The 60,948-nt window shown below is 36.8% G+C and overlaps 1 protein-coding gene across 1 annotated transcript; it reads left to right on the forward strand.

Moving 5' to 3' along the window:
- The first annotated feature begins 28,156 nt into the window (after positions 1-28,156).
- On the forward strand, positions 28,157-57,851 carry roh (reduction of Rh1). The gene is made up of 3 exons (XM_090375645.1): positions 28,157-28,335; positions 48,343-48,399; positions 57,632-57,851. Exons 1-3 carry the CDS (start codon positions 28,170-28,172, stop codon positions 57,643-57,645), a joined length of 237 nt encoding a protein of 78 aa, XP_090231771.1. The 5' UTR covers positions 28,157-28,169; the 3' UTR covers positions 57,646-57,851.
- The last annotated feature ends 3,097 nt before the right edge of the window (positions 57,852-60,948 follow it).

Genomic DNA, 60,948 nt, shown 5'->3' on the forward strand with positions numbered 1-60,948 from the left:
CCGGAGCTTTTATTATACGTTTCGTCCCCTATATGACCTAATTTATGGCATGATGCAATGTACAATATATATGTATATTGCGTAGTATAATAGCGTTTCTGCCCTTCAGGTGACAGTGACTGTGCATATAATAATGCAGAGTAATATAGTAATAATATTCTCCATTTTCTGACGAGGATGATCACTGTAGTCTGACTTAATAGTCAGTCATGTTCTGGCGTAAGAGAAAAATATACGTCAGCCATTTTTCTCTTTTACATCACACCGAACTACTACTGCGCGATGCAAATTCAAATTATATAGAATTACACTGAAAAAAATCTTAAACCTTCCTGGTTTTACTTAAACCCGCCTGACTCTAATCCATTTCTTTTCAAACGAATGTCAACTATTAAGCTACCAAAAATAAGTATTTTTACTACTGCTGCAGCAGCTGAGAGACTATTTTTGGTGATTACACAATTAGGGAAAAGAATGAAAAATATTCTGACTGAGGAAGGTGAAGCAGAGGGCCCGCGCAGCTGCGTAAACATTCCTACTTCAGTAAATACGCTTAGTGCAGTATACGCGTTTCATGAACTGAATAGCGAATACATGCGTTGGCAGAAAGGGACAGTTTGGTAGCCTTGAAACTGTAAAAGATGATAGTTTAAATATCTCATCTTTATAAGTGGTCAAGTTTTCGCTGTAGCCCAGTGGTTATAATCGCCGTTCTCTTCACACTGGTGGAAAAGGCGCGTGTTCGAATCCCGTTACTGACGCGAGGAACTTTTATGGTCTCTTTTCACTGCTTAGCTGTTAATCGGTCTCAGACGAGAATAGCCTGGTTACCCCCCCTCCGAAAACTCAGGTTTTTCAGAAAACACGCGCAATTTACGGATAGATGAGGTAATTCTCGGGTGGCTCTAATATTACAGTTTTTATTTATAAGTAAATTTAGATCACTTATACTGAGGTTGGGCAGCCTAACTATTGTTAAAACGGTTAGGCTGCTCTGTGTTTTTTGAGTTGACTCCATGAGGTGCCCATGCTGTTGGATTAAAAAAAAAAAGTTTCCGATTAAAAACAAAATTCAAACATTGTTCGAGTGTAGATCAAACAACAACACGAAATAGGTCAGATATTCAATTTGTTCAGATAATTGTAATTTTTTTTTGGAAAATTTTAATTATTTAATATTAATCTCTCCTTTTTTATATCCGAAGTTGATTTTCCTACACCACACTTGGCCTCCAAACTGAGATATTGATAAATTTTTTTTTAATTATACCATTTTTCAATTATATTACATTGAGGAATAAAGCACTACAAGTATTTATGTTTCGTTGAATTTTTTGCATCACAACAGCGGCTTGACCTAATACTGTTCACCCAACAGCAGGTACTGTAGAAGCAGTGCAGTACAGGAAGGCATAACGTTATCCCCCTTAACCCTTAAAAACATTTTTAAGGGAATATAAGTATAGCTGTTCTTGTTTAGAAAACATTCTACATTATTGAAAGACAAGTTCCCACAAGCGGGAACTTGTCTTTATATTGGATTGGATTGGAATTTTCGGTTTCATGCAAACAGAATTCTGAACATTAAAGAACACTTCCCCAGATTGTAAACAAATCATAGTATTCAGCAGATAGATAGTGCACTTTACTTCTTCAGCCAAGGTATCATTTAAGATTAGTCATCGAAGAAATTGATGAAGACGTTATGTCGTGTCTGGAGAACTTCTGAATGATTTAAAATTCTTCACAATATGAATATCTTCTTGTTATGCAACACATATCTTCTCTACAATATGATTTTACAAAAAACGTAATAATAAAGTGAAAACTAATGAAAGGTATATTGGTAAATGGTAATACTCTTGTTAATGGGTAAGAAATTAAAAGCTTGAAAGAGGCGCATATTTTTCCCTCACTCCTAACATTAGATTATTTGAATTCTAGGTACTACATTTATATTAAATCATTTAGTAGGTTTCAGTATTAAATGATCAAAATCACATTCTATCAAGCACATTATACACATGGATAAATTCTAATAGGATAAGTAAGTCTACAAGGGTATATTTGGGATTGAGTTGAACTCCCGTGACAGAGGGCAAGTATAACACCTAGTAAATTAAGAAATGTAAATGTGGCTTATTTGAAAATTCCAAAGGAGGAAGTAGTGGCGGAGACAACAGTGGGGGAAGGGGTAATCCCCTCAAGACTCTGAGTAAATGCTGTGTGTGTTTTGTAACTATTCGTATATTATATTATATTGGATTGGAATCAGTTTTCCTCCCTCTAATCACGTATGCTGCCGGTGCATGGTTTCACAGGGCACGGCTCAAACACTTCAAAGCAAAACTCGCCTCATTGCAGAGAACCATCTTGCGATGTTTAGTTAAGGCATGCAGGACAGTCTTGACGCAAGCTCTGCAAGTACTAGCCGGAACATTACCTTGAGACTTACAAATTACTTATAGAGGATTTTTATACAAACTGAAAAACCAGATTGAGACTGAATTTCTTGGAATAACCATCAACCTTCAAGGTGATGCTAAAAGAGAAAGAAGGAGGCTGTGGAACGAGTTAGTTAACATCTGGCAGTCTCGATGGAATACAGCTCCCGTTGGTGCAACAACGAGAAAATTTATACCACAAGTTTCATTTCTCCTTGATAAGCGTGTTCGATTGTGGTTCTTCATGGACATATTCACGTCCTACCTGTTGACAGGACATGGATCGATGAACCAGAGTCTTTTTAGGTTCAATTTATCACAAACAGACCTCTGTTCGTGTGGATCACCAGAGAGTTGGGATCACATCTTGTTTCATTGCTCCCTGTATGACGATCTCAGACTTCCTCTTCAAGCACTTACTAATTTTCAACCAGGACAGGAGTCGTCTCTGCTTCAAAGCTCGGAGCCATATCAGATTCTTCAGGCTTTCACTCAAGGCGTATTTCTTCGAAGGCGTTCAGTGTCGACAGATCTCAACAGAATGCAGCACAATGGTCCAGCTGATGCATAGCTGGTTAGCTCTCCTTTAATAATATATAAACTCAAATCCTCAAGAAGTGAAATTTTTCCTCGGCCTGCCGACAAAATAAGTGCTATCTTTCTCGGTTTTTTTTTTTTTTTTTTTTTAGTAGCATCACTTTCTTTCTTTATGTATTTATTTATTATTATTATTTCTTTTTTTTTTTTTTTTTTAATTTTTAGGAGCACCACTAATTTCTTTTATTTGTTTATTTATTAAATTTATTTTTATTTATTTTTTTTTTATTTATTTAATATATTAAAAAAGCACCACTTTTTTTTTTTTGTTTACTAATTTATTTGGCTTTTTTTTTTTTCAGCAGCACCACTACCTTCTTCCATTTTACTTATTTTATTTATTTTTTATTTTATTTCTTTTTTTTTATTTATTGATTTATTTTATTTTATTTATTTATTTATTTTATATTTTGTTTATAAATGTTTTATTTTATTTTCTTCTGCTTCATTTTTATTAATTTCGGTTCCATATCCAGCACCATGGGTGATCGTTTATTTTTATTTTTATTTTTTTCTCCATCTGGAATGGTCCCCCCCAGAGGATCCTGGCCTACCTTCTGACAACATCAGGTGGGTCAGAGTCTCTCTTGAGACAGTACGTGCTTTACATGGACTGGTCCACCTTCCCGTGGTGTGGACGAGTAGCCGGAATAATCTGTCCAGGTGACTGATGGTGACTTCTGGGTAGCCAAGCGGCTAGAACAGAACAACAGAACACACACATATCTGGCCCATTTGTAGTAATACTGTTCTTCACAGAGATACGAGGCGGAGTTGAACAAACGTTCTAGGAGCCGCCCTTTACATATACACATGTCCACACATATTGGATTGGATTATTGTGCCAAGTAAAATCTGTAATTTAATTTAATAAATTACATCTTAATTTTTTAAAAATGGTTGAATTTAAGTAGTCCCGACATACTGCTAATGTTGGGGACTACTTTGAAGGGAATGTAAAATTCCTTAGTGTATACCAATAAAGTTATGTTCATTGTAAAATTAGTCTCGTTATTTCATGTACAAGTATACACGGAATGCATGGTAAAAGTACATTAATGAAACATTCTCCATGGTCTTTTCTTTCCATCGGGGTTGTAATTAGAGATAAAGCAAACAACAGTAGCAATAAATATAGCTCTGAAATGAGTGGTACAGAACATAAAATGTGTATTGCCAAAACTCTTCCCAAAATGACACGAAAAGAGAAGACCAAACATGAGTACGATGGAAACAATGTTTCGAAAGAACAGGTCCCTGCTGATGATGAAATTTAATATTAGGGGAGGGATCGGGAAGTACAGCAAACCTTTTTCAAGATGATCGAAACATAATCATTAAACGCAATGACTACTGGATGTCTGATAACTTCAAACTTTGATAGGTAATCAAAATTTGTATCATCCAGCTTCGTAACTCCAATAAGTTTTGTGGAATTATGCCGAATCTTTTCAGGTCTAGGCACTGCCATCCCAAGATTTGTTGGTAGCTGCACACTACATCTCCACGTGCTGTTTCCAACTACATACTTGTGAAATCTTCTATTGCAACAATTATGACAACCCGGATGACAGATCTCATATTCCATCACCTGCAACTTTTACATTTCCTTTTCATGGAAATTTCGCTTCAGATGGCACAATGTTTTATCTGTCATATACCGTTCTGGTTCACCGCCAGTATTTGTGATTAAAATGAGGTTTTAATGCTATTTCCCTAAAACGATCGGGGGATTTTTCTTGTTGCAACGTTAGCGCAATATTTGTGATTTACACCTGCTTTGTTAATTAAATGTGTTCAGCATTGGAAAGAGTATTTCATCATTAACAGAAAAACTGAGTTCCACCAACTTCTGCACAATTCAGCGAGTTTTTAAAACAACTATTTAAGTAACAATACTCTTGTTTTTATTTTGCACGTGACAAAGTAAACTATAGAAATTTTTGTGGATCCAGAGACTTTTGAAGATAACCTTTGCTTCACTACGATCACTTTCTCAAATAATAATCAACAGGCGACGCTGTAGCACTTTGAATACCAAACTTAAGATAATTCCCTTATTCTTCGTTCACAACAAATGGTCCAACGAACTACTCATTGAACCTTACAACCAGAAATAGCGCAATTATGGCATTGCAATCTTTACTTATTGTAACGAGAAGTCCCATGAGCCAAACAATTTTTTTAAATTATTTTCTTCTTTGTTATTAAAGTTTATGATTTTCAAATTGCAGTTCACCCTTTCTGTGACATATAGTTCATATTTTGATGAAAAGCTGTACAAGTAAAAGAAACGTTTCGTAAATAAAAGAGAGAGAGAGGGGGGAAAAATACACTGCTTATTTTAAAAATTTTCCACGACAACATTTTTATTTATTATGTTTTTATTACCTTTCCGTTTGTTGGTCTTTTTATCCATAGGTCCTAGCCCATCCGCTTTTCTATTCGTTGTTCTAGTGACCTAAACGTAGCTATTTTAAACATGCATTTTTGATAAAAATGAACTCTTGAAAGTTATCTCTGGCCTAGAACTCATTTTATTGATAGGATATGAAAAAAGGAAGGAGTCCAGGCCAGATTGCGGCAATGTTTTGTACTAGGTATTTGTTGTTTACGATAACAAAAATTTTATTATCATAAAAATGTTGTTTATGATGATAACGACAGGAAATGGTGATATTTTAAAATTGTATTGATTTCCCGACTAGGTTATATAGAGACGAGACTATACATATAGGGTATTTATAAAGCCTGCAACTCAAAACTATAAATGTATGGCAGTAGAACAATGCTTTATGCATCAAGGTTTTTTTTTTTTTTTTGTTTATTTATGAGAACCCCAAACACGAGAGGTATTAGAACCTATAGTACTTAGTACCGTGCTTAGGTTGGAGGTTGAGAAGATATTTGTTGACATTAAGCTTGAATTTCTGTAGACTAATTTTCAGGAAATACGTATGAAGAAAGATTGTTCCAGAAAACGGCAGTTGAATGAATAAACGAGGAAGATGAAAAGTTGGTTCTGTGAGTTTGAAGTTGGACAGTAAATGGATGTTGGCGGCACGTGTTCGGACTGTTTGAGATAGCGAGTGGAGAGTCTCTGTTAGAGAGGAAACTGCCCTCTTCTGAATGGAATCTAGAAGCCTGACAGAGGTTTTTGGGGCACCGCCCCAGATATGGCAACAATATTCCATAACTGGGGCTGATTTGCGATTTGTACAGAGTGAACAGCTGTTTGGAGAAAAGTAATGTCAAGAGCGAAAGAGAAAACCAAGTTTTTTAGATGCAGAGGAAGCAATATTTGTAATGTGCATGAGCCAAGAGAGATTAGAAGTCAGGGTAATCCCCAAAAGAGATATATCATTTTGCCTAGAAATCGGAGTGTCACTAAAGATAAGCATAGAAGCAGAAGAATCCTTTTTGCGAGATATAAGACAAGAATTTTAGAAGGATTGAAATCAGGATAAAACGTACAGGATATATCTAAAAAAAATCTTAGTGATGATTTTTAAAAACAGAAAAAAAAAAAAATTTGATATTCAAAACCTGAAAGATCAACTTCCCTTTTTCGACTTTTGTTATCATGAGAAAACTAAATGTAAATTATATTAGAATTTCTTAAATGTACTTGTACTACTACTAATTTTCCCATTGTTCATACACTTCATTAATGTGATAAAACTTATGATACAACTATAATATTACACTTTGTGAGGTTACAGGTGTATCATAGCATACCATAGCATATTGGTTGCAGAACATTTGTCCAGTTCTTCCTTGAATTCATTTAAGCTATCAACTTCCACAATGACAGATGGAAGTTTGCTCCAGCAATGAACTAGCCGCTGGCTAAAGACAAATTTCCACACATCAGTTCTACAACTGTCTTTCCTCAATTTGAATTTATGCCCTCTCAAGTTCGTAATCTGAGCAAGAGGAAAAATCTCATCAACATTGAGTCTGCTCAACCCATTCAAGACCTTATAGACCTCAATCAGATCATCTCGCAGGTGCCTAGTCTCCAGACGCTGCAATTTGCAGTACATAAGCCTTTCTTGGTAAGAGAAACCCCTTCGTTTTCCTCACCAATCCTATTGCCCTTCTCTGTACTCGTTCTAACAACTCTACATGCTTCGTAAAATGAGACCTTCAGACCTGTACGCAATGGTCCTACCAATCAAGGTGTGGTCTGATACAAAGGGATAATCACCTCCTTATCCGTGCTAGCAAAATTCCTGTATATCATTGACAAGACCCCATGACCTGCCAGAGCAGGTTATGGGGTATTTTCAAATTTGGTTTGTTTAATTCTGATAAAATTTACCATTAAAAATATTTGAATAAGAAGTCATGTACAACCTCGTAGGATGAAAAATACTCGGTTTCCGGGAGGGGGATGAGGGGGAACCACAAATCTCTAACGCTTCTAAGATCCTTGCTAATGTGCACTCAACGCAAACCAATATGGCATTATTAATGTGCAAGTATACACAATCTTACCTCTCAGAATTTAAGGAGGTTCAATAAATAGGATGTTTTATTGAGCATTTTATTTTACTGATTACTGTATCTTCTTTAAGTATCACCATGTACCGCTATTTTATTATGCGTATAGCTAGTGGCTACCATTGTGTGGTGCAGAATGGTAATCACTGGCTATACCCATAATAAAAAGTTGCATAAAAAAATAACTTATATTGCACGACACAATGATATTACATTGTGTATACACAATAAATATTAAGCCATCACAGGTGATTTCTTTAAAATCTTGATTTTTAATCACACCTTTCTATTCAAATGATTATTCAAGGAATAATTCTGCCTTCAAACAAGTAATGTTAACGAATAGAAAATGTCTAAATCTCTGGAAAATTAAGAATTAAGGACGTTTATATTTTTATATATTTATTTTTCCCCTCTTTCTGTAACTGTGAGACATTATTCTCAGATGGCGCAATTTGCTAACATCCGGGAATCGAGTAAATCGACAAGATTCATTTAGCATTAATCACCGTCATCGAACTCAATTTACAACAGTCACCACGGTGAATTTATTATTATTATTATTATTATTATTATTATTAGCGATATGGTGCACGGAAGCCTGAGGCTTAAGCTGCACCAGCCAAAAAAAAAAAAAAAAAAAAAAAAAAACATTTTTGAATTACCTGAATAACACAGGATATTATTTATTGATCTGTAAAACTTATTATTGCAGATTAAATAAAAATATTGCAGATTAATAAAGCTTATAACAAACATGATTAGTAATGATTAACCCATATTAGTCTGTTAACACAGTGTAAGCTTTAAAAAAAGGGGGGAAAAAAAACCTTATTCATTTTGTTTAACACGATATTCACTTGGCGATTTGCCACTGCGAAACAAGAATTTCTACATATTTTCTTGAGAATGACGAGTAAAATGACGCCAGATGGCATTACATAAAAAAGATAATAACACCTTAGCGCATTTTTAAGATTCCGATATCACAAAAGATGAATTCAACAGGCTGATTTTGTTTTATTAGCCATTTTTGAGACTTATGTAAATAATATAAAACATGTACCCTAGAAGAACTGTCTGACAGTAAATACGTCACGTTAAGCACCTGCTGGCAGGTGGGTGATGAGGTAAAATATATAAAGAAAATTGATCATGATATCACTATTTTAATTTTCCAGTGACATCAACTAACCTGTTCGATTCCTCTCTCCGGGTTAGCATTCCATGACTGATATAGCCTAACTGAGGGCAGTGCAAAGGTTGAAACTTTGATGGTTCCCTCGATTGGACCACGCCCCATCCTCCCGAAATCGGAATCCCTGGTGCGAAGCATCCAATCATCCTCCATTTGCACGGCCCTGGACTAACTTACCAAACGTATTTAGACACCCTGTGATTGCTGTGCAAATGAGTAAGTGGTGTGTTAAGCGCCAAAGCAACTGTGGCTATGAGGCGACAGAATATTGTGTGTGTAAATTGCTTGTCTTGAAGTTTAAGAACCATGGAGTGAGGGGTTGTTATCAGCTTTTGGTTGTCTTTCAATGTCACCCTTGAATTAAATTTAAGATAGTTATGTCATAAGTATTTAATAAACTAATTTTAAAATTATTCACGTATTGTAAGTGTTTTATTCCATAATTAATTCATGAAGAAACAATGGTGGCAGGATCCTGCTGCCATTGAAAATGCACTATATGGGATCCACATATGAGCTTCAAGTTAATAGTGAAATAGTTAAAGAAGGGTTGGAAGACAACATTTTTTTTCAATAAGTTTACCATCTAATGATGATCACTGTAGTTCCGTATACTTACTGTGGTTGTCTCTGACTGATAACCATTAAACTGACCTTGTTATGGATCAAAAACATTTTTAATATGAAATCGAACTTTTAACTTCATAAAATTTCCTACATTTGCATTTATGATACTTTTATAACTGACTGAAGATAGTCTTTCTACATATTTTGCATGTTTGATATAAAATTGCACTATTTTATTCAATAAAAATGAGTTATTATACTGTTTACCTCCAAATTTATTCTGAAAGTGGCTGGTATCCCTAAAGAAACAGCAATAAACTTAATTGACTACAATTATAGACAATAGATGGCAGCACAATTTTAACTGAAAATTAGTATTATTAGTATCAGCAGTAGCAATTCAGTGATGAAAGAAAGCAAGCTTATATAGCATCAGAAAAAAGAGCGACTTTCCGCAATGCTTGTACACACACACACCCTCTACTAATTTGGCTAATTTTTAATTAAATTTATTCAGCCTACCCCATTCCACAACACCAAATGGTAACTGCTTCTAGTAATCAGCTATCCTCTGGTTAAACACAAACTTCTGAACCCTTGGCACTTTTCTAATCTCGTTGTTTTTCTCTGCTCCCGGTCCAAAGATTTCCAAGTCCTGAAAATGAGGCTTCCAGACCTGTGTCCAGTATTCAAGTTGTGGCCTCACCATTTCCTTATACACGGGAATATGCTTTCTTATCTCTACTGGAAAAATTCTTGTACATCACTGACAAATCCCTTTTGAACACTCCCTTTGAATGTGGTACCACACAGTTGGTATGCAATTCTGAGATTACTGCTATTACCCATATGCAATACATTGCATTGTCAATCATTAATAAAATATCAATAATTAATAAAATCAATAATAAATTAATAAACGTCAGTTTTCTGCTGATGAAGGACTTGACGTTTTTCGGGAGCTAATAAATGTAACTTTATTTATTAATTTGAAATTATTGTTATTCTCTCTAACTTTTGATTTAAAATTAATAGTGCAGTATTTGTTTGTGATTTTCTGATTAATTTGGTGTATTTGTTCTTTACTTGGCCCTTGTAATTGCTTAAAAACCCACAGTCGACTTTCCAGCGTTCCTAGGGTCTGTGCTTGTTAAAGAGCAGGGGGATATTCAGGCGTGGACAGAGGGATCATATGTCCCCTTAACCTTTGAAATTAAATTAAAGGAACGCAGGAGGCGTTCTAAAAAAAAAATCAAAAGCCTGGTTGCCATGCCCCCTTACCATGATACCTGGATACGTCACTGAAAAATAGAGACTGCTTCCTACAGGGATGGGATCACTCCGTGGCTGAGTTAGTTGGTCTCTGGCGTATATAGCAAGGTTTTTCCTCCAGCAAAACAGACAAACCGACCATAGAACACACGCAATTTACAGACACACAGCACGGCAGATGAATTTAATTATTCTGGTGGCCTAAAAATAATAGGTTTTTTTTTTTTTTTTTTTACAGGGATGGGATACACTTAAATAGAAAGGGTGTAAGAATATTTACTGATGCTATCGAGGCAGTGTTGGTGGGTCGGAAAACTTAGGGAATACGCGGAAGGAGTTGAATCATATTGATCGACTTGATATCAATGGTTTAACTGTTGATGACTTTGCTCAGATTGCTGACAAACTGAATAGGTATTTCGCGTCTACATTCTCACATTTTAAAGTGGAATCTATGTAATTATATTTATTATAAAGTATTTATTATAAGAGGCTAATTATAAGGTGTTGGCATTCGTGACGAGTAGACGTGCCTATTACAGCTCTTCATAGCGTCATTGGGAAATCAAAATTGAGAGTAGGAGTGTGTTATAGGCCTAATGACTCTGATGAGTATAATAAGAAACTGTACAGGGAAATAGAGTGGGCCAGTATATCAGAGAGTCTTATAATGGGGGATTTTAGTTTCCCAGATATTGACTGGAATTTGGGGGCTGGTTACTCACACACTGTCAAGGCTTTTGTGGATTTATTGGATGATTGTTTTCGACATCAGCATGTTCGGGAGGCAACTAGAGGGAGTAATACTCTTGATTTGATTATCAGCAGTGATTCTTCATGCATTAAGAATCTGCAGATAAAGGAACCACTAGGTGGCAGTGATCACAGCGTGCTGAAGTGGGATTTACTCAAAGAGGTAACTAGGTAACTACCATTAGGGTAAAGGGAAGGGTTATTGCTTCCATAAAGGCGACTACGATGGACTGAGACAGTATTTAAATTCTATACAGTGGGACCAACTGATTATGTTATCAACAGCAAATTCAAAATGGGAAGCATTCAAAGAATGAATCTTAGAATCTACTAAGCTTTACATACCAACTAAGAAATATTGTTCAAGATTTCGGCCTAAATGGATGTCAGATGAACTAATTAGATATGTGGCAGAGAAGAAAAATGCATGGGATACATACAAATTAACACGTGACACAGACGCCTATGATAGATACAAGTTGATCTGTAACCAAGTTACAAAGGACGTTAGGCAGGTGAAAGGAGATTACGAGAAATCTTTGGCAAGGAATGCAAAGAAAAACAGCAAAGAGTTCTTTACCTAAGTAAACTCTAAAAGGAAAGGGATGAATCAGATTGGTACACTGGATATCGATGATTCAACAGTTGAGGATCACAACTGAGTCAGGTGGCTAACAAACTAAATGAATATTTTGCATCGACATTCACACATGAGTTATTCAGGAAGGGGGATGCCAGAGGTGAAGTAAACTCTGAACTCTGGCAGTGAGCTAGATGATTTTGTAATAACAGAGACGAAAGTGGAGGAGGAATTGTTGAAGATAAACATAACAAAGGCACCTGGGGTGGATGGGATCTATCCAGTTATATTAAAAGAGGCAGCAAAGCAAGTAAGCAAACCCTTAGCCATAATTATGAGAGCTTCCTTGGACTCAGGGGAGGTACCCACAGATTGGAGATGTGCAAGTGTGACCCCAATTCACAAAGGAGGATCAAAGGCTGACACAAGTAATTATAGACCTGTGAATTTAACTTCTGTTCCAGGAAAATTAATGGAGGCACTGGTTAAAGAAGCACTGCAGGACCATCTAGACAAGACTTCAGTTTTAGCTTGGACACAGCATGGTTTTGTTGAAGGAAAGTCTTGCCTGACCAATTTGATTGGATACTATGATGCAGTCACAAAATAACTGGATGCAGGGAATAACTTTGATATTATATATTTGGATCTTAGAAAGGCTTTTGATACTGTTGCACATGAAAGACTGCTGCAGAAATTGAAGCAGTGTGGCATTGGAGGCAAATTGCTGCTATGGATAAAGGGTGGAGAAGACAGAGAGTGGTAATCAATGGACACTGCTCATCATGGACTAATGTTATTAGTGGAGTCCCTCAGGATTCAGGGACTAAGTGTTGGGTCCATTATTGTTTTCTGTATTTATAAATGATATTGATGATGGTATCTCAAGCTTAATGTCCAAGTTTGCAGACGATACAAAGGTTGGCAGGGTTGTTAAGGACACTACTGATACTATGCTGCTGCAACAGGATCTGGAAAGGTTGAGCAGATGGGCTGAGAGGTGGCAAATGAAGTTTAACATTGATAAATGTAAAGTACTACGTATGGGAAGCAGCAACCCCAGAGCAATGTATCAACTCTATGGTACTACACTGACAGTGGTAGAGAATGAAAATGACCTGGGGGTAATTGTGCAGGCAGATATGACATCTCGATATGGCAGCTCATAACATCAGTTGGCATTTATAAATTGTCTACAAATATTATAGTCGTCTTTATGCAAGCAAAATCTCTTCCCATTACTCATGACAGTAGTTATATCTTTATGTAAATATATCGCGATCGCTGTCGCATAGGGGTTCCTCCATTTGCATATTCTTAATGCATGAGGATCACTGCTAGCAATCAGGTAAAGATATTGGTTTCTTTCGTTGGCTCTTAGACAGACAACGAAAATTTTTCATGTGTAATTTGCGTTGTACTTGTACTTCAAGATACTATGCTTACTTCCGCGAACGACCTCGAGTAATGGAATACACAAAAAACAAAGACTTTGATGGTCGCCATATAGCATCGGTTAGTGTTACTGCAATTCAGTGGTCGGAAATAAGCTGAGTGCCGCTACGAGAGCAAATCAAACTGATTGGAGGGCACCTGCTACACTTCCTCAGCGGACTGTGCTGCATTAAACGTTTTTTTTTTTTTTTTTTTTCGTTGAAAATATTCAACACTCTGCCTGAGACAGAGAAATATTCTCCTGGATCGCCACCAAGATAAGCAACGTGTCTGAGGATAGGAACAAATTGTGCAACCCCGTAGTCATGTTATTGAAGGCCGCCGAACGGGAACTTTCGGACGAGGAACTTAAAAAAGGGAATCACTGCTTTCTCTCTCTCTCTCTCTCTCTCTCTCTCTCTCTCTCTCTCTCTCTCTCTCTCTCTCTCTCTCTCCGAAAACACACACTACGAAGTCTATGGCAAAGAAAAAAAACAAAAAAAATTCCTGTTTTTCAAATATCTCCTTCCAAGGAAGAAGTATTGGAACAACACGAGAATGACTCTATCCAAGAGGTAGAAGAGACTGACCAGCTTAATATCAATCATGGTGGAAGTCCCTCTGGCCTTCACCCTCTTATCAACTTCTGTACTAAAGAAAACCCCAAGCCTTGACTTAATACCTATTCTTCGCCGTCGAGTTGAATGGCGTTTGTCCAGCAAACCTACCCTTCCAGCAGGCACTGATATAGATGCTACATATCCCATGGGCTGCAGAAGCAACTAGGAACCCTGACATAACTGTCACCAAAATCCCTCATTTAGGCACAGCCTGGGCGGCGTGTGCTCACACCATCAGCTCCCTGGGAAGGTTTTATATAGTCTCATTATACTGTAGGTCGGGGGTGGATATACTTCCATACACGAGGTATCTGGAGATCGTCCTCACAACTCTCCAAAATGAGAAGATCATCATCGGTGCGGACGTCAATTGCAGGTCGCCTGCCTGGTTCAGCACTACACTGACAGGCATGGCTGTAGGAACGGCCAAAAACTTGAAGATCTCCTCGCAAATTCCCAGCTTACCGTCCTAAACAGGCCTAACAACCTTTCCACCTTTTGTAATACCCTATGGGAATCCACAATCGGAGTCACGTTTGCTAAGAGAAATATACGAAACTTCATCGTGGGCTGGGTGGTCAAGGATTCCTGGACCACAGGGCCATAAATACCAGATGGCAAGATCTTTGAATAGAATCCCAATCCCAAAATTCACCCCTCAAATGTACGCCAACTCCAGAGCAAAATGGGCCCTTTTCGCGGAGAAGCTGCGCTCCTTAGCCCAGCAAACCAAACTATTATATTTAGGCCACACGAATAATTAATTTAATCTGCCGTGTTGTGTCTTATGTCTTTGATTGCGTGTGTTCTATGGTCGATTTGTCAGTTTGCTTGACGAAAAACCCCAGTTTCTGGGTGAAACCTTGCTATCTACGCCTGAGAACGACTAACTCAGCCACGGAGTGAAAAAGCCCATTAAAGTTCCTCGCGTCATCGACGGTTCGAACCCGGGCCTTTTCCACCCGGTGTGGGGAGGACGGTGACAACACCACTGTGCTAAACGTGCAGACTCCCTTAGCCCAGCAGCTGTAAGTTAATAATTACCATCCCACTGATCCTGATGCCTATCAGAGAAAAGTCACAAATATAATTATAGAAGCTAGCAACTGCGCCATTCTTGGTGCTGTTCTGTGGTGGTGGTGCCCAAACTGTTATATTTAAGCCACCCGAATAATTAAATTCATCTGCCGTGGTGGTGCCCAGAACTCCGGCGGGAGGTCAACTCCCGAAGAAGAGCCTTCCAAAGAGCGCGACGGGCCTGGACAGCCGCGGAGGTGGAGTCCCTCCTCCTCCAGCAATACAGAGAGACCAGTCTCAGGCGTAGATAGCAAGGTTTTTCACCCCAGTAACTGGGGTTTTTTTCGTCCAGCAAGACAGGCAAATCGACCATAGAACATACGCAATTTACAGACACAAATACGGGTTAATGTATTTAATTGCGGGCAACCCTAAAATAATAATAATAATAATAATAATAATAATAATACAGAGAGAGACCAGAGATATATACACGGCTACCATCAGGAAACACAAGCAAACGTCATGGGAACACCTAATTTCCACAACCGGAAACACCGATCCCTGGGGTGTAATCTGTAAAATCACAACCAACAAACTCCCCAGAGGGGAGGTAATGACAGCAACCATAACCCCGCAAGATAAAATAACAACCTTATGGTATAGATTCATCAATAACATATTGGATGCAATTATCCAACCAGCAATGGATCCTAGTACAAGTCAACAAAGCAACTCTGCCAGGTATATATACAGTCCAGAACATCAAGAGTCGCCCTTCACCATTGAGGAGCTGCACACCGCAACTAGTAGGCTCCGCAACAATAAATGTCCAGGACCTGACCTACTTGAACCAGAGATCATAAGGAAGACTGTGGAGCATACCTCATACTCGACCTGTTCAATCACTGCCCGCAGACAGGAATCTTCTGATTGGAAGACAGCTAACATACGCCTGATTCTGAAAAACCCAACCAAGCCCCCCAGAAATCCCATCTTCTTATAGACCGATTGTCCTGTTATCTGTGCTAAGCAAGCTTTTATAATAACTCCTACACAGTAGAATTACAGTACATTATAATGCAGCAAATTTTTCCTCTACAAGCCAATATGGTTTCAAACAAGAATGCACAACAGTTGACACACTCCAGAATATCCTTATAACTGCCACAAACTCCAATAGAAAATATTTCCTGATTATTGCCATAGACTTTGCTGGGCCGTTCGACTCACTCTGGTGGCCGAGCGTTTTCAGCCGTCTACAACGTGCCTGTCTTCCCGGAAACCTCTATGATACCATAAGAAGCTACCTCACAGCCAGAGAAATAAATTCAATGCACCATACTGCAGAGTCAAACACCAGTTTCACAGGGGCTGTCCCCAAGACTCGGTGCTGGGGCCACTCCTTTGGAATGTCGAACTTGATGACTTCCTCACCACTAACCTGAATGAAGTTATCTCTCAGCCTATGCAAATGATCTGATCCTGGAAGTGTCTGCAGACTGTAGAACACAACTAGAAAATTCTGCAGATCAGGCTCTCTCGATATTACAAAACTGGGCAAGGGATCTTCAAATCTCTCCAATGAAGACTAATTCCATCTTACTCAAAGGCTCCCTCAGAAGACGTGCACAAATTAAAATAGACGAGACCTCAATACGTTTCACTACTAAATTGAAATATCTAGGAATAATCCTTGACTCAGGACTTACATTCCTCCCACATTTGAAACACTTGCAGACAAAGTTAAGAAACTATAATGCCTTGGTCGTCAGAGTTACGCGGCGGGAATGGGGCCTCAACCGCCCCACTCTCTAGCTGTTCTACAGAGAAGTATTTCTACCGACGATTACGTACGCTGCAGAGATATGGTATCTGATAGCTTCCCCCAGAAACTGGAGTTTTTCGTCCAGCAAACAGACAAATCGACCATAGAACACACGCAATAAACAGACATAAGACACAACATGGCAGATGAATTTATTAATTCGGGTGCCCTAAATATAATTGGTTTTTTAATAGTTTGGTATCCGAGAGCAAAAATAGCAGTAAACAGAAAAAAGCTCGAAACTATTCAAAGATGTATCCTCCTTACCATTACCAGGGCCTGCCATACTGTCAGCATCCATGCCCTTCAGGTGCTGGCAGGCGTACTCCTTTTGGACCTGGAAGTGATACGATGCGTGTTCCTCTAGCAACTATCAAAAGACACCGATGTGCCTTTTGATAGTTGGTATGGAACTTCATGGACCATACCATTGATTCCATTAACAAATTGAAGGCTGAAAAGAAGCGCCTTAACCTCCATTTACAGCAGAGCTGGAAGATAGATAGAGAGATGGGCTAACTCCATTAAGGGAGACATCACTAGGAAATTTATTCAACATATCAACAAGGTATATCCCAAGTCTCCTTCATGGTTCTCCCCTGGCCCGCACGCAACTTTCATGCTAACAGGTCACGGATCATCAGAGCCAAGCTATCAAGTCTTGGAATTATTGTTGATCTCCTCTGTCACTGCAGAGAGCTGGAGATTTGGAGTAACCTAATGTATGACTGCCCTTTGTATGAGGACCTTCGCTACATTCTGATTACCAGAATTAACTTCAGTCCAAAACACCAAGAGCATTATTTATTGGACAGTGACAGAGAGAACAAGGTCTTCTCGCAAAACTGCCAGGAGCTCTTCACAAGAAGAAGATCCCTACCACATACACCTGACTAACTCGCTTTCCCAAATTCAAGCAGGGCGGTCAAACTGACGACCATCAATATTTGGACGGGACCTCTGTCCCATGATTGATTTAACACTGTTTTGGACAGTCTTGATTTAGACTCTTCACTAACTCTGATGTTATGCAGCTCTGCTGACCCAGCGACTAAATGGACGGGAGCCCTGAAACCGCTCCCAAGTCAGACTGCAGTGAACGCACACCTCTAACTTTGAATTACTAGATGGGAACAGAGTCCCAAGAGAGACTCTACTAGTGACACAGTCCAGTGATAACCACACACCTAACGACCAGACCTGAAAGCTCTGAACTCGTAGTGACCAGTATACATCGGAGACGAGACACATGATGTACAGTCCGAAGTGTGACCACAAGAACTGACATATCAGACACTGAAAAAGAAGACAGGGTGGGACCTTCGTCCTAGGTGTGACTCTACATCAGCACAACTCAGCTGCTGCCATTAGGCTTTCCTTGCCACGTTTCCTTGCGTGGTCCTTTGCCTCCGCTCTCCGAGTGGGAGGGGAGGTGGCCACTAGTATCCCCCTCGCCGCCCCTCTTTCCCCCTGGTGGGGCATGGGCCTGCTCCACTGTTTTGGGGGTTATTTTCTCTATGGACCCCTTATCTCTGTCTTTTTTCCCTAGCCTTCAGTCTCCCCCTCTCTAACTTACAACTAGCGTCTGAATCATCTCTAAATTGCTTGAGCCCTACACCCAAAAACTTAACAACAACATCAAATCGCATAACCAGCACTCCTTTTGTCTGATCCTATCTATAGCTGTTTTTTTTTTTTTTTTTTTTAGGTCCTTGCCACTGAAACTCAGGAAATTAGGTGGCAGGACCTGCCAGAGTAAATAACTGTAATGCTAGTGTACCTGGTCTGCTTCCGGGGGTGGAATGTGCTGAACATTGAGTCCCATTAGGGGCCCAGCAGCTAAATGACCAGAGGAGCAATGGTACACGACACTACACATATACAAAATCCATATGCCTTTAAACATCTGGCATTGACAGTGTTCTGTTTCACACCCACAATGTATACTACGCAGAGATGGGGGGAAACCCTGGTGCCGTTTGACACTAATTTCTAACCCTTTGCTTGCCAGGCTGCTTCATGATTGTATCGAAGAAATGCAAGAATCACTTTCATCTCTGCCTGCGTCTTCAGGCAGAGATGAAATTTGTTAGTCTGTTTATTCCCCCTCCCCCTAAGCTAGCAGTTATCCGACACACCATTATAATTGCCTCGATAACACATCAAGTTTTTTTGCATTCCTTCCTTTTAGGTGTGTCCCATTCCTATAAAAATAGTCTTGAATCATGTAGTAAATACTTGAATCTTGCAGTACAATGTTTTAAACTATGGCGTTGATATGGTCGCAATCAAACTTTTTCCACATATCAACAAATCTGTATATATAAATAATTATCACAAACAAGTCCATATAATTTTTTTTTCAAATAAGTAACAATTATTAAATTAATTTTTTGTTAAAAGTAATCTAAAATGACGTATTTTGTATGAAAAAAATTCGGGATAAATTGCATATCTTTCCGTTCCCCTAAATATCTCTAGTTTTGAAGAAACTAGTTACAACAAAAAACACGCTTTCCTGCGGATTTTAAACTGTGAGAGAGCGCCTCTTGTGTTCAATTGCAGCAATATTTTACTCCTTGGAATAGAGGTCGGCTTTTCGTACTGTTGGATTATAATTTAAAGGTATGTTTTTTCAGTTTAGTGTCACGAAGTATGCACAAATTTTGTACTCCTTTAAGGCAAGGAATATGATGTTTACTACACCGCTTTGCAAAAATGGTTGCGAGTTTTGCAAACCCTTTTTAGAAATCCGTATTTGTTGCCGAGTTCGGAATATTGCGCTGGCGACTGTCGGCTAGACCCTAGTTGAATTGGCACCCTTTTAAAAAATAAACAAGTGTTTTCTCATTTGTAATTAGTATGCTCGTCACTAAATCATTTGGGTTAAGATTTTATCACTAGATGTCACTAAATCATTTGTTTTCTAATAAACAATACCTTAATCACCATATCACCGTCCACTCGAGAGTGCTGGTACCCATCCGAATGAGTTTCGAGGGAGCGTGACACAAGGTGCCAGACTCTGCCAATAGAAAGCAAAATAGAAGGCGAATGCCAATGTTGATATGTGTATAACAGTGATATCATGAAGTATATGACTGGTATAACAGTGATATGATGAAATATGACTGACCTCACTGAATATGCCTAGTCCGCTATGGTTAGCATTAGGGTGTTTATCCCCCCACCGATTTTAAAACAGCGGTGGGGGTATAAACACCCTAACTAAGACTAACCATAAAAAATAATAAATTAACGGTTGTGATGCTCTCGTGTATGTATTTTAGGTGCGATGATTGCAATACCTGTAGATAAATAATGGAGGGTGAACAAAGTAACGTTGTAGCTTTCATACTGTAAAACCCAACGATTTGGGGATGAGCTTCCCAAGAGATACTTAAAAATGTACAACTTAATTTGGTAATCCATTCTTTAGCGACATGTGACCGAAGCTGTTATTGCTGAGGTCAACTCCGACATGTGACTGCTCAGATCAGCTTTGAGCCAATATCTGAACTGAAATTTTTAGATTAAATGTTTGTTAGTGAATCAGTTCCCGATTTTTATACATTTTTTTTTTTTTAATGTGAATCCTAAACACGAGAGGTATTAGAACCTATAGTACTTAGTACCGTGCTTGGGTTGGAGGTTGAGAAGACGAAAGAAGATATTTGTTGACATTGGACTTGAACTTCTGTAGATTGTAATTTTCAGGAAATACATATGAAGGAAGGTTGTTCCAGAAAACGGCAGTTGAATGAATTAATGATGAAGGTGAAAAGTTGGTTCTGTGGGTTTGAAGTTGGACAGTAAATGGATGTTGGCTGGTGGCGGCACGTGTTCGGACTGTTTTGAAAGAGAGAGCAGGAATTATAGAAGCCAATTCAGAAGAACAGTGCCCATGGAAGTATCTGTAGAAGAGGCATGCAGCAGAGTGGAGAGACTCTGTTAGATATGAATCATTAATTAACCTAACTGCCCTCTTCTGAATGGATTCAAGAAGCCTGAGAGAGGTTTTGGAGGCACCACCCCAGATGTGGGAACAATATTCCATGGCAGGGCGGATTTGCGATTTATACAGAGAGCAGCTGTTTGGAAGAAAAGTAACGCCGAGAGCAAAAGAGAAAACCAAGTTTTTTAGATGCAGAGGAAGCAGTATTTGTAATGCGCTTGTGCCAAGAGAGATTAGAAGTCAGGGTAATCCCCAAAAGAGATATATTATTTTGCCTAGAAATCGGAGTGTCACGAAAGATAAGCACAGGAGCAGAAGAATCCTTTTTTTGCGAGATATAAGACAAGACTGAGTTTTAGAATGGTTGAAATCAACTAAGTTGTCTTTGCCCCACTGGAGAATTACCTGAAGATCGGCATTTAAGGAATTGGTAGCAGATTTTCGAGAAGTTGAAGCTGATTCAGCACGACAAGGTAGGAGTATCCCCAACAACATGGGGATGTTGTTGGGGATACTCCTTCCCACCTTTCTAGCTGAATTAGAAAAGATCATAAAAGAATGCGATTTATCCAGGGCTGGCCCAAGCTTTTTTGGCACCCGGCACAACGGGTGCCAAAAAATTTTGTCAATTTTGTCCCTCAATATTGATTAGTGATGTCCATCTTTGATGCAAAAATATATAGAAGTAGTCAAGATAATGTTTTTTTGTTATATTTCCCTCTGTTTATAAATGTGATTCATTTTATTTCTGCTGTTGGGTTTGGATTAATTTCTTATTTCAATCATATGGAGGACTTTCTCCTATAATATTGATTTTATGTTATGTATTTAATTTTATATATTCAATGAAATAATAAAAAAAAATAAATGGAAATACAGGAGTAAGAATCTTACATTTCATATATAATTTTTGTAGGATATATTTTAAAAATATTAAATAATAAACATTCATGAAAGGAGTTAATGTAATGTAATTGCATGGCATAAAAATAATAACACTTTATTAATAAAAACAGCCTTTTGGGGATCTAAAGAGCACAACTACTTTATTATATTATATTACATTATTATGTTATTACACAATTATTGTATTACTAATGTTTTCTTTAAGCTGTATTGCATCATTTCACACAAGTATTACATTACATCACTTATTGTATTATATGAGTACAACTATATAACTTATATCAACACAAAATTAAATACATAAATGTTTAAAGAAACAGTATTTTTATCAACAAGTAAAACACTTCTTTCTTGCTTTCAAATCAGCAAATATTTTAATTGCTTCATCAAAATTCAATATTGCTACAATATCATTTTCAACAGATAAAATGGCCAAAGAATTTAGTCACTCTTTCTCAGAATTCCTACAGATTCGGAATAAGGACCTTCCTTTCAATAGGTTTCGTTGCACTCAGATTTAAGGATTGGGCCCTTTCATCATTGAAATACTTTGAATTCGTCTTTATTAAGTGACAAAAAAGCTAAATCTTTCCACCCTCCAAATTTTTTTTTTCCACACTCCATCAAAAACATCATTCATAAGAGAAAATTCATTTTGTGCTTACTTTAATCAAGACTTTGTAACTGTTAAGATATACGAGAAAAAGAAAACGTAAATAGTGATATATTGTTTCTGAGTTTGTGTTTGAGTATTATTTAGAAAACTATCCTGATAATATTGTCCTTCAAGGTACCCTCTTGGCATCCATAGGTGGCTACCTGGCTCGCTTGTAGTATCTTGGGCCTGTATGTATCAGTGCCTCTCAAACTTTTAAATATATGGACACCTTTTATCTTAAATTTTTTCACAGACCGCCCCAAACTCAACAAAATTATTTCAATGCTGTAATTGTCTTTTATTTTTTAAATATAAGAAATTTCTGAACATTATTTGCAAACCATAGTTTGAGAAAAAAACACTGTGCTAATCACAAATGCAAATATAGCAGTAAGCGAATCATGATTTTTATACAAGTCATATGGGTGGGAATGTTCCTCCCATTATGCACATGTATTAAGCATACAAAAGCAAAAAAAAATTTATGTTAAAAAAATCATTCAGTTTTATAAAGTTTCAACAAGGACAAATAAGGGATATACTATTTCTTCCATATATCACATTTATATACCTTTCTGATTCACTAAGAGTGAGATATGGGGAAAGGATGATATATTCCCTTGCTTAAAATCAGAGACTGATGGTATCGTACGGTAATTTCATTATTGCTTACATTCATATTATTAATTCCATCCTTATATATATCCACACACACACACACACACACACATGTGCTTTTTCATCAATAATTTCTTTCCTTTTAAATAATTAAGCAACATTTCTTTATTATTTCTGGGCTGAATAAGTTTTCATAACAGTGAGTTGACCAGAGCAATCAGAAGTTTAGTCACACGTTACCAAAATAATAGATTACCTTTACATGTCCTCCTTTTGGGATTTTTTTTTACTTAAGGAATCTGTAAATAACTCTGAAATTTTATATATTTAAAAACTGGAAATTTGTAGCATAGGAACATGTACAATAAACAATTTTGTTCCTCTTGATGTTCCAGTTTTTTTTTTTTTGTAAAGGGCAAGTCTCCTTAGGTTAGGTGTTCTGAGAATGTATTTTGACCTCCCACCACCACCATCAAGGGTTGTAAGCAACCTACAAGGAATTGTAAATTATTTTTAAAATTTTGCATTGGGTTTTGATTGTTTTGTTTATTTCCAGTGATCCCAGAACCTTAAAACTTTATTTTAAAAAGTTTAATAAACTTCTTTGATCACTCTATCTGATATATATTGATTAAATTTTAATTTATTGAAGGAAGTAGTATGTTTATTTCTTGCTTAATTCTAACCTGAATGAAATTGGGTTTATTCATGGATGGGAGTCACAAATTCATTTATCATTTGAGGTGGTGGGCGGATTGGGATTTCAGTATCATAAAGGTTGAGAATTCCTGCCTTAGATCATTAAAGTTTGTTCTATAAAAATTGGAAACGGTGGTTCACTTACAAGGCAGTATCATATGTTATCACATGGAAATTTGATTATCACTTACATTCATATTATAAATTCCATCCTTTTATATATATATATATATATATGTGTGTGTGTGTGTGTGTGTCTGCATGCATGTGCACACACACACACTCTCTCTCTCTCTCTCTCTCTCTCTCTCTCTCTCTCTCTCTCATGAATAGGTTTCTTCCCTTTTAAATATTTAGAACCACTGGAGTAGAGTAATAAAATCAGTAGAGTAAAATGTGTATTTTAGGAAGAAGGGGAAAAATTGATCATGGAACAAAAGCATCTATTGGACAGTTTACAAAACCAATAAAAATATTCAAAAGATGAGAGATTTCATTTGTTTTTGTATATGTGGCACATTTTATACATAATTAATGAAAATTAATTTACCTATAGAAATTCTCGTTTAATACTGTGCACAGTGTAATTTTGAAGGAGGGAATAGTGAAAATTTTTACACAGGTGATTTACTGAAGTTGTGTTATTGATCATGTTTGACAACACAGCCTTTTCCATAATAGGTAATGACCTGTCTGTGCATTTTAAAAGGCATATTTCTGTCCTCTGGGCTGTTAATTTTCTTTTAGGTGACATATGGATGAAAGTTAGTGCTGGTATTGTTTACAAAAGATATTCTGAAAGTTCTAAAAATATTCATTAAACAATAAATGCATTTAGCAAATTGTTATCTCTGTCTAATGTTTCATGTATGAATCCTGAAACTCAGTAACAGTTGTCATTGCTTATTTTCACCAAGTTGCTAATCTTGTTCACAAATAGTAATTTCGATAATCTCCAGACCTAACAAATTTATTTATATTATTGGAGCATCATTGAGGTGAAATTTCAACTAGAACTCAGTTTTTCAATTTTTGGTGTACCAGGTAATGGGTTGCAGATTTGGGAGATTTGACTGTACTCAAAAACAGAATTCTTTGATCTACAAGTACACTTAGCACCTGTAGTACTCTCAAGTGTTCCATTTGGAGTGGGGCTGAGAAGACAGAAGATACCTGATATTGGAACCAAATTTCTATAGACTGTAATTTACAGAAATTAATTTTCAGGAAAGGCATAAAGAGAATGGTCCCTAAGGTTTGTCACAGTGTTCCATTTGATAACAACTAAGATTGCACTTCTAAAATGTAGGCCGCCTCCGTAGCCAGTTGGGAAGGAGCAGCAGTGTGTAATAAGTTAAATGAGCCCAGTTTTGACAAAGTCTTGTTGTTCTGCAACAAGACTTTGTTCATATATGTCATGTCTAAAATACTGTACTTAGTATGTGGGAGGTGACCACTCAGGTGGAACCAACGTGAGCATGGGTCAAGGTGTGACACCTACCACACGAAGGGATGGATGATCCTCTCACTAGTTAATACTAGGTGGTAAATGACTCATCGCCAGTGCAGTACCACTACTTTACTTATTGGAGGCTTGAAATTATGAAACTATGTTTGGTCTCCACAGCTAAACTCTGGCACAATACAGTAAGGAAATACTGTATTACATGTTACATAAGATTCATATTACATATTTGGTACACATAAGAGTATTCTGGTATAACTGGATAGATCCCACACCTGGGGGAGTGGTGGGATCTATCCAGTTATATTAAAGGAGGCAGCAAAGGGTAAGCAAACCCTTAGCCATAATTATGAGAGCTTCCTTGGACTTGGAGGGGGGGGGTACTCACGGAGTGGAGATGTGCAAATGTGACGCCAATTCACAGAGGAGCAAAGAGTGACAAGTAATTACAGAACTGTTAATTTAACTTCTGTTCCAGAAAATTAATGGAAGCACTGGTTAAAGAAGCACTGCAGGATCATCTAGACAAGACTACAGTTATAGTTCAGACACAGCATGGGTTTTTTAAGGGGAAGTCTTGTCCGACTAATTTGATTGAATACTATGATGTGGTCACAAAGGAAATGGATGCAAAGATTTATATCATATACTTGGATCTTAGGAAGGCTTTTGATACTGTTGCACATGGAAGACTGCTGTACAAATTGGAGCAGTGTTGCATTGAGGCAAATTGCTGCTATGGATAAAGGGATGGTTGAGTGGGAGAAAACAGAGTGGTAATCAATGGACACACTGCTCTTCGTGGACTAATGTTATTAGTGGAGTCCCCAGGGTTCAATGTTGGGTCCATTGTTGTTTTCTATATTTATTTATGATATTGATCAGGCTTAATATCTAAGTTTGCAAACGATACAAAGGTTAGCAGGGTTGTTAATGACACTAATGACAGTATGCTACTGCAACAGGATCTAGAAAAGTTGAGAAAATGGGCTGAGAGGTGGCAACTGAAGTTTAACATCGACAAATGTCAAGTACTGCATATGAGTAGCAGTAACCCCAGAGTAATGTTTCAACTGTGTGGTACTACCCTGACAGTGGTAGAGAGTGAAAAAGGACCTGCGGGTAATTGTGCAGTCAGATATGACATTTTCTGAGCAGTGCAGATGGTCTGCAGGAGTAGCTCATGGTGTCCTGTCAATGATATACAGGAATCTTTCTAGCAGGGATAAGGAGGTGATTATCCCCTTGTATAAGACAATGGTCAGGCCACACCTTAGTACTGTATACAGGTCTGGAGGCCTCATTTTAGGAAGGATATAGAGCTGCTGGAGCGAGTACAGAGAAGGGCAACAAGGTTAATGAATGAATGAATGAATGGGGATACATTTGCACTTCTCCAATCTGTGGGGACCTCCCCTGAATCCAAATTTTTAAAATAGGCGGTTTCAAGTTTTTAAAATTGATGGTTTTAGTTTCTAAAATAGGTAGAAATCAGATTGGGCTAGATCTTGTGAGTATGATGGTTGGGGCAACAGTTCATAACCAGTCTGATGAATGGTAGCTGATGTATGAACAAGTACTGGTGAACAAAATACTTTTTCTGCTTTCCTGGACTCTTCAACTTGATTGCATCTCGAAATTTAATTATAAAGCATAATATTTTCCGTTTATTATCTCCTTGGAAGATAATCTACCATTATATTCCTTTTGAATCCCATAATAAAGGATGCTATGACCATGGAGGTAATGATTTGGCATACTTCTATTGTTTTGATTGCAGTTTTGAATCGGGTTGATAGTGAAGAAGCCATGTTTCATCCATAGTTATATCTCATTTCTGGCCAGAAACTTTTCAGGATCTACTTTATAATGAGCAAAAAATTGCTTTGAAGTTTTGTATTGAAGATATTTCTGATCAGGTGTTGAAAGGTGTGGGCCCATCATACCAAAACCTTTGTCATATGTAATGAATTTGAAATGTCTCTGTTTCTCTATTATTTCTCTTCATTCTCTGTGGCAGTATTGTAGTTTTGTCCCTAGTTTGGAGAGGTTTGGGTTCAATTCCTACCAACAACTGGAGAAATTTCTAAGAAAACCTACTCCCCCCCCACCTCAGTTGAGGCTGTTAGACAGCCTCAACTGAGGTGGGGGGGGAGTAGGTTTTCCAATGTGAGGTTTTTCAGCATTCACAACGTGCATGTCAACCCACGAACACACTTGTATAGACAACACACAATGGAGCAATTTGGCCTAGGTCATTGAATACTCTTAAAATATCCAACAAGAACCAAGAACTATTTCTCTAACATTTTCTCACCAATTATTTATCAGAAAATATTATTGAGAAGATATTTTCTGATAAATGATTGGTGAGAAAATATCTTATTGATATTTTCTCACCAATACAACTCCAGAAAATATCTTATTGATATTTTCTGAGTTGTTGAAGTTGGTGATGCATGCTGCAGTGTTCATCTTCAATGCAGGTTCTGTCATTTTTAAATTCATCCACTCAATTTTTTGACAGTTTCATGTGATAGGACAGATTTTCCTAATGCATTGATTTTGTTCTCATGGATATCCTTGCTCAGTAACTCTTCTTTGTAAATGCTATAGCTCAATATCCATTTTTTTTTTTCATTTATGTAGGCTAAACTTCAATGATCTAAAAAAATGTTACGAATATGAACTATTAATTTGCATGCATCCATATAAAGGTTCAAATTATTAAAAAAAAATATATATATATATATATATATATATACACACAAATACATACACGAAAAATGCTTCTCCTTTCTATGAGTTGCTAAAATCAAACACCTTGTATTTTTATAGATATAATACATAATCCTACATGATACAAGATATAATCCTACGTAAACCAGTGCACTATGACTCAAATAGCAGATGTGTTACCTGTTCCATTCAAATCCTTTAATTATAATTACTCTTTTTAGTACATAAATCTATTGAACTTATTTATTTTACTACTAAGGTTACAACAGTGTTGATGCTAGTTTGTTTTGTATTTTGTATTTTTCAGAAAACTATGGCTGGAGAATCTGTAGGAAGACCAATGAAATATCCATATACATTTACGGCCAAAATTGCACAGTTTCCTCTTAGATATTATATGAAGCATAATTGGTTATGGCGCTATTACCCAATTGGGGTCCTATTAAGTTTACCGATTTTTTATTATATTAATAAATTAGGTAAGCATGTAATTAAATGTCTAAAAATATGTAATGTAATAAAAGTTGTACTACATTCATTTATACGAATTAATAATCGGGATGATTCAAGGATGATCTGCATAAAAATAAATATTTTATATCTATTTTTTGTATCCATTTTTGTATATGATAAATAAATACTGTTGCATTTTTTTAATAATTTAGAGTAATTTAGAAACATTAGACTAATTAACGAAACATTAATCATGTCATATCAGAGAGGCCTCCATATCCGAGTGGTCAGGAGCAGGAGTGCAGTAGCACACGGTCTTTGAGTAGACTGGGGTTCAAGCCCCTGACTACTAAATACAGTCGATCTGCCAACCTGCACTGGACCAGTGTGGCAGATTATTAGTATTAGTAGAGGATTTATTTAGGCTATCAACTTCCACAACAAGGGATGGAAGTCTGTTCCACCAACCAACCTACCTGCTGGCTAAAGGCAAATTTCCGCACATCTATCCTACATCTGTCTTTCCTCAATTTGAATTTATGCCCTCGGGTGATTATTCTGAGCAAGAGAAAGAATCCCATCGGCATTGAGCATGCTCAAACCATTCAAGGCTTTATACACCTCTATCAGATCACCTCGCCGATGCCTAGTCGCCAGACACTGTAATTTGCAAAACTTAATTCTTTCTTCGTAAGAGCAACCCTTTGTTCCATTCACTAATCTTGTTGCCCTTCTCTGTACTCGTTCCAGAGAACAGAGAAGTGAAATGAGGCTTTCACACCTGTATACAGTACTCAAGGTGTGGCCTTACCATTGCCTTATACAAGGAAATAATCACCTCCTTATCTCTGCTAGAAAAATTCCTGTATATCATTGACAAGACACCATGAGCTACTCTTGCAGCCCATCTGCACTGCTCAGAAAACTTCATATCTGCCTGCACAATTACCCCCACATCCTTTTCATTCTCTACCACTGTCAGTGTAGTACCACAGAGTTGATAGGTTGCTCTGGAGTTACTATTCCCATTTGTAGTACTTTACATTTGTCAATGTTAAACTTCATTTGACACCTCTCAGCCCATCTGCTCAACCTTTCCAGTTACTGTTGCAGCAGCATAGCGTCAGTAGTGTCCTTAACAACCCTGCCAACCTTTGTATCATCTGCAAACTTGGACATTAAGCTTGATATACCATCATCAATATCATTTATAAATACAGAAAACTACAATGGACCCAACACTGAACCCTGAGGGACTCCACTAATAACATTAGATTAACATTATGGTAATTTCCTTCAACATAAAATTGTTGAGGAGGCTTTCATCCTGCAGTGAGTTGATAATTGGCTCTGCAGTTTACCTTTTTTTTTTTTTTTTAATCATATCAAACATTTTGCAGGTCTTTACCTCCTTTGCTGCTATGAATAAAGGGATGAGGGTAACAAAACAGAGTGGTAGCCCTCATGGACTAATGTTATTAGTGGAGTTCCCAAGGGTTCGGTGTTGGGACCATTGTTGTTTTCTATATTTATCATTGATGGAGCCATATCAGGCTTAATGTCCAAGTTTACAGATGATATAAAGGTTGGCAGGGTTGTTAATGACAGTAATGATGGGATGATGCTGCAACAAGATCTGGAAAAGTGGGGTAGTTGGGCTGAATAGGTGGCAACTGAATTTTAACATTGACAAATGCAAAGTACTGCATATGGGAGCAGTAACCCCAGAGTAACATACCAGCTGTGCAGTACTACAATCAGAGTAGTGGAGAATGAAAGAGATCTGGGGGTAATTGTGCAGTCAAGATATGAAGTTTTCAGAGCAGTGCAGACAGGCTGCCAGAGCAGCTCATGGGGTCTTGTCAATGATACACAGGGACTTTGCTAGCAGGAATAAGGAGATGATTATCCCTTTGTATAAGACAATGGTCAGACCACAACTGGAGTACTGCATACAGGTCTGGCGGCTTCATTTCAGGAAGGACATAGAGCTGCTGGAACGAGTACAGAGAAGGGCAACAAGATTGGTGATGGGAACAAAATGGTACTCTTACCAAGAAAGGCTTAAGTTCCGCTAATTGCAGCATCTGGAGACTAGACACCTGTGAGGTGATCTGATTGATGTGTATAAGGCTTTGAATAGTTTTGGCAAGCTCAATCTAGTGGGATTCTTCCTCTTGCTCAGATTATGCAATTGAGAGGATATAATTCAAATTAAGGAAAGTCGGTTGCAGGATAGATTGGTGGAAATTTGCCTTTAGCCAGCAAGTGGTGGATTGCTGGAACAAAATTTCATTTGTCATTGCAGAAATTGATAGCTTAAATAGATTCAAGAAAGAACTGGACAAACTTTTGGAGTGAATGGATAAGTGAAATGGGAAGTTTTTTTTTTTTTTGACTAATGCTGCATAAGCTTGCTTTCTTGCGTCATATTGCCACTACTAATGCAGATGTTCTGTGATAAAAATATATATAACCTAACAATAACATACTAATAGAAACAATCTTATCACTTTTAATTAAAGTGACCAGACGTCCCAGATTATGTGGGGCAGTCTCAGATTTCAGTTGTTTGCCCCGCATTGCAAACTGTCCCAGAAAATGTTCTGGATTGGACATGTACCCTCCATACGTAATGGCAAACATAATGCAGATCGTTTGCTGGGAAGCAGTGGTACAATGGAAAGAGTTTTTTCAATAGTAAATAAGCTGTGGACGTCAACAAAAACACAGCTGACCGTAGAAATGTTGAAAGCAATACTACAAGTTAAGTGCAATTTTGCTAATTCTTGTGAAGAATTTTCCAAATAAATAGCAAAATTCACCCAGCAGAAAAATGTATTTAATTTTATTATTTAATTTCTCTTGTTTTTATTGTTAAAAGAAGTATGTATTTTTATTATTGTTATTTCTCAGAAAAAAGCTAGCCTTTTATCTCTAAACAAAAATGAAAATCAATTAAAAGCATAAGCCCTCTAACAAGTGTTTTTTTTTTTTTCCTTCTAATTACAATTATTTTTCTCAGTTCACATCCTTCACGCAACCTTCTGTTCGTTATGTAGTGTAACATGAGGGGTTCCGTATGCCAAATTTCAGCCTTTCTGTGGGGGAAGGGAAAAAAATATATATATATATTTTTTTTTTAAGAATATGATATTTTATTTTATATGTTTAGTTCAAAGAAGTCAATATATTTAATTTATATTTTGTATGTGAATATTTTTTATATATAAAAATTTTTAAAAAATGTGTGTATTGTTTCTGGGGGAAGGTTAAAAATTCCCTCCCCCAGATATCCCTCATTGGAATGCTAAGGATCTGGTCACTTTACTTTTAATCTAACAAAAAGGTTTGTTATTATTGGTACTCTGTTACACTTTTGCAAGTTGAAAAAAAAAATTTTTTGTATGAAAATTCCAAGCACGAAAGAAAACCTGTAGTCCATAGTGCTGTGCATGGGTTAAACATTGAGAAACAGGAGATACTTGTTGATGCTAGATTTGAAGTTTTGGGATATGTATGTGAAGGAAAGTTGTTCCATAGAACAGAGCAGAAGAATAAATTGAGGAAGAGAAAGGTTACTTCTGTGAGTTTGGAGTTGATCATCAAATGAACTTTGACTGTTGGAGATACATGTACATACTGGTTTGGAAGAGGATGGTAGAATTACAGGTGCTAGTTTAAAAGAACAGTACCCATGGAAGTATCTATAGAAAAGGCATTTAGCAGAAACAGAATGTCTGTGAGACAGAGTGGAGAGATTTTGTAAGAGGTCATTGCTTAACCTGACTGCCCCCTTTTGGAGGGAGGGAGGGAGGGAGGGAGAGAGAGAGAGAGAGAGAGAGAGAGAGAGAGAGAGAGAGAGAGAGAGAGAGAGAGAGAGAGAGAGAGAGAATGAATTTGGGAGTACCATCCCCATATGTGGAAATTTATTTATTTATTTCGTATGATGTGATCAATACCCGAAGGAACCAGTTTTTTCTTGCTTCCTTCGTGTATCGTGGCCGGGATATCCAACCAACCGGTTGGTTTGGCACCATTGTGATATTCAGCCCGAGGCAGGAACCGAACCCGCGACCTTTGGGTTGCCAGGCAGGCACTTTACCTACCCGGCTAGCCCGGTCGGCATATGTGGAAATGATTTCCAGGTAGGGTGGATTTGGGATTTGTGGAGTCAGTAACTGTTTAGAAGAAAAGTAATGCCCTTGGAATTTACTTTTCTAAACTACTTTACTAAACTCAAAAGAAAACCCAGGGTTTTTTTTTTTTTTTATGCAGAGGAAGCAATATTTGTGATGTGTTTTATGCCACATGATTTTCAGTAGAGATTATGATCTTGTCTAAAAAACTGAATGTCATCATAGATGAGCATAGGAGCAGTTGACTCTTTTTTGCAAGTGTCTTGTCAAGGACTGAGTTTTAGAAGGATTGAAAGTTAACTAAGTTTTCTTTGCCCCATTTAAGAATTAATGATAGATATTTGAGTAGTTGAAGCTGTTTGTGCAGCACAAGGTTTCTCAAATTGGAAAGAATACTATCATTAAAACTATGAACTGAACTTTGTGGGGGGGGGAACAGATTTTTTTTTTTTTTTTTTACAATCTTCCCTTTATTGCGACAAAGGTTAACCATACAAATGTCTAGCGACAGTGTTTACATATCCAGATTCATCAGTGGAATCTAACCATAATCATCTGATTGTCAGCCCCCCAGCAGCTCAACGTGCCTTGAAGAGCCTGGATTGCAATAATTTTGATGTCAGAAGTTGTTAAACCCATTTTCAGGAGTAAGGCAGCAGATGTCTTGCTCCACACTCCCCTATAACTTACAGTAATTGTCGATACAACCAGCTGTATGCTGTACTCTTCAGATATTAACTCCTTTAAATGACTATTATCATTGCAATAATTATGTTTAATATGATGGCTATGCTCAAGGTCCTGGCCTGAACCAACAACTTGCGTGTCAAGAAGGAACAGAGAGCTATCCCTTGCACACAGAAGGTCGGGTTTCCATAATCCCTCCCATGTTTGGAACCGAGGCTCTTTCTTGGCCTCCTATCCTTTCTGGTAAAGCCTGTTGGAAACTAAGTTAACAACTGAGTCATGCCTTTTAACTCTCAATCCATGTGTTCGAAAATAATACTGAGCAATGTGGGCAAGTGATTCGACCACCTCGCATCCGGCCCTGCATGCTCTCTCTGTACAAGGTTGTTGTGGTTGTTTGTTATTTGGTTTTTAGGAGCATTGGCAACTAAGTCCATATTGCTCCTGGGATATGCAGTGGTCATTCCCTGACCTTTCCACATCCTCCGTATTTGGTGGTCACGGGCTCGAACCCCAGTCTAATCAAAAAATGTGTGCTATGCACTGCAGCTCCTGTCCACCTGGCTATGGAGGTGCTCTGTACAATGTTCCCCGTGATATCCTAGTGAGGGTAGGGAGAGCATTGATTCTTGTACGAATGAGGTCAATAAAAGCATGTCCTTGTACGAATGAGGTCAATAAAAGCATGTCCTTGTACGAATGAGGTCAATAAAAGCTTGGTCCTGAATAGAAAGAACTGAACTGAACTTTGGGGGGGTTGAAGTTAGAAACCAGAGCCATCTACTATCACCTGCAGCAAGCAGTTAGAAAACTGACTACCCAATTGTAACAGATGCATTCTGTATAATGGGAGCTTGTTTGTTAGACCATTGTGCCAAACATGATCAAAAGCTTTGGAAATGTGCAGAGCAACTGCTTGAGTTTCACCAAAATTTTTTATCAGATTTGTTCCAAGATGAGTAATATAAGCCAATATATCACCACTGGATCAACATGATGGAGTCCATTGCAGTCATCGATCGTATGGAATGGTTAATATTTTTGTCAATTTTGTTAATATCTTTTGCTCTATATAATCAGTTCAAGATATCATTATGGTTATATTTGTGAGAGAAAATCGTAGGGATGTACTATAATTATTTTTTCTTGTTTTTTTATACAATATCCCTTAAATGTTATCAAATTTGTTGATGTGAATAGGCAAGTTGCACTTACAATATGTCTAATTAATATTATTTGTACATAAACTTGAATAGAAGTACAATTTCTTTGTTCCTTATACTATTATGGGATTATAGAAATTTTTCTGTAACCAACTGAGAAAGAAGCAATAAATAGCTTATATTTTATAAGCTATCTTTCCATTCCATTTAATTCATTATATGATATATGTAATGCAATAGGTATTGCATTTTTGAGAAATTTTTGAAATCTCACAAAGGCTAATTAAAAAAAAAAAAAATTTTTTTAATGAATTTTTTTTTTTTTTTTTTTTTTTTTTTTATGTGGTTCTAAATGACTGCTAACTGCTGTGACCAACCGGTGAATTGCTGTACCCTGGTTGCTGCGGACAGTCTGACTTAAGGAATGTAGAGAATAATCCCTCCATATCCATTAAAGTTTTTAGACCCCTTAATTTAATTCTAATGTCAAGCTACAGGACCGAAGAAAATAATCGGTCCATATTTATTAAGCAGTTTAGACCTTCAAAATTTAATTTTATGTCAATCCACATAATGGTTTCCTTGCTGCCAGAGGTATGGTGTTTGGAGACAGAAGTTGTTGTTGTTGTTTGGTTTTTAGGAGCATTAGCAACTAAGGCCATATTGCTCCGGAATATGCGGTGGTCATTCCTTGACCTTTCCGCATCCTCCATATTTGGTGGTGACGGGCTCGAACCCCGGTCTAATCAAGAAGCGTGTGGTACGCACTGCTGCTCCTTCCCACCTGGCTACGGAGACGCCGAGACAGAAGTCTTGAGCACTCAATGTTGAGACCAAGGGGTCTGAACACTATGGTTCTGACAATGGGGAAGATGTCTCACATGTTTTGTAAAATTGAAATCGCCTTCCCAAAGAATTATTAGCGCGTTGGACTAGGAGAGTTGGTTGGAAAAGAAACTTCCTATATCTAAAATAAAGGTAATCCCTGTTGTTCCATAATACAGTGGTTTCCAGTTATTTGGACCACCAGTTAATCGGGGCAGCCATTTATTTGGGGCAAATCTTAAAAAACAGAAACCAATGGAGAAAACAGCCAGGGACAGCATGCAGTTTAATCACGGCAGGAGACCGCAGCACTGGAGATTACCCTCTGATTGTCTCCGGCGGTACCACGTGGTTCAGTCGAAATTCTGGAGGTCACAACCATAAAACAATTAGCAGTCAGCTGTTTATTGGGCTTTTCTGTTAGTGAAATCTATCATAAACGGACAGTAAACTCGATCTTACTGAATTTGCGATAATACCGACAGCTGGAATTCTGTGGATTATTATGGTGAAATGTGTTTACACTTCCATGAAATCTTCAATCATATAAAAAAATTAATTTTAAGATCTTCTCTTCGTTCCTATTTTTAAAGCTTTGTAACTCGTTACTCCATTCTCACTTGCGCGTATCGTGTTACTTGCAATTTGTGTGCCGTGTTCTTTGTTATTGATTGCTTATCTTTTTACTGTTTTAAATTTTAACCCCCACCCACAAATGTCAACTAGTTAGTATGTACATATTACAGTACGTGTTAATTATTCCGATTTTCACGTATCATTTAATTTTTTAATTGGTAAGGTAATAAAGGGTAAATTTGTGCTTAATATATCAATTTTTATAGCCTGTGGATAATATTCCTCCTATTTTCACTAATTAGAATCGCTGTTTAATAGAATTAAAATTCAATTCACAAATGTGATCACAATAGCCAGCACTTACTACACTATGGTGAGTTCGTCGTAACGTGGTTTGATTGTATAGTGAATCAATTGTAAAGGGGGGGGGGGGCGTAAATTGTATTTTTAACTATTTATGTGGAACTTCGGAGGCACCTCCGTAGCCAGGTGGGAAGGAGCAGCAGTGCGTAGCACTGCTGCTCCTTCCCACCTGGCTACGGAGGTGCTACGAATCGAGCCCGTCACCACCAAATACGGAAAGGTCAGGGAATGACCACCACATATCCCGGAGCAATATGGCCTTAGTTAGCATTAGCATTAGCATTAGTAGAGGCATTTGATGCAAGAAAGCAAGCTTATGCAGCATCAGCCAAAAAAAAAAAAAAAAAAAAAAAGTAACATAAATAAATAAAAATAACCACTTCCACTTCACCCCTCTGTTCGTTCGAAATACCTGTCCAGCTGAGCCTTAAACTTATTTAGGCTATCAACTTCCACGAGAAGGGATGGAAGTCTGTTCCACCCACCAACCACCCGCTGGCTAAAGGCAAATTTCCGCACATCTATCCTACATCTGTCTTTCCTCAATTTGAATTTATGCCCTCTCAGGTGATTTTTCTGAGCTAGAGGAAGAATCCCATCAGCATTGAGCATGCTCAAACCATTCAAGGCTTTGTACACCTCTATCAGATCACCCCGCTGGTGCCTAGTTTCCAGACACTGTAATTTGCAAAACTTAAGCCTTTCTTCGTAAGAGAACCCCTTTGTCCCATTCACCAATCTAGTTGCCCTTCTCTGTACTCGTTCCAGCAGCTCTACATCCTTCCTGAAATGAGGCCTCCAGGCCTGTATACAGTACTCTAGGTGTGGCCTGACCATTGCCTTATACAAGGGAATAATCACCTCCTTATCCCTGCTAGAAAAATTCCTATATATCATTGACAATACACCATGAGCTACTCTTGCAGCTCGTCTGCACTGCTCAGAGAACTTCATATCTGCCTGCACCACCACCCCCAGGTCCCTTTCATTCTCTACCACTGTCAGTGTAGTACCACAGAGTTGATACGTTGCTCTGGGGTTGCTGTTTCCCATATGTAGTACTTTACATTTGTCAATGTTAAACTTCATTTGCCACCTCGAAGCCCATCTGCTCAACCTTTCCAAATCCTGTTGCAGCAGCATAGTGTCAGTAGTGTCCTTGACAACCCTGCCAACCTTCGTATCGTCTGCAAACTTGGACATTAAGCCTGATATACCATCATCAATATCATTTATAAATACAGAAAACAATAAAGGCCCCAATACTGAACCCTGAGGGACTCCACTAATAACATTAGTCCACGATGAGCAGTGTCCATTGATTACCACTCTCTGTCTTCTCCCCCTCAACCACCCCTTTATCCATAGCAGCAACTTGCCTCCAATGCCACACTGCTCCAATTTGTGCAGCAGTCTTCCATGTGCAACAGTATCAAAAGCCTTTCTAAGATCCAAGTATATAATATCAAAGTTATTCCCTGCATCCAGTTCTTTTGTGACTGCATCATAGTATCCAATCAAATTGGTCAGGCAAGACTTCCCCTTAACAAAACCATGCTGTGTCCTAGCTATAACTGAAGTCTTGTCTAGATGATCCTGCAGTGCTTCTTTCACCAGTGCCTCCATTAATTTTCCGGGAACAGAAGTTAAACTCACAGGTCTATAATTACTTGTGTCAGCCTTTGATCCCCCTTTGTGAATTGGGGTCACATTTGCACATCTCCAGTCAATGGGTACCTCCCCTGAGTCCAAGGAAGCTCTCATAATTATGGCTAAGGGTTTGCTTACCTCCTTTGCTGCCTCCTTTAATATAACTGGATAGATCCCATCCACCCCAGGTGCCTTTCTTGTGTTTATCTTCAACAATTTCTCCTCCACTTTGCTCTCAGTTATTACAAGATTCTCTAGCTTACTGCTAGAGTTGAATACACCTCTGGCATTCCCCTCGCTGAATAACTCCTCATGTGTGAATGTCGATGCAAAATATTCATTTAGTTTGTTAGCTACCCGAGCAGGGTCATCAACAGTTGACCCATCGATCTCAAGTGGACCAATCTGATTCATCCCCTTCCTTTTAGAGTTTACATAAGTAAAGAACTCTTTGCTGTTTTTCTTCGCATCCCTTGCCAAGGATCTCTCGTAATCTGCCTTCGCCTGCCTAACCTCCTTTGTAACTTGGTTACAGATCAACTTGTATCTATCATAGGCGTCCGTGTCACGTGTTAATTTGTATGTATCCCATGCATTTTTCTTCTCTGCCATATGCCTCATTAGTTCATCTGACAACCATTTAGGCCTAAACCTTGAACAATATTTCTTAGTTGGTATGTAAAGCCTAGTAGCTTCCACGATAAGTTCTTTGAATGCTTCCCATTTTGAATTTGCTGTTGGCAATATCATCAGTTGATCCCACTGTATAGAATTTAAATACTGTCTCAGTCCATTGTAGTCGCCTTTACAAAAGCAATACCCCTTCCCTTTACCCCTAATGGTAGTTACCTCTTTGAGTAACTCCCACTTCAGCACACTGTGATCACTGCCACCAAGTGGTTCATTTATCTGCAGATTCTTAATGCATGAAGAATCACTACTGATAATCAAATCAAGAGTATTACTCCCTCTAGTTGCCTCCCGAACATGCTGATGTAGAAAACAATCATCCAATAAATCCACAAAAGCCTTGCTACTGTGTGAGTGACCAGCCCCCAAATTCCAGTCAATATCTGGGAAATTAAAATCCCCCATTATAAGACTCTCTGATTTACTGGCCCACTCTATTTCTCCGAACAATTTCTTATTATACTCATCAGAGTCATTAGGCCTATAGCACACTCCTACTCTCAATTTTGATCTCCCAATGCTTATGTCACACCAAACTGACTCGACACTGCACTGTCCAGCAATGTCGACTGGCTTCACTTCCTTGGATTTTATGTGTTTTTTAACTAATAGCATAACCCCTCCTCCCTTCCTATCCTGTCTATCCTTTCTGTAGACATTGTACTCCCCAAATTCCAGTTCTGCATTTCTTATATCTGTGTGACACCACGTCTCTGAAATCCCCACAATATCTGCCTTTGATGTTTTGAGCAATACCTCAAATTCATCAAATTTATTTACTAAACTCCTAGCATTGGTGTACACACAAGTATACATGCACCTGTTCTTTTTCTTAGCTACCCTAACACAACCCATGTGTTTACTTGTACCCCAATGATTCCCAGCAGTCTCTGAAATATCCTGCATCTTATTTTCCAGGCTGCGGCTCATTCCAATAGAAGCAGTGCAAGAATCACTTTCACCTCTGCCAGTGGCTACTGTTAATCTATTAGTCCTTGTATCCCCCCAATCTAGCAGTTTTCCGACCCACCTAACATTGCCTCGATAGCATCAGCAAACATTCTTGCACCCTTTCTATTTAAGTGTATCCCATCCCTGTAGAAGCAGTCTCTCCTGTTAACAAGTACAGACCAGGCTGAAAAAAATTCTACCCCTTGAGCCCTGCACAATCTTTCCAGGGCCGAATTGATTGACAGGGCTCTCATCATATACTCCCTCCTATCGTGTCTGGGCAGAATTGCAGACACTTTCAATTTCAACCCTAATTCACGGCTTTTTTTCATCAGTGACCTGTACTTGTCAAGTAATTCCGCCGGTCTCCTACTCTTAATGTCATTAGTGCCAACGTGTACAACTATATCACCTTTTGTGCCCTTAAAAGATGATATCCGCTCTACAACGTCATCAACTTTTGCCCCTGGCAGACATACCCTGGTCCTATTCCACCTATCCTTTTTACAAAGCATGTTTCCCGTTTCCCTGACAATAGAGTCACCAACAACTACTAGTTCCTTTGGGACCAGCGCATTCTGCCTTGGGGGTTGCCGCTGTGTTCCGCGATGACCAAGTGCAAGCTCTGGCATTGGTGTGGGCAGCTGAGAGCTTGATGGGCCCCTCACTTGTAATCCTTCGAGGGCATCCACCCTATCCTTCAAGCTCTCATATAGGCCCATAACAACGCTGAGTTGTCGCCTTATCTCCTTACACTCCTTGCATCGCACACACACAAAGACATCCCCCATGGCAGTATCATGTCCCATACTTGACTGCTCCGCAAACATCAAGCAAATAGTGCATCTTACAAGGCTGTGATTCAGAGGACAACTGCCCCCCCTCAGTTCTCCCCTGGGCCACAGCATTCCCATTAGCTTGAGCCCTTTGCTTTGCTGCTCTGGTTTGAGTCATGATTTAGATTTACTTTCAATAAAATTTCAATTTCTGTACAAAATTAAATCCTAAACTTGTATCCAAACACAGTTATAACGCTATATTTATGTTTCAGTAACGAGTGTTATCTACGGAATATTTACGTTTCAGTAACGAGTGTTATCTACGAAATATTTACGTTTCAGTAACGAGTGTTATCTGCGAAATCCCTTTATATAACTTTCGTATCAAGTTATGTATTAATTATTTGTTTTTACTAATTATTTATGTTACGTAACCTAAGTGGTTATATGTATAATTAATTATGTTAAATAAAATTAATTATATTACGTTTGTAATCTAAGTCGTTATATGTATTTATTTAAACGTACAATTTAACTGCTAACGAAGTTCAACTAACGCTATCTAGTACGGTATATCGTATCACAAAGGCGGGAAAATTACGAACGGTTAGCGGAGTTGAAACACGTGGAAACCTTTACCGATACTTTTATGCAATTACAAGGCCGAGTAAAGAATAAATACACCAAATTAATCAGAAAATCACAAAATAATGTTATACTACTAAATTTAAATCAAAAGTTTTAGAAAAACAATAATTTATAATCAATAAATAAGAAAAATCCACTTAGCGGCTTTGAAAACGACCGTCTCTAGTAGCCTCGTCAGCAGAAATATCAGTTGTTAATGCTCCTTAAAAAAAAATGAAACTTCGAATAATTGGGGCAGCCGTTCAATCGGGCCAAAATGCACTAGTCCCGATGTGTCCCAAATAACCGGAATGGACTGTATATACTGTAAATATTTTGTTAAGCTTGAACTACTAAGCTACTCATTTTTTAATTAACCTAGTTAATTAGCAGTTTAAAAATTTATTGTTATTATCAAATATGAAGTGCAAATGGGAAGAGAAATATTTATCTCCTGTATTTCAGACACACTTTTATTTCATGTCATTTGAGAAAGAACATTTATCTGCTCTGGCAGTAGTAAGTAAAGAGGTTCACTTTTTGACTTGCATGTTATTCACTATTTTATAGAAAAAATACTGATGTCTTAGAGACAAGTTGCTGGTGATGCGTGAAGTGCAATATGGAAAAATTTGATAACAATAAAATTTTTGATTACCAAACTACATGTGATTCATTTGATAAATATTGATTCTACTGAACAGTTGGCAGTTTTCTTCATAACTAGGCTAGGTGAGCCTTCCACAATTAATTCCATCCTGTTGATGTTTACTGAGAAGTATATTTATGGTATAAAACAAAAAATATGACTATTCCCTCCTGCACCTGCCAGGTTTTGACAGACTTGTTTTGACTTTTTTTGATTCTATCTCCATTTCACCACTGTAACACTGTCTTTTTTTTCCCAAAATGTAGTAAAATTGTGGCTATATTCTGTACATTTCTGTTTATTTTTTGTTAATGAATTGGCTAACATTGGCTAGTTAACAAATTGGCTAACATTGGCTAGTTAACAAATTGGCTGTTCAGTTTGCTAGTCTACATTGTATAAAATATGTGAATTTGTGAAACACTGAAATAATTAAAATTAACATGGAGTATTTACCATATTTTTTTTTGTGTGGTGCAAAGCTAATTAACAGTATACTTCAGTAAGCAGCCAAAGAAGTATATTCTAATACCTAAAAAGGTATTAGAATATATACACAAGATTTTCCATGTATTATAAAACCTACAAGAGGTAATAGGTTTACTTTATATACTATATGTAGGTGTGATTTTTCAATTTCAAGTGGCAAAAAGCATAATATAACTAGAGATATTTGCAAACAAATAAGCATAAGGACAATGTGCAGTGCCTAGAAAGAAATTCAAAAATTGATGTTGCATTACAAAATGAAGATAATAGTGTCATCTGTGCCGAATGTTTGTTATTTTTCATAGAACATAATCCTTCTCTGAGCTGAGCTAATGGAGGCCTATAGAAATATGTTTCCAGATAGACAAATAACCAAAAAATATATATAGATGTGGAAGAGCAAAGAGAACAAAAAGGGAAAGAAGAAATAGTGATGCCTTTGAAAAGTGTTCCGTTTTCAATTATTACAGATGGCAATAAGTAAAATGATTCCAAGCTGTATTTGATTATGACCAACTTTCCTAATAAAAAAAAATACAAATGGAAAGCAGCTTGCTCTCAGTGCCATTGTTGGAAAGTGATGCTACAGTATTGGATATCTTTTGGAGAGCCTGAAAGTATTCCTCTAAAAAAAAAATAATGTCCCTCTTATGATAGGCCTAAAAACTGTGGTTGTGGAGTATTAAAAGAAGAGATTGAGCTCTTGGTGGTTTGTTTGTTTGGAAATTTTTTAGGTGCATCAGCATCTATGGCCATAGTGTGCCACTCTTGGTGGTAATAGGCTGTTCTTGTTGTCTGGTTAATTTGTGTGATAAAAAGGTTTCATTTAATAATTGCCACTGAAGTAAAAAAGATATTGAAATGTGTATATACATTGGTTATCTCTGAGTAAATATACAGGGTGATTCACTACCAGTGCGACAAACTTGCAGGAGGTGTAGGGGACACGAAGACGAATCGGAATCACATAGCATTGCAGGGTCCGAAATGCTTTCATCATGCGGTAGAGGATGTTGAACGGGAGGTCGCGTGAACAGCAATCCCGCTGGAAGTCAGCATTTGTGAACCGGTTCCCAAGGCAGTAGGATGGACGAGTATTCAAACGTTGAACTGGCCGACGTGCACCTCGCGTATGGAGCTGCGGACTGTAATGGGCGCGCCACTCTGCATTTGTACCATGAACGTTTCCCGCACAGGCGTGCTTCTCATCATACGATTTTCGCACGTGTGCACAGAAGGTTACATGAGACTGGTTGTTTCACGAGAGGTACCATGAATCGAGAGCGAACGACGAGGATGCCAGTCAATGAGGAAAATGTCCTACGTCTTGCAGAAGGCAATCTGAGTACGAGTACTCGAGCGATAGGCCAACGATTGGGTATTTCCTAATCCACTGTATGGAGGATACTGTCAACAAACCAAATGAGTTCATACCATCTGCAACGCGTCCAGTCATTGAAGCCTGCAGATTATCCACTCCGGACGACTTTTGCTACTTGGTTTCTTCAACAGAAACAGTTTGCAAGTGCTGACTTCCAGCGGGATCGCTGTTCACGCGACCTCCCGTTCAATGTCCTCTACCACATGACGAAGGCATTTCGGACCCTGCAATGCTATGTGATTCCGATTCGTCTTTGTGCCCCCTACACCTCCTGCAGGTTTGTCACACTGGTAGTGAATCACCCTGTATAACTAGACTGATAAAACAGTGGCACCCTCTGACAAGTCTGTTGAAAAAAAAGAGGTTAGAAGTAGTGAGGAAAAGCTATATGAGTGCTTTTCAGAAGTTATCAAATTGAAAAATACAAGTGAGTATCACTGATTCATGTCCACATCCAGTTCATGATCCAAAAGAAGTTTTAAAAAGAAACAAATTAATACATTTACTGCCACCTAAATTTTAGAGAAACGTGTTCAGTGTGCTGTAATTTTCAGTATGCTGAAAAAATATTAACATTCCAATATCTCCAGCATCCTGAGCAATCACTTATATGCATAAAGGTAGCAAATGTGTTAATCAACTCCTCCAGGAAAAGAAGTTGGCATTTTAACAATTCATCATAAAAATGCTGAGTGAGGGGAAATTTGGCCAGGTGAAAAAAAAAAAAAAAAAGAAAAGTTTCTGATTAAACTTTAGGGCGAAGGGAAAGAAAGCCAACACGAGAACGTCAGATAACTTACACAGAAAATTTGTTTCCCGGTACGGCACTCTAGCGCTGCTCACTCGGTAAACAGACAATAGGTGTTATCGGTCTGGAGCAAAGTCGAGAACAATATACTGATTGACAGGTAGGCGTGGCAAACGATGTGCTGATTGGTGTGCGAACACAACACGCGATAACATCAGTTTAGTATCACTCAGAAACACTAATGGTAACTTGTCATAATCACACATGCCCTAATGAACGCTTTCCATAATGGTTAAAAAAGGTCAGGATAACTCCACTTGAATCCCATGGGAGCTTGAACCCCTCCCGAAGTGGAGGGGGTAACCTAACCTTTTTTCTTTAGAATCACAGTCATTTAGAAATACATTAATAAAAAAGTAAATTTTTATGACTGTATTTTTATTTTCTTGTTCAATAATATGCCCTAATGGTGAAAAAAGGTCAGGTTACCTCCACTTAAATCCCATGGGAGCTTGAACCCTTCCCAAAATGGAGGGGATAACCTAATCTTTTTTCTTTAGAATCATGGGTGGACTAGTGCATAAATTGTTGATTGACAAAATATTAATTTTTTATTACTGTACTTTTATTTTTAAAAACACTCGTGCGGATACACAAGTATCATAACGGCAATCAACACCTCAATAGCTATTCACTATATATATATATATACAGTCGATTCCAGTTATTTGGGACACATCGGGACTAATGCATTTTGGCCCGATTAAGCGGCTGCCCCAATTATCCGAAGTTTCACTTAAATAATTGAAAATACAATGGACCCCCGCTTTACAATTGGTTCGCTGTACAATCAAATCGCGTTACAATGGACTCACCATAGTAAAGTACCATTCACTATACGATGTGCAGTAAGTGCCGGTCATTGTGATCACGTTTGTGAATTGAATTTTAATTCTATTAAACAGCGATTCTAATTAGCAAAAATAGGAGGAATATTATCCACAGGCTATAAAAGTAAAGATATATTAAGCACAAATTTACCCTTTATTACCTTACCAATTAAAAAAAAAAATTAATTGATACATGAAATTCAAAAGAATATGTGATAATCAGAATAATTAATACGTACTGTAATATGTATATACTAACTAGTTGACATTTTTGTTCACTGACATTTGTGGGTGGGGGTTAAAATTTAAAACAGTAAAAAGATAAGCAATCAATAACAAAAAACACGGCACACACAAATTGCAAGTAACACGATACGTGCAAGTGAGAACGGAGTAACTAGTTAAGAAGCTTTAAAAATGGGAATGAAGAGAAGATTCTGAAAATTATTTTTTTTTATATGATTGAAGATTCTATAGCAGTGTAAACACATTTTACCATAATAACCCACAGAATTCCAGCTGTCGGTATTATCACAAATTCAATACGATCGAGTTTACTATAAGTTTATGATAGATTTCGCTAACAGAAAAGCCCAATAAACAGGTGATTGCTAATTGTTTTATGGTTGTGACCTCCAGAAATCCGATCAAACTACGTGGTATGGTCGGAGACAATCTTCAGTGCTGCGGTCTTCTACCCTGATTAAACGGCATGTTGTCCCAATTAAGCAAAGTAAACCCTGGCTATTTTCTCGATTTGGTTCTGTTTTTTAAGATTTGCCCCAAATAAACGGCTGCCCCGATTAACCGGTGGCCCAAATAACCGGAATCCACTGTATATATATATATATAAAGAATCATTTAAGGTTAGGTCATGAAATATAAGGAAACCTTTCTGTTATTTCCTAACCTACCATTTAAAGTCAGGTTACTAAATATAAAGAAACCTTTTCCTTTTTTCGTAACCAAACCTAAATCAGCAATATAGAAAAAACACTCATGAACTCCAAAAATCTGCTTTTAATAATGAGAAAAAAACATAATGAAGAACATAAAAATGAACAGAACGAAACTTTTATTAATTTAGTTTTCATCAAAAAATCAACCGAAGTTTTATTTTCCTTACAAATTTCTTCCATCTTTGAAAGATTCATTGCTACTATTGCCTGTTTACTGTTCATCACAAAACTATTATGCACCATTCTTTACTCATAAATATTCATTATAATGCCAACCAATGACTACACAGTAGCTTGTTGTCTGTTGCGCCCACCACCAATCATTTCATTGTTTGCCATGCCTACCTCAATCAATATATCCTTCTCGATTTCAGCTCCAGACTAATAACACCTACCGTCTGTTTACTGAGCGAGCAGCACTAGAGTCCAGTGCCAGGAAACTAATTTTCCACGTAAGTTATCCGACGTTTCTCGTCGTTCTTGTGTTGGCTTTCTTTACCTTGGCCAACTTTGGAAATGTGCTCTTAAGCCAGGTTGACATTGTTATAAACAAAATTTTGACTCTCACTGATCTATGTAAAGAACAAAATCTTCAAGGTCATCTTCCTTATAGCTGTTATAATCAGTTTATGTTTAACAGACAATCCAAACAGAAATTTCTGGTTAGAAAAATCCTTGGTAAGTTAATGTTTCAAAGCATACTTTACTGCTAAACATTTCTATGGCTATAGCTTAATATAAAATGCATATGTGTCAGTGAAATTTAATTTGAAGTCTTGATTTTAAAACATCTGCTTTCCTCTTGCTTGGCGCCTCCGTAGCCAGGTGGGAAGGAGCAGCAGCAGTGCATAGCACACGCTTCTTGATTAGACCGGGTTTCGAGCCCGTCACCACCAAATACAGAGGATGCGGAAAGGTCAGGGAATGACCACCGCATATCCAGGAGCAATATGGCCTTAGTTGCTAATGCTCCTAAAAAAAACCAAACCAAATCCTCTTGCTTACAGTTACCAAATTTCGAGCTTTTCAGAAGCAAAAACATGGCAGCTATGCAGTATATACTTCATAGTATATACTGCATAGCTTGATCCCCAACGTACAAACACAAGTTACATTCAGCCCATACCAAACCCAAGTCATCCTTAAGTCAAAACAATTCTTCCAATAAGAAATAGTGTAATTAACAGTTGTCAAGTACCTAATCATATTGGCTAAAACTGTTTAGCCTATAAGGTTCTGTTATATTTCAGCATAAAGATAACATTGTACTCTTTAGCATTAAATTAAATGGAAGTAATAAACAGAACAGTTACAAGGGACATTTTATGGTGTGGCGAAAGCTTGTTTGTCAGAGGGTCATAAGATTTTTTTGCTGTTCAAGATTAGCATTAGCATTAGTAGAGGCATTTGACGCAAGAAAGCAAGCTTATGCAGCATCAGCCAAAAAAAAAAAAAAAACCACTTCCACTTCACCCCTCTGTTCGTTCAAAAGATGATTGAAGATTAGCACTCATTGATTAACAAGGAAGAACTCAAAAGAATCTCATATCCCCAGTCCCTAGCATTAGGTTGCCATAATGCACCAAATAACTTTTACAGCTTCCATGATAGATTGTTGTGCTTGTGAACAACATTAATGCTGAATGTTTCATCCAGTAATATATTAAGTTGGGGGGGGGTGTCTCTTGTCCCATGTGTTTTTGCAAATGATAGGTTAACTTTTGGGGAGGGAATGCTTTCTTTGATAGTAGTGCAATACTAGAGAAATATATTGTGAAAGTAGCATTTGTTCTTTGGAGAGAGAGAAATTATGGCATTGCATTAACTAGTTTAAATCTGGTAGCTACAAAAATATATAAAAGGACAAGGCAGTTCTCCAACTTCGTATAGTTAATTTAAAAAATGAAGTAATCCCATATATTACATTTTATGTATTTTTCTTATTTTATTGCATAAAATAAAAGTTAGATGAAAAAGTAATGTTCAGAAAAAGCATATACCAAAAATTTTTGGTACGTGCTTTTTCTGACATATGTTCATTAACTAGATGTTCTTAGCCAGAGGACTGGATAGTACAGCTTATACAATTAACAAAAAAATTTTAGAATTCTAACAAAATTTATTTACTCTTCATCCAGCTTGAAAAGCTTATAATGGCTGTGTTCTGATTTCTCCATCATTGTTCTCTGTTGCTCTCTTAAATTTATCCTTACAGAAAAATCTATGCCTACATGACTTTTATAGGCATAATCAGAAACAAGTCCTCTGATGTTATTTAGCGTATAATTTGGTAAACGTGCATTGTAAATGAAATTGTAGTGTTCTGTAGTATCTCATGCTATTTTTATGTTCATTATTCTGTTAACTAAAATTAACAGAATCTGTTATTCTATTAATTAATAGGTAATTAAAACTTGTAAATGTGTTGTTATTCACAGATTCATAAACATATTGTATATTATTGTAGCTAACTCTCCAGAAAATGTAAGAATGTGGGAGGAAAAAAGAAGGAAAGAAAAGGAGGGTAATTATTTTTTATGTTTCATAGTATTATATCTTGATTTTAACTGTCAAAGTAAAATTTATTTAATAAAAATGACTGTACAGCATATGGTAACAAATGATATAAGCATTCTTTGCATAATGTCCTTAATTTATTCCTAGCACTCTATGTACATTATACAGATAAGCATGTAAAGTTTAATTACTCATCAGCACTGAAGTCTGCTTTTATTAAGGAAGATAATATAAAATTTGTTGTATATTACTGTGGGCTGTTAGGAATTTTTGCGGAACTTTTAAAATATCAGTCAAATGCCAGTTGTAGTGTTGCTTTCTTCTTTTGCCTGCAGAGCTGCCTCATGTGAATTGCATTATTAATGAACTGTAACTGTTGAGCTCCACTGTCTACACTGTTATTTAGTTTTTTCTTCGGGCCCTTATCAAGTGAGTTGGAGCAAAAGACGTTGGTAGATTATTCTTCTTGTGATACTTTGTTCCGTTTATCACAGGTTTTTATTAGACATTTCCCCCTCATGAAAGGCACTCATTTCTTCATTGTTCTCATCTCATTCAGGCCGAATTGTTTGACTAAATCTACAGTGTCCTTTTGAATTGCGTGCACAGATCCCTCAAATCTGGAAATCTTTAAACATCTGGCCAGATTTTTTTTAAAGACTACAAATCTATAAACAGAAATCTCCAAACAAAGCCATCTACAAACTTTGCAGATGTCTTTAAAAATTATAAGGATTTTTGTAAATGATAGTTATTTAAGAGCCTTTTCTATAATGCTATAGGCAGTTATGATTTTCTGTTACACTCCCTCCATTTGACCATATTTATACTGAAACACTGTGTTTGCAATTAAATACATGGCTTATGTTATATAGTAAAAAAATCTTAAATGGTTAATAGATCTTAGTAACCATTTAAGATTTAGTATATCATTACTGTTAGGTTTATTTTTCTCTCCACAGTTTTCTAAAATATATCTGTAATTGTCATTTTTCTACACTGATTTTTTAAATGTCCAATCAGTACTATTCTTCATCAATTTCTGCAACTCCTTTCTAAGATATTAAAGGAGGTGATTGTCCCTCTGTATAAGGCAATGGTTAGGCCACGCCTTGAGTACTTCGTACAGGTCTGGAGGCCTCATTTTAGGAAGGATGTAGATTTGCTTGAGCGTGTACAGAGAAGGGCAACAAGATTGATGAGGGGAATGAAAGGATCCTCTTACCAAGAGAGGCTTAAGTTCTGCAAATTGCAGTGGCTGGAGACTAGGCACCTGCGCGGTGATCTGATTGAGGTGTATAAGGCCTTGAATGGGTTGAGCACACCGAATTCTGATGGGATCCTTCCACTTGTTCAGATTACGAACCTAAGGGGGCATAAATTCAAATTAAGAAAGGACAGATGTAGAATAGATGTGCAGAAATTTGCCTTTAGCCAGCGGGTGGTTAATTGCTGGAACAAACTTCCATCTGTCGTTGTGGAAGTTGATAGGTTGAATAAATTTAAGGAGGAACTGGACAGGCATTTGGAAGGAATGGTGATATTTTTTTTTTTTTTTTTTTTTGGCTGATGCTGCATAAGCTCATGCACTTGCTTTCTTGTATCACATGCCACTACTACTATTACCCTTCTAGTTTTTTTTTAATTTTGAGTCAGTTGTATCTCCTTAGGTTTTAAAAGTTTTTTTAATTTTTTTATTTATTTTTTACTGCATCTATTAAAACTGTATGCCATTAGTTTGAAATACAGATGACAGATGGCAGCATATATTGGAATGTTAAAAAACAACTTTTATATATTAATGGACACTTGATTCGAAATTACCTTCAAAATGTACACAGCTGATCCTGCTATAACAGATGACATACATTCCAAAAAACAAGAAATGCACACTATAAAGTAGCATGCACATTTTCTTTTAGTAGTCAGAGATAGGTTCCATAAAAATTCTAAACTGGCATTACTTATCCTATTTTCAAACTTATTTTTATCAATACAGGACATTATGCTGTGATTGGTAAATAATATATTAAAAGTCAAAGGTTATTAAATAAACAAAATTTATTGAAATAAAACTTGCACAAGAATATTGTTTCATTTTGATGACAAATTCTTTAATTGGGTGGGGGGGACATTGTATTGGGCTAGTTTTTTTAAAAGAATGAATGCAATGGTTAGTTGCATTCATTCTTTAGCTTGCTTCTTTTTTTTTTTTTTTTTTCTTTTTTTTTTTAACTTCAAAAATAAATCTCTAACCATTCATCAAATCATTTTTACATGCAAAATATGTATCAAATCAAAACACTGTTCACAAACGACCATAAACTGAAACGTTGCTAGCAAGAAAGTGTGTAACGTGTTGGCACATGGGTTTTGTGTGTGTAACTTTGAATTTTTGTATGTATAATGGCAGACAAGGTATCAAACAAATATATGCATTAACTTTAAACAAATGCTGTAAGATGGCACATTATTAGGGTGATGTAAATACAAATTTTAGTATTCTTTTAGTTGGGGTTTGACTTTTGATCTGCATTGCTAATTCTGTTAGAACTGATTGAAGAAGCATAGCCATAAAAAAAAAATAAAACTTTTACTGGTGAGCCAAGACTTTATTGTTGCCACCATTTTAAGAGGCTTTTTCTTACATATCTCTTACCAAAACATGGATAAGTATAATAATAGAAACACAGAAAGTGCTGCATTGTAATGGTATTCAACTACATATAGAGTAATCAAAATTGGAAATCGTTGATGAGGTGGATGTGGCCCTGAAACAAACATAAGACCTACCTACACTGTTTATTAATACACGTTAATGAGAAGAACAAATACCTATTACATTACTAAGTTCATCTCCCAAGAGGACGATATAATCCATTCAGTAAGCTTTAATGATAAAAATGAAACCCAAGTGTTTCCAGTTTCACATGAACATTCAGAATGTCAAACAAACAACCTCATTCCTATGCTATAAATAATTCTACCTCTATTAAGTAGGTTATATTTACTTAATAGAGGTAGAATTTTAATATGTGCACAGACCATTAAAACATACTGTTTTAATGGTCTTTCTGCACAAATGTAATGTACTAAAATCAAGAAATGTTACTTATATAAGGACTGGACCACAAAAAATTTCAGTACAGTGTAGATACTCTATACAGTGGTTTGTTGGCTTATTGTTATGTTGAAAAAATTTTTGGATAACCTGCTTGAATCTCAGTAACATTTACAAGTACTATGTAAAGTTTCGGAAAACCACATCTGACACCTTATAAGTTCAATATCAATAATGATGAAGCATCGGTATGTCAATCAGTGGAAAGCAAGCTTTCAGAGAACAAGGACTTCATATATCATAATTCCACTCCTATTATTCTTATTGAATCTAACAGCAGCCAGATCTAAATAGCTTACCAAATTTGCTTATTGTATGAGAAATCTTAACAATTATCCTAATCATTGCTGGTGATGATTAAGGGCTCTGTAGTAGCCAATTAACATTCACTTTACAAATATTTTAAATTATAATTTTTTTACTACGCATAGTCCATTTTTGATATTTATTCTAAATAAGAAAAATTTTATAATTACTGCCGCATGTGTCAGTGTTTCAAGTGACTAATTTCAGAATGTGAAGCTCTGAGTAAGATGGTATGCTTATTATCACACATTTGTCTTTTTGCTGATGATAATTGAAAAAAAAGAGGAGTGTGCTAACAACATTACACTGAAAAATTTGTGAAATTTATAGTCTTTGTTATAACAGTATTAATACAAAACATACAAGTTAGTGCAATGCATCATTTCAGTATGTAGCAAGTTAGCTGAAGTTAATTACATGGCATTGTTTCGTTAAATCTCATATTGTGAATGCCTTTACAACGAGTTGCTTATTCAGTTATACTTTGAATATGTAATGCTTCCCCAGTAGAGAAGACTATTGTTATTTATTCTCAGTGGATACCACTACCCAGACAGCTGTTTCAGGGTAATATACAGTGGCATAGCCAGGGTAAGGTCAGCAGGTACATTGTACCCCCTGATGCCGAAATCTTGTATTGTGGTGCTTTTTTTTAGCATTAGGCAATTTACACCTTTTTTTGTGAATGTACCTGCTGACAAAAAATCCTGGCTGTGCCACTGGTAATATGTAGGGATGTAATGCTCTTTGACCTGGAGGCTCCTAAAAGTCGGAGAAGAGCTTAAGAGCTAGCAGAAAGAAGGATAGGAGGAGACGAAAGTTTACCCTGAAAGAAAGGAAACACATCCATTTTAGTCACACTCACTCATTTAAATTTCAAATAAGTAATATTTAACCTTATATTTAAGACTATTGTTATTTATTCTTAGTCTCAGTGGATACCACCAAAACAGCCATTTCACAGCTGTTTAGACCTTCATCAGTGAGTGGGCAGGTATCCAGTGATATAACAACTGACAACCCAGTTGTGAAAATAACTCCACAATATGAAAGATGCCAAATGGTTTGGTAGTTTAATACTTAATCAAAATTTTAGTGCTAAAAGCCTTAGTCCCATGAAGATGTTCATAATATGAGATTTAATGAAATAATACCATGTAATTAACTTCAGTTAACTTACTATGTACAGAAATAATGCATTGCACTAATTTGTATGTCTGGAATATTTTTTTTTTAGACTGAGGCTTTTAGCCCTAAAATTTTGATTCAATATTAATACAGTAAAATTGTGTTACAGTGACGTTTTTTAATGAAAATTCCACCAAACAAAAATATTTCTAGCTGTTGGCAGCTGACTTCCTTTATTCATAATGATTTGTAATTACAGTCGGTCCTCGTATAACACCTGTTTGCATTACACGAATTCGATCATACACGATTTATAAATAGGGGAATGTTATCTTATATAATACGAACCGAATTCGCTTATACACGATTCGCCTTTGTGTTTACAAGAAATGGCAGTCGAACGCGGAATCACCCCAACTGAACGCAACACGATAGGAATGAAGAAGATTCTGAAAATGTATTTATGTGTTTTATATCAGTGAAGGGGAAACACATTTCACCATAATAACGTAAAAACCAACACAATTTCAGCTATCGATATAATCGCAAATGCAATTAGATGGAGTTTACTACCAGTTTATAACAGGTTCCACTAGCAGAAACGCAACTGGAAATTGTTTTTATTGTTTTATGGTAGTAACCTCCAAAAATGTGCTTTAGTAAAATGCGAGGTGTTAATTAATAGTGTATCTCGGCCTTTACGGTGTTATTTATTCAGTTGCTACACGCGCGCAGCTTTGTTTATGTGTATCAAGCGTGCCTCCTCGTTTTGTAATTGTGCTTTATTCCCTAAAAAATAGTAAAATACTTAAAAGGTGTGCAAAGGAAGCGTCCTGGCTAAGACACTGCAGATTCAGAGAGAAAAAAAAAAAAAAGCAATATCGATAAACAGAGGTGGACTGGATCAAAAATTCTTACCCGGGAAAATTTATAGTGGCCTCATACTACGGTTTATGGCCAAAATCACACCGGCCTCCGGCCCACCGTGGTTTCCCCCGTAAGGCTTATGGCCAGTCCGCTTCTGTCGATAGAGAAAAAATATGAAATTGTGAAGCGCTTTGAGCGAAATGAAAGACCATGTGATATTGCACTTGCTACAGACCTAAATGAGGCAACGCCGAGAATTACAAAGAATGCAGAGAAAATAAAAACTTTCATAGAGGGAACAACTCAAAGTGTAATTAAAATCCATTAGATTAAGACACAAAGAATTGGAAGAGATGGAACGGCTGTCATCTCTTTGGATAGAAAATCAAACAAAAAGCAAGTTTGCTTACGATAGAAGCAAAAGCATTAGCAATATTTTATTACGATTTACGTATTATAATTTATACAGTACTTACGTATTATAAAATACGTAAGTATTTTATTACGACTATTTTATTTAATAGAATAAATTTTTTACGAATAAAATACGTATTTTATTCGTAAAAAATACTTTTTTAGTATTAAAAAATACTAAAAATACTTTATTATAATATAATATTATTTTTATTACGTATTTTAATCGTTATAAAATACGTAAGTATTTTATAACGATTAAAATTACCCGATTATTTATTGTGTTTGGTAATGTTTTGGTTCCAAATGTGTGTTCAATCTTGGGTGGTCGGCACCTAACTCTACTTTTCCCATAGGGCCTGTTGTTTATCTGGCAATGCAGTATATATAAAGATTTTGCATTGCACGAGGATTTCTAGGAACGCAACTATCGTGCTATACGAGGACAGACTGTATTTTTGAAGTTACTTTCTTCGAAAATTATGAATGCCATTGTATAGTCCATATTGTGAATATAGCTATGGGAACATTTGTTTTAAAAAAAAAAAAAATGAAAGTTTTAAAAGATATGGCAAAAGAATTTGGTATCATACCCACTACTATGCTCTCCACATTTCTAAATGTTGATGTTCTTTTTTTTCCTTCCCTGCAGAACATAATGCTGTAATTTTGATACCAGTAATTATCTTTTTTCTTTTTGTGTGGGGAAAAAAAATGCTAAAATCAAAGAAAACATGTGAAAAAACAGATATAAATACAGTAATGGATGAGGTCTTTTTTGTTCTAGAAACATTCCCATAGTGGTTCATATAATCAGCAAAAAAAAAAAAATGTAATTGAGCTTAGTGCAGTCTGAGGCGCCTCCGTAGCCAGCTGGGTAGGAGCAGCAGTGCGTAGCACGTGCTTCTTGATTAGACTGGGGTTCGAGCCCATGACCACCAAATACGGAGGATGCAGAAAGGTCAGGGAATGACCACTGCATATCCCTGGAGCAGTATGGCCTTAGTTGCTAATGCTCCTAAAAACCAAAATAACAAACAAATAACAGTGCAATCTGAACCCACACAATTTAATATAATTTTTGCATTAATGCAGGGAAAAAAAAGTTAAACATTAAAACAAAAACTTATGTAGGGGAAACAAAACGCCGTCTTAAAGATCGTCTGGGGGAACACACTAAGGCAATAAGAAATGCGGAATATGGCAAGTCCGCCGTGGCCGAGCATTTTTGGGAGAAGCAACACCAGATCTCCCCGGACGATGCTATCATCACCGATCGGGCGCATAAGTTCTGGGACCGTAAGTGGCTCGAGAGTTTGCGGATTTGTTCTACAATTAACATTAATAGAGATAGAGGTACGCGGATTCATCCCATCTTTGAGACCACTATCCTCAGAAGGGATGAACGGTTCCGTATGACTTCCGCTCGAGCCACTTCCGGTTCCACAACGCAAGAGAACGGAACACGTGTGAATGAAAACACGTGAGGAGTACCATTAACCTACTGATATTTAAAGATGTACTGCAGAACAAGAAAACACCGCTGAAGAAGAAGGCTGGAGCCTTTGAAAGCTACGCTTTTTATCGCTTTTAATCTAGTATATTTTAATGCATTTTATTGATTGTAATGTAGCAGATTTTAATAATTCATATGTATAGTTTATTGTAAAGTTAAATTTATTGTAAATACAGGTTATTGTAATTTATTATAAACACAGTTATCAAAAGTTCAGTTTCCTTGGTGTTTTTATTTTTATTTTTACGCAAGGTTGGTGCAAAACACTAAAAACTACAGTATGAATATACCCAACCTCAGAGGCCTGTTTGAAGAATTAAAACAAAAACTGATGTATTAATATGTGAAAAGTAATAAAAGGATAATTAAAAAGTAACAATAGGTACAATAGTAACAAAAGTAACTACTGTATCGTATTTCTGAATGTGTGGTATTTCTTATAAACAGAATACACTTTCAAAACAACAACTCTCTTAACAAAATTTTTAAAAAGTCAATATTTAAGTAAAATAAAGTGGAAATTAGTAGTTCAATGTATTAGAAAAGTACAGCAGAATTTATTTGAACAAGCAAAAAAAATTACAGGTATCTCCTACTTAATGCAGATTTTGGTTAATTACAACACAGATTGAACAAATCTTTAGAAATTCCTCTTGTCAATGATGGGAATCAAACTCAGCCTCTCCATACAAGTGGCGAATGCCTAAACCACTATATGGTCATACAGGACATAATAATGTACTTACAGACTATACGTGCTTCAATTTTTAAATAATATTATGGTAAAATCATATTGCAACAAACATCTTGGGGTGGGGGGGGTGCATGGATCATTTTGTTGTCCTTCACTTTGTTTCTAACAAATATTGCTGAAAACTATTTCAAAAGAAATACAGATAATTCCCACTTAGCATACCCTAGTCTATACAAATTCATCATAATGTAGTTTATATTTTAAAAAATTAAAAAGTATTATTTTTTTGTGTGAAAACATCTGTCAGGGAGCTGTAGATGAGTAGTGCTGGGTGGAGGCAATCCCAGCGAGCTAAGCATGTACATTTGTTATAAGCAGATTTATCATCGCAACTTTCTGATTGCTGTTAGGTTTGTGTGAAGGGAAGTTGTTTGTTATTTGGTTTTTAGGAGCATTAGCAACTAAGGCCATATTGCTCCGGGAATATGCAGTGGTCATTCCCTGACCTTTCCGCATCCTCCGTATTTGGTGGTGACGGGCTCGAACCCCGGTCTAATCAAGAAGCATGTGCTACGCACTGCTGCGCTCCTTCCCACCTGGCTACGGAGACTCCCGAAGGGAAGTTGTATGTCATGCTGTCTCAAAATTATTGTACATACAGTTTCATCGTTAAAGTGTTACCAATGTCCAGGACAAATGAAGCGTGATGGGCTGGTGGAAAAATTTCACCATCTCTTCATGCTTCGTGGAAATATTTCCATGTAATGGAGGCAGTCTGTGACATCAGTGAATTGTTATAAGTTTCTCGGCTGAGTGACATATAGATTGACCTGGGAATGCAGTTTACACATATATTACATAATGCCTATGCTATGTTCCAGTATCCCACTTGAATATCCTATATGCATTTCACATATGGTACATTAAAATTTTCAGAACTGTCAGTGTATGATGTGCCTAAAAAAAAAAAAAAAAAAAGTTTCCAAATTACCAAATTTTTCAAGATACTTAAATTGTATGCTGAATAGTTGTGCAAAAGGGTTAATCAAGTTAATCTTTAGAAACTTATATTATTAACATATGTGTCTGCATCCTAATTTCCCTTGCTTATTATATATGTGTTAATGATAATTTATTTCGTTTGATATGGTTTGTTAAAAGTTTCGTACTAATCCTGAAAATTTATTTTCCAGCTGCACATCACTGAATGCTGTAAGAAAACATTTCCTTCAAATGAATAAAATACGAGGAAAGAAAATAACAGTAACTAGAAGGCACTAACTTACTGTAGTAAGAGTCTTGTTAAATTTGGATTCTAGAAATATGTATTAAATGTAATAAATAGATTTTGGTTGACTTTTCTTAACAGCTATAAAACTTTCTTCAAATAAATAGACAGTTATAGGAAACAAACTTTTTTGTCATGATTTTAAATAATATCGGCACTCACATGAAAAATCCATGGGTATACTGAGAATCATTTTAATCTGTTCAGGAAATTTCTTGAATTTTTATTTTTAGATTTCCTTAAAGATATTGCAAGTTATCACCTCAATGAAGTAAGAGGTTTTAGGGTATGAAAAGACTAAAGAGGAGTCAAAATGATCTCTGTTCAAATAATAATTAGTTCTAAATAAGGCGAAGATGTGTTATATATGGATCACTTAAACATAAATTTTTCAGTTAGTGCACCATGCTATATCCAGACACAATCATTTATTTTTAGTAAGAGGACAATTTTCTGCATTGATGGAAAAATTACAAATAAAATTTACTGAGATAACTAGAATCACTGCCTTGATTGTTTTTATAGAATTGATTAACCATATAGCTGCCATGCAGAAACTATAACAGCATGTGCAAGGTCATCTTTACTTCACCAATCAGTTTTTGAGAAAAAAAAAAAAAAAAAGGCTAGAAATAGTTTAGTGGAAAACTTTAAAATTTTATTCTTAATTCTGACAGTATATTGCATAATAAGATGAAAACATTATTAGAAACAGCAGTCTTGTTATTCAAAACAAGATAGTTTCTAGCTTACTGTTCAGCCAAAAATATGGACCATGAGCATTTGAAAAAAATAAAACCAAAACATTATGGAAAGTAACCATAGCAACTTTTTTTGGCGAAGATAAAGAAAGCCCACACGAGAAGCATGCAAAATTTTGATAAATTACCGGTAAAAGTACTTTGCCGTAACAGCAATTGTATTGTTGCTCGCTCAGTAAACATACAGTGGGTGTTATCGGTCAGGAGGAGAAATTGAATCCCACTGGAGATTGAAACCCTCCTGAAGTGGAGGGGTAACCTGACCTTTTTTCTTTAGAATCACTGGTGGACTAGTGGATAAATTGTTTATTAAGAAAAAAAAAAGCAAAGGTAAAGAAAGCCCTCATGAGAAGCATGGCAAACTTCGAAAAAGTTTACCAGTGAAACTACGTTACGAACATTTTTTACGACGCCAGAACCTCCAATATGACTCTGTTCGTGATTCAATTAGTGATTCTAAAGAAAAAAAAGGTTAGGTTACCTTTTTTTCTTTAACACCAATAACACCCACCATCTGTTTACCGAGCAAGCAACAATACAAATGCCGTTATGGCAAAGTACTTTTACTGTTAAATTTCATTGAACTTTTGCATGCTTCTCGTGTGGGCTTTCTTTACCTTGGCCGTTTTTTTTTCTTTTTTTTTTTTGATGGACATAGCGCTGCAAAGAATTTTTTTTACTACTAAACTGCTCCAATAAAAAAAATGGTGGAAGTTGAAAGTGAATATTGTACTGAAGGTGTGCTAAAGTTTACATCACTTTAGTTTAAATCACTTATATGATTCTAATAGATATTTAAAATTCATAAGTTTTACTCTTTTTGGTATATCAAATCACCAAAGTGCCTGTTACACAGTTAAATTTGGAATATAGAGGCAAATAAAATAAAAGTAAATAATTTTATGCTAAAATATATTGGCCATATGTTGTCCATTTTTCTAGACATTCTTCTTAGGACATAAATTAAAAGAAGCTAAAAAGTATTGCAGTGGCTGACATCTTTCTCACTGGTATATATCCTGTGTCTCCCCATCATGACTTGGTTGGAATGTTGTTTAATGGCCCAAGGAGCATGACTCGGAAAGGAAAATTGTTTTAATTTTTGCATAAAGGCTACTAAAACCATGAAGCATCAGTGTGCTATGTTTTTAAATTTTGTATATTCTCTATCAGTTCGCATATTTGCTGGATTTAAAACCAAAGTGATCTTTCAATAGAGAATATGGAACCCTCAGTTAAGATTGACTAACTTGGCCACAGTGTGAGTGGGAGTAAACCATAAAAGTTTGTCTGGATTAGACAGGACTTAAACCGTAGCATTTTCCACATGATGTGAATGAATTGGTCATAATCACAGTGTTTACCAAGAAGTGCCTGGCTGTTCCTTGGAGTGGCAATAAAAAGGTTGGTGTTAGTGCTGCCTTGATTTGGTGGAAAATTGGGTCGTTTGTCACTAGTGTTCGTGAGTTGTCCCATTGGATAAGGCATAAACTTCAGATGAATAAAATAAGTGAAAAAATAATAGACAACTAGAAGTTATTTAAAAACAACACTGGTTTTAAATAACTTATGAGTAAATGATTATTATAATAAATATCAGTTTATTTGTTATATTACTACAGTAATTGGTCATAGTATAATTACAATGATCAAGCAATAATCATATGAACCAGTTCCCAAACTTTTTATGCCTTGTGCCCCCTTAAGATATTTCCTAATTTTTTGTGCTCCACCTTTCAGAAAAAGTGTAAATAAATAGATTTGACAAAAACTTTAGCTAATAACATTTAATCTCAAAGATTGAAATGAAATACTGAGGTTCCCAGATTGGGTCACACCACTTGGTATTCCCCACTTTGGGAACCTCAGATATAGACCCACCCTGAACAGCTAAGATAAAATAATACATCTACATCTCCTAGCATATTTTAAACAAACAAAATAAAAAATAAACATTATTGATGGCATTACAGCCATCCCTCCACAACCATGGTGTTGCCAGCTGTGGATTCAAGATTATGCAGTTCACTCCAATGTTCTTTTAAAAAAAAGAAAAGAAAATTATTGCTCTCATCTAAGGCGCCTCCGTAGCCAGGTGGGAGGGAGCAGCAGTGCTTAGCACATTCTTCTTGATTAGACCAGGGTTCGAGCCCGTCGTCACTAAATACGGAGGATGCGGAAAGTCAGGGAATGACCACCGCATATCCCGGAGCAATATGGCCTTAGTTGCTAATGCTCCTAAAAAAAAAAAATGGCTCTCATCTCCCATAGATGAGATTAGGGGATCTATGGGAGGTGTGATCACTGATTAGTGTGTAACCCAGAGGTAGGAGCTTTGTTTATACTCTACCCTAGTGGTTTGAAAACTTTTGTCAGTATATTGAGTTATACTTGAGGTTAAAAAGACTCCATATTTGCACACTTAGAGAGTGATTGTCATTGAACTCAATGAAGTTTTTCC

This window comes from Mastigoproctus giganteus, chromosome 6, assembly GCF_048544385.1.
Source record: "Mastigoproctus giganteus isolate SK-2022 chromosome 6, ASM4854438v1, whole genome shotgun sequence".
In the NCBI taxonomy this organism is placed as follows: domain Eukaryota; kingdom Metazoa; phylum Arthropoda; class Arachnida; order Uropygi; family Thelyphonidae; genus Mastigoproctus; species Mastigoproctus giganteus.

Bases quoted from the DNA above. Each gene is read 5' to 3' on its own strand.
- roh (XM_090375645.1), top strand. From the start codon at position 28,170: ATGGCTGGAGAATCTGTAGGAAGACCAATGAAATATCCATATACATTT. The intron at 28,336-48,342 runs GTAAGCATGTAA...ATATTATTGTAG, and splicing joins TTATTATATTAATAAATTAG to CTAACTCTCCAGAAAATGTA.